The following is a 63,854-nucleotide window of genomic DNA, read 5'->3' on the forward strand; positions in this document are numbered from 1 at the left end:
CTTCCCTCCCCCAGACGGCAATAGAATATCATCATGTCAAATGCCAATTTTAGGGAAAAAAAGATGAATATCCTGACCAATATATTGTTTTTATTATTCTTTTTTCTTTGGCACGGCCGTGTACCATGTGCGAGGTATCGACACTGTTGCCCCGTGGGAAAAGGTGCTGTAGCTCTAAAAATGTGTTTATATATATATACATACGCATATGTATATACATATATACATGCATATATAAACAAACTTTTTTTGTGTCAAAGACAATGGAAAGAGTACCACAATCAGGAGACGGGAGTTGAAGTGTGGGAGAAGTTAGAATGATATACTAGGACTATGCTGCTCCTTCTCCTGTCTAAACCAAGGCCAGTGCTGCAGTCACTTTGTTTCTCTCCCTCTTCTCCTCCTCCTCCTCTCATCTTCTACTCTCCCTCCCCTCCACCCCCCCCCCACCCCCCTCCTTCCTCCCTCCCTCCCTCCCTCCTCCCTCCCTTCCTATCCTCCTTTACTGTGAATGCTTCTTGTGCTCTTTGCAGGCTGTCTCACGTGACTTTTGGCCTTTGTGCAGTGCAAACTGCATGCGGGCAGTGGGTTGGGGGTGGGCGGGGTTATGAAGAGGCTGTGATGATGTCTAAAGCATTGCCATTCCTTTTCCCACTGTGTATACGTTAAATTATGCAGAACAAGGCATCCCATGTAATTGTCAATGTTTTTTTATCCTAAGATAATAAAAATATAATACACGAAACAGCAGGGAGACAAGTGTTTGCAATAATGTCAACACTACATTTAAAGGACAATGGTGGTGTGCATGTATTGGAATTGGCGTCCATCCCTAATAAATGTATGCAATGTTGTCTTTTCTTAAAGAAACCAGCTTTGAGATGTGTCTTCTGCGTGGGGTTCCCCAATGCTTTGAGTCATAAAAGGCTTTCTGGTGTGCTCAGGCAATTACATCACAGGTTTATGTAATAGTCCCCTTTGCCGTTTGCAGCTATGAAAATGAATTCTACTGTACAATTTGTAATATGCAGTTGCAAAGTCATCCAATGGTGATGCCAGCACAGTTATTGCTTTTCAACAATGTGTTTTTGACTTGACACCATTACTTTCAACTGAAGCCTTTAATATAAGTGATGGCACCCAGACCCCATAATTTAAATGTTGCACAAATGAGTTGGTGTATATGGAGTGAGTCGGGGAGGTAGATGTGCATGAGCTCTGCGCTTGATGTGAAAAATGCTATAAAGCAGGTTGCTGTTACAGCTGCTGGAACTATGTTAGCTGTAACTTCCTGCTTTAAAGGTCAGCACTACAAATAGAGGGTGGGACCTGAGGTGGGGAAGTGATGGAGGGATTATTATTAAAGTACAACTGAGGGCAAAGAGCCCACTTTGGAGAGTTCAAACAAAGAACATTAACTCGACCAGTGGCTGAGCTTTTACATTTATGGCATTACACTTTGATCAGTGGGACAGGGTGACTGTAAATCTGCAGTCAATTTTGTGCAGTTATCCCTTGGTGGAGAGGCTATATACAGCAAAGAGAAACCAAACGCTAAATACCGATAGTTCATGTTGATGCACTTGGTTTTTTGTCGTAAATCTGACTCCCGGTGAGATAGTTGACAGTCAAAAGACCGGGGTTGGGTTCAGTTAAGAAAAGTCAAAAATGCCAAGTAAAACTGCACTTCACACAATTGAGCTTTCGTTCTGCATAGTTTATAAATCAGATATTTCAGACTTTGAGACAGCCAAGCAATCTGATAGGTCAACGGCACATTCCATTTCTTGAACCGATTGACTCGAATGTGAATTGACCCCAACCCTGGTAAAGACATTAACATACTTATTTGCGAGACAATATCGGCCTGACTTCATACCAAACCGCCAGCATTGCATGCAGTGCGGCTGCTGTCGGGTCCAGAGGCGTTGTGCAGACGAAATGAGAGGAGGAAGGGATGGGCAGCGGGCCTGGAGGGAGGCGCCCCGGGCCGGCGTGCACAGGCCCCGACTCCCCAAATGAAACCGTAACAGGATTAACGACCATGTCACTGTGATAGGAGACAGGGAGTGGCAAGACCCTGGCTAAAGCATGGCCCAGAGTCCCCAGATAATAAAATAAAATATGAATTTAATATATATATACACATAAATATGAAAAAAAGTGTTCCACCCCCAGAGGCAGTCAGTCACATAATCCCCTTCTGCTCTATTAAGACTTGGTCCCCGGTTCTCTCGTGTTGATAGAGACATCAAAGCCAACCAGCGCGCCGACAAATGAGACGGGCAACAGTCGCAAGGGCCCGACTGTAATTGGCTGAGCTGAGAAGGAGGGAGAGAAGCAAGGGGAGAGAGAGAGAGAGAGAGACTGGTAGATTAATAATGAATGTGCTGTGCTGGGTTGTGTGAGAGACCAGAGAGATGCCTTAGCTCTCCACAGGCAGGCGAGACTGAAGTGAATGAAGAGACCGGCTTCACTGGAGGGGGGAGCTCAAGCTAGAGAGTCCACCTACCCCCTCCCAAACCGCCCCCCCTACCCCACACCCCACCCACTCCTCACCCATGGCAGAGGCATCTGAAATATTAATCCAATCAATATACAGCTTCATTTGTATGTTTTGATCGTTGACTTTCCTGAAGATAAGTGCTTTTTTGTTTGTTTTGTTTTATTTTTATTTTTTTTACATCAGTACCAGTAAATAAGATGAGACAAAGGAGCAGGAGATTTTGGAAGAATAATATCTGCTTTCCAAACAGAACACATAAGACAATCCATTAAGCACATTCTCTCCGAATGAATATCTGTACATGATCAATACACAGATGCGTGTACGCATGTGTTTTTGCTCTACCATTTGTATTTCCTACATATGTTCTTTATCTTCTACAATGTGGGTCATGCATTTTACATCCAACAGCAGCTCATTGCGACAGTACGATAGGATAAAGGCATCACATATATGACAAGTCGCTCCTGATCCTGAATCTGTTCTTCCAGCTTGTCTCTCTCCTCCTCTGTTTCTGTCAGTGAGCCCGATATTCCCCATTCCATGCATCAAACAACTGTACTGTGAAAAAAAAAAAAAAAAGCCAACACCAAATACACCGAGATTTAAGCGTAGTATTATGACCAAATGGGGGGGTCAGTCTGGCCTACAAAGAGAAGATAAGCCCAAGCTGGTAACCCCATTTCCCTTCCATCTGTTGGTAGCAGTTGTAGAGCATGGCTGCGCTCACCAGGACCTGGCAACCCCTCCCCCAAGCCCTCTTTCTCTGGCTGACTGCACAGCTGTGTTGCGTTTGGATTAGGCCAAGAATAAAACAGGAAGTAGAAATTAAACAAAAGCTTTAAAAAAAAACACACACACACACACACACACAGGCGCTGTAAGTTACTAAAGACTCAGCGGCACGACTGACAGCCTGTGGAAAAAGTACACACATGCACACACCCACACGCGTGCACCGGCGCGTGCGCACACACACACACACACACACACATACACACACACACACACACACACACGCAGACACGAACATGCAAAGCCATACTCTGCCTCCCACAGACGCACATAAGCCCACTCAGGACCACAAGCATATCATTTCTCCATGCCCACACTCATGCTCACACATATGGTGTTTTTACATGCAAAGTGCCTCTCTGCTTCTCCTCTTCATGGTGGGCTATTGTGGGAGCGAATGAGGGGCCGTGCAAACATGCTCAATCAGTCTGAGGCATGCCCATATTGTGATGTGGATATGATTACTGAAGTATTTTGATTTTGAGATGGCACATGCAAGCAATATAATTATGATAATATAAATGACTGATGATGAATAATCAGATTAAGACACCTGAGGTACTCTGATCGCTGACACATGCACTCTGGTTTCTACAACTCATTAACAACCAAGCTGCTGTATTTCATCAGTAATATGGGAACTGTTGATTCACTTGTTGGCAAGTGTGAATGTGGATGGACTAAAGGTGCACAAACATTCCATTTCTTTAAGATTTCTTGAACTAATCTGAATGAAAATTTCTTGAAACTAAGTTGCCACCCCATCTGATCATGATTTTTTTTTTTTTTTTAAAGAATTTAGCTACTATAGGTCTAGATTTTACCCATTTCAAATATCGCTTATCCTTTCATCACCTAATGGTCAACAGCCAGCATAAGGCGTCTTCTGAATAACATGTACTATTCATAATCTGCCCATGAAAGTAGCATCTAAACAGCATAATCTGAGTAAAACCATAATGAGACTGGGTTATTGGTGTGTAACATAATCACCGTCCTTGTCCTTGAGTGTCATTTTAAAAGATTCAGATTATTACCAACACACACAGCCATATAAACAGTCAGCATAAACATTTTCAGCAAATTACTGAATCCTCAGGTTTCTCCTTTTATGTGAATACACCAGAATAGTCTCAAACCCGAGATAGCAAACAGGAACTGTAGTGAATGAGGAAGTGGAACTGGGAAGGAGATAGATGGAAACAAGGTAAACTATGTGTGGAGCGGGATGCTGTAGTTAGTTAGCAGGCAAGTAAGGTGCATTTGGTCGTCTGTTCATTCATACTGCAGGCTGGTGAAGACAGACACTAAGAACGGAAGAAAAATGAAAGGCATCGGTAAATATTGTTTGTTATAAGTCGGCCAAACTGTTGATGAATATCCAGTAAATGTTTTCAGCAGTTATTACTTTTTACTGTAAAGACCTGAGTCACCTAATGAGTCACATGAGCTGTGTTTTTGTGTGTGTGTGTGTGTGTGTGTGTGTGTTTGTGTGTATGTGCATGGGTGTTTACATGTATTTGTACACCCGTGTGTGCATGCATGTGTGTTTGTCAGTCTGTGTGTGTGTTTATGTGTGTCTTCATGAATAAGAGAAGCACATGGAAACATTTACTGTATTGCTGTCGCCACTGACCCCTCCCCCTCATCAACACGCACGTACGCACACACACACACACACCCACACACACACGCACACAGACTCATTCCCTTTATGTGATCAATGAAGAGCACATATGTGTCCATTGTACTGAATAATAGTAGACATGCATAGCCAACGGCAAAGACATGCAGTATGTAAAGAAACATATAGGCTTTACCATCGAGCTTTACACACACCCTAGTAAATGCATGCACAGTGCATACATGCAAGCACACACACACGCACACACACACGCACACACACACGCACACAAACTCTTCAACGACAGGAACTTGCATTGTGTTTGGCTTGGCTTTCTGTGATAGGAGTGAAAAGTGCTCTCGCTGCAGGGCTTTATGTGTGTGTGTGTGTGTGTGTCCACGTACGTGTGTGTGTGTGTGTGTGTGTATGAGCGTGCGTGCATACCCTGTATCCTCGAGGGGGAGTGAAGTCTCTGCATTTATCAGACTTTACTTTGACAGGCTCTGTTCTCCACCTGACTTTTACCCTGAAATCTTAGAGCGGGCGTAATCCTTCCCCCGAGCCTCCTCCTCGCTCTCTTCTCCCTCTCTCCATCTAGTGTCATCAGGAGGGTAATATGAGGCATATGGCTGCTGATGACAGTCCCTAATCCTCACACTGATAACTGATAGTTACCCGCACACTCCTCATCCCCATCTCATCCTTATACTAAGAACAAGAAAGAGGAGACAGAAGCGTGTCGGCTGATACACGGTTCTGCCTCTCCGCCGCTCTCTCTCTCTCTCTCACAGCTGAGAGTCATTATCTGAAATGACTGATGTGAGAACGGCTGATGAACAAGACCGATATTAGTTCTTGTGCTGGAAAGAGAAAGTTATAGACAGTGTTAGAGACTTTTTGGAGTTTCTGAGAAGGAGGAGATGCATGGAATAAATTCACGAGGACAGTACCGCACATCTTAGAGCGTAAAGTATGTAGAGTCGAAATAAAGGTCCTGCCACACTGAAGGATTCTGGTGGTTCTGTGCTAGTGTGGGCTGCGATTCCTGCCATGGGATCAACCCAGTCATGTCTAAGAGGGTCAATTTTATTTACTGCCAACACAGCGATTCTCCAGCGATCACCTTCAGCCAATGATGCATCTCATTCCTGATGGGAGAGCGGTCTTCCACGAAAACTAGGCCCCTATCAACATTGCAGAAGTGCTCGCCCAGTGGTTTAAAGAGCGTGACAGCGATGTTAGCCCTGTGCCAAGGCCTTCAATTTACCCAGATATGATGCCAACTGAGAACTAGAGACTCAGAAATGATCTTTTTTTTTGCTAACATTAAGGGCAGGGCCTGGATGATTAGCGCCAACTTGCCCATCATGGAGATGAGTGGACTAACGCCAGGAAAAGCAACCCAAGATTTACACAGGCAACATACTGGGGAAGTCTTTATTCTGTGCTGGTGTTTTCACTTTGACCATATCCTCTGTGTTTGGTTAGTACACTGGCTCCCTTTAAGATGGAAATGTAGATTTTTCTATATTTTTTTAGATGTTTTTGTGCAACATCTTTTATGGCGACAGAAACATTTGCCCCCCCCCCCAAATGTTTCTTAATGTCACTTTTTGTACTCCTTTACTTTACAGCATGACATGAAGACCATCAAATTCATTTTACAGTACAGCATGCAGTTATTTGGAACATTTGAAGTGAAGTGCATGTATGTAAAAGCTTTGTTTTATATCTGTGTGTTAGTAAATCTGTTTCCACCGTATTGCATGATACAAGAAGAGTTTCTGGTGTGTCTGTGTGCACACTTGTACAGACAAGTGACATACTTTGTAGAGGCCTACTGAATGTCAGTCACGGGAGCGGGTAAGTGTGGTCTGTCCTCTCATTTAGAGGCTGCCAGTCAGCCAGCCACTCAACCAGCCATATAACCAGCCAGCCAGGGCTTTTTAAAGGGCCTGTGATTTGACAGAATCCCGTGGGGGAGAAGGGGGGATTAGGATTAGCAGCTGTTTCCCCTCAAACACTGGAGACGATACGCTACGGCTACACCACGCTGACGGCAAATTAATAGATGAATAGAACATGCGTGCGTCGTCTCAGATAATGTGCTAAAGCTCCCCGCTTCATAAATAGCGAGGAAGGTGTCCTTTTCTTGAACCCAGCTATGGTGGATCTGCTGTCACACACACACACAGGCAGGGAGAGACGCAAAGGCATATTGTGGCCGTGAGAAAGGTTTAAAACATCATCACTTTAATCTGAGAGCACAAAGCCAGCAACAGATTATGCTTCTGCCTCTCAAGCGACTCTGCTGCAGATCCGGTTTAGATGACCCTCGCTAACACCCTCAGAGACAGGGGCTTTTAACCCCAAACACACACTGATAGCAGCCAGCTATCAAATGAGAACACACAGCAGGCACACAGACACACACACACACATTATGTACATCCATGGCATGCAGGCACGCATCAGCGGTGCCCACCCACAGTATGTATGCACACCCACATCAAATACACAGAGGGACACCCACTCACCACAGCACATGCTCACAAGCCCACACGGGCACGCTGCCTCAGACAATGACAGACAAACACATGACGGGTTCATGTCGGTTCCACTTGCATTCATCTCAGGCTATTAAGTAAGACACCAAATGCCCAAACTGTTGCGTGGCTAACAGGTTTTGAGGTAAAATGACACAGTGTCTGTGTGAGGAGACAGCACACAATGCGGCCGTCCCTTACACTGTCACAGATACCGCCCAAAGTGAGGATGATGCTGCTGTGATGCTGTCAGGAGTTATGGCAAAATAAAGGGCACAAATGCACGCTTGACTCATCCGAGACCAAACCTTCTCCCAGATGCTTGACTCAGAGGACTGCAGCCAAATGAACCAGTTACATAAGGTTCAACTGATTATTTGACTGTGATGAATTAAATCAGTTGATGCAAAACTCTTCTGCTGCTGATTTGATCGGACAAAACGAGCCCTGTTACCTGCATTAAGGAGCTGAGGCACACTAAGTGAGTTAAGTCTGTTTCCTCAGTCAGACAAACACGGAGCAAACTTGTGTTTGGAGCACCAACCACACAATTAGCTCCATGTGAGTTAATGACTAGTCTTCTTCTCTAACGTTATGAAAACCTTGGAGAGACAAATTGAATCCACAAGGAACTCAATTCCGTCTATAATACTAGACTGTCTACTAGACAGTCTAGTATTTCTTGGGTATCTATCCAAATATTGTGCTATTTCAGTCCATGATATGAGACTGACATTATGCTACATAATTTACAATATTTTCTTTTAAAAAAAAAGGTAGCGCATCCATGTTTAATTCGAACCATGCATCATTTAAAACTAGCTACATTGACCCAGAACTTGACCTTTGCTAAAGAGAGAGTGAGAGAGAGAAAGCGGAAATGGAAAGAGGGAGAATGTGAAAGACAGGAGAGAAAAAGGATATAAAAGAAGAGTGAATTCGACAGTGGTTCACCACAATACACTTGAGACCTGAAGGATGAGTCAGAGTGGAGATGGTCATGTCAAAGAAAATAGTGAGAGCAAAAGACATAGAGAGAGAGGGGAAGAGGAGGATATGCAAGCACGATTTTCTTTAAACTTGAACCTTGATTCTGAACCCGGAGAACAAAATTATAACAATGTCATCATATCTCAGCGTCTTCAACTTTGTAGCACCAAAGCCCATGGAAACGTTTGACTCTGCCGTGACAAACTTATCATGTGTTTTTGCCAATCTTTGCCCAACACTTCAATGAGCCTCAAACTAATTGGTCTCACCCTCCACTTAGCCATTTGTGTCTTTATGTACAGCAGATTTGACTGACTTTTTTTCACACTTTACAATTGCACAGCTTAACCACTCAAACCGCATGGAAAATGTCCCCACACCCTTAGATGACGGTTACGTGTACGTGTGTGTGTGAGAGAGAGAGAGCGAGAGAGAGAGCGAGAGAGAGAAAGAGGGCAAGAGAGCACACCCTGATGCTTCCTGTCTCCCAATAAAGACTGATGGTGTCTGTGTGTGTGCATGCATGCGTGTGCGTGCGTGTGTGTGTGTGCGTGCATGTGTGTGTGTGCATGCACATGTGTTTGTGGTGTGCTTGGACACCTATATTCTCCAGTATGCGCAACACTGCTTGCATTCTCATCCATGTTTAAGTTGTAAATTTTCATTTTTTTTATATTTTAGATGGGTCACACACGTTACACTAAACTTGGTATCGGCTTTTGTACTTAACCTATGTGATGCTGACGTATTTAAACAAATATCACACATTGGCATACATCTAGGACACACACACCACCTGTTAATTATTGCCACTCCCAGCTGGGTGGGATGGTGTTTGTCTGTGAGCTGGAGTAGACGTCAGATAAATCTGATAGCATCAGGCGGGAAGGACATACAGTATAACCACTGTGTATTTATTCTGCTAACAACAACACACAAAGCCAGATCAGATCAGATTTATTACGTTACGTATAGGGAATGGTACTACGTCGCGCCTCAGTATCAAGACTCTCATCTCTGTGGTTTGTAACATGTACTAACGCAACGGCGGAACTGTAATTACACTGTTAGGAGTCTGTCTTTTGCTTCTCACGTTAAACGCAGTGTTGCGTTCTTTTGTGGACGATCTCAACCATGACAGAGACTTCCATCAGATAGAAATGACAAAGTGCTGAGGTTTCATGTCTGTTCACTTCCTCTGTGATTTCTAGAGAGAGAGAGAGAGAGAGAGAGAGAGAAAGAGAGAGAGGCAGCGAGGGAGAGAGAGAGGCCCTATCTGTACTTTAACACTCACCACCACCACAAATAAATGAGTGTGATTCATCACTTCCTTCCTATTGAGCATGAATAGTGCAAGAGCAGAGGGTGTAAACCAAAAGAACACCAGGTTCTCCACCCCTCTGCATGAATGTATGCAAGTGTGTGTATGCATGTGTGTGTGTATGTGTGTGTATTTGTGTGTGTGTGCATGCCTGCACGTGTCTTCATATACACCAAATGCTTATCTGTATATGAGAGAGCATGCGCATATACTGTAGTAAGTCAGCTTTTCTGACAATTTCAGTATGCACATGGTGAGCATGAGACATCTGTGTGTGTGTGTGTGTGTGTGTGTCTCTGTGTGTTTCTGTGTGTGTGATGCGTGTGTGTGTGTGTGTGTTGCAATATGTACTGTATGTGAGGGCCTCCAGAAGCTCTGCTCTCGACCTCTGGTGCCATCTGCCAGTGACAGGGCAGAAATGCAAATCAGATGCAGTCCCATAATACACCACACTCGCTCCCTCCATTAGAGCAGCCTACACAACTAAACTAGGTCAGACAGACCAGCAGCCAGCTGTGTGTGTGTGTGTGTGCGTGTGTGTGTGTGTATGTGTATGTGTAATAAAGCACATGCGCCCTCTCTTTGTGTGGGGAGACAGCTATACATGTGTGTGTGTGTGTGTGGGGGATGGGTTTGGAGTTGATTCGGCAGCATTGAGGCTCATAATATCCTTAGCATCTACTTGTAACGCTGTGCATTGAACAATCTGAAGTAACATGCAGACAAACAGCAGAGCTCTTGCAGGCGGGACTCCTTCAAAGATTGTAGACTGAGAAGGCAGTTCAAGGCGGTGTGACAGGGCCAAGGAGCTGGGTGACAAATAAAGGCTCTTATCTGAGGCTGAAATTAGACCAGAGCCGGAGCTCTACTGATAGCGAGCGTATTAAACTCTTGAAAACGAACCACCCGGGAGGGTGATGCAACGTCGAGGCAATGCTGGCGTAATGCAGACAGATGCGTCCTCCTCTCTCATATCGCTGCGACGCCTCTGAATTATGAATGAGGCCCCGTGTACCTCTTCATCGCAAAAGGCTTCTCTTCATGCTCACAATATACTGTTTGTTTTCATTAATGCCTCACACTCAAACACAGCCTCCCGTCTTCGCTGTTGGTTGTACTAAAAATCATTAATGAAGATTCACAGATTCTTTGAGGTGTTTTTTTTTTCATCCCTTTTGTCTGTGGATAGTCAAAGAATGCACAAAGCGTATTCACCAAGCATCTCACAGTTGGAGTGCTGATCTAAGATAATTATCCAGGTTGTTTGACCCTAGTATATGAAAAACTGTATCTAGATCAGCAATGTCTTTATGAGAAGCTTTACAGGGATACACCAACTCTTAGGAAATAGCCTCTTTGATCTACTAGTTAATAGTTTCACCTCTGTGTGCCCAATATTTATTTAGTTGCATGCTAATGCTGCAGCACACTGTGCAATTTTATTAGACAGTACGAGCCAGCTTCGCATCATTTTAAAAGCACATGCTGCTCTAAATACTGACCACAAAGAGGTGGAATTGCCACTAGTTTTCTCATTGCACATCAGTAACAAAGAGTTTATTTACCAAAAAGTCAATAAATTACTTTCATAAATACACTGTGTGGCCTGTGGCTGGTTTGAGAGCTGCAGGGAGGTAAAGTGGCCAGCATGAAGCAAAGAGTTCAATAGAATCTACCATTTATAGAAAATAAATCTAGATTGCTATCAAGTCTGCAAAGTGTAAATCATTGAGCACAGAACTGTTACTGGTTTTCCACTCCGTAAGACCACAGCAGCCTCCTTTAAATCTTCCACAATGCTCTTGGGAACAAACTCATCCGGAAAACCGAAACTCTAGGATATTGTACTGCAAAAATGCTTTCTATGTGTACGCTCATTCTATGCATGGAGCAACGTAAACTTGAATAATAAATGACTGCATGCTTTTCAGAACTAATCCCTACAATGTGGGCCTACTCTATTTTTAGACTCTCAACCATTTCCTTCTCCAGCTCACTTTCTCTATTTTCTTTCTTCCTCCAACTGATTTCAGGAATAGATTGTAAATTCAGTCACAAGGGAGGGTCAATGATTCTCATTTCCTGCAGTAGGTCTGGTCTTCTGTAAGCAAATGACTCTCCACTGTCTTAGTTCTCTGAAGCTACTCTGAACTCTAAAGCTGCTTGTGTGTCTGTATGTTCTTGTATATGCATCTGTGTGCCGTGTGTGTGTGTGTGTGTGTGTGCTAATGACCAGTACAAAATGTGTATATGTGCCGTGTGTCATGTATCTGTAAGCATGCAAGCACGATGCATGGAGTCAGATGAAAAGGTGATATGAGATGAAAAGGTTAATACTTTCCAAGCTAGTAGGTGGGCGGTGATAGCTTTCAGTATGCGTGTGTGTGTGTGTGTGTGTGTGCGTGCATGCGTGCGTGTCTGTGTGTGTGTGTGTGTCTGTGTGCTATTACATTTGTATGTTTATCTTTGTGTGTATTTTCTGTGTGGGTGGATGGGAAAGAGACGAGAGAATGACAGAGAAAGAAAGAAAGAAAGAAAAAGAAAGAAAGAAAGAGAGAGAGTGAGGGTGAAGAGAATGCAAAAGCGGAAACGCAAAGATAACCGAAAGTTTTATGTGAAAAGTTGCTTTATAATCACAGTAGATTCATCTCACTGAAGTAGATTAGTCGAAGGATGTAGGCCTCAGCCTGTTTCTGGAGGGTTAAGAGAGAGGACAGTGTGACAGTGAGGACAGAGAGGACAGGTAAAGGACGGGACAGGCAGTGTTGAAAACGGTTTGGGCCGAGCCTTTCCGCCTTAGCTTAGTCTGCCGCTGCCGCCGCTCTGTTTTGATTGAGTCCCTAACCGGATTTCTCCAATACCAATACTCCCAATAAATCCATCTCTCCGGGATACTCGACCGGCATTATTCTTGTCTCGGCGCACAGTTTGGAGCGAGGCAATCCGCAATCTGCGCTCCTCTCCATTGTCTTCCCCACCAGACGGCCCAGTGAATCAGCGCTGCCGGCCAAATCCCCCCCCTTCCATGTGCAGATGCAGACTCTCTTTGCCCACAGATACACTCGACTCTAATTAGGCAGACCGCTGGACGTGTTGCGGGGGGGGAAATCTCTCAGCGCAGACATGCCGTCTATAGTGGCAGCTTTACAGATTTCAGTCTTTTCATCCAGTTTGTGTGCATGTGTGTAAGCTGGTGTCTGCGGGAGAGAAAGACGGGGAGATATTGTCCTTGTTTTCTGACGATTTGGTGACGAACACAATGCTTTTGGTTGGTTTATGGCACAAAACGGTGCTGAAAGAAACGTGTCAGTGTGGGGTGGTGTGTTCTGTGTGTGTTATAGGATTATGCGAGTGTGTGTGAATGCGGGTGCCTGTGGGAACATTTCTACATGTTGCGTTGCCTTGTGCAGTTCTGGCCTTCCTGCAGTTACACAGCGTACAGTAAAAGCGTTTCACTTGTACAGAACTTGCTGAGCCTTTTCCCCCCCGAGACCTGCATCATCGGCAGTGAGGTCATTTCCTGTGGTCGAGGAGCAGCATGACTCTCTTCCTGTTCTGTGTGCTAAGAAGCGTCAGATCACTGGGCTCCGACCAGTGTTTCCACAGTTTCTCCTGCGTTGGAGACAAGGCACAAGGGAAACGAGGGGGCAAGGTTACAAGTCAGATAGATCTTTAGTGTTGGACTTGTTTCACATTAGTTGTCTCTTCTTCATTCAGGACATTTACTACATGTTTCTACACTCTCTCATGCTGCCAATGTCAAATTAACATGTCACTGCTGTAATTAGCAGTGTCCAATACCTTTGTTTTTCACTAGCCTATATGTCAACTTGTGAACATGAGTACTGGATTGAAAAATAGTGAATCAGTGCCAGCCTGGGGCCAGTTACACAAACTTAGTTTAAGACTAGTCCAAGCCTTAGATTTTTTTTTAGGTAGGAAAGTTAGCCCCTCTCCCTGGCTAATCTTGAGTTAAGAATTTTGTTGCTATGGCAACGAGTCAGCCTAACTGTTAGAGTGGGAAGTTTAAATACTGAAGGCAAATCTTTGGTTTTTGGCAAGAGCCTGAAGAAGAGAGCAAGTCTTTAGAGACAGAAACATAGAGATCTACAACAATCAAGAAGTAGTAGGAACAGGTAAATATAAGTGTCTATAGCAAGTTTGACTTAAGGTCACATTTAAGTCTAAGACTAGGTCTATCTTTATGCAACTGGCCCCTGGTCTTACATTCTCAGGTTAGACTAGGCAAGTTAAGACTGTGTGTTGCATAAATATTAAGACTGACTTATTTTGAGGTAGGAAAGTTAGCCACCCTCCCCACTGGCTAAGCTTGAACTTTGAACTAAGAATTTTGTTGGTATGGCAATGAGTAGGCCTATGGTGAGAAGCTAATACTGAGCTAGCTATTTCATATAAAATGGCAAATCTTTGTTTTTTGGAAAAAGCATTAAGAAGAGAGCGAGTCTTTAAAACAACCCATCAGAGATCTACAACGATCAAGAAATAGTGGAGCGACTGCAATTTCCTCGAGAAACCATCCGTATGCTTAAAAAGTCTGGTCTATCTTTATACAACTGGCAGGTTCTCGAGTGACTGCTGCTTTTTAAATTCACTGACTGAGGGAAAAAGTGAACATCTGCACTAAACTTTCACAGCGGTGACGTTTAAATGTCAGAGTCACAGCAGTAGAGCTACTCTGTATTAAAAAGGCGAAGCCGGTCCCTTGGGAAATACAGTTTTCAAATTCACTTTCAGTGCATTCACGGTTTGTGTTTACCTGTAGGCCTAAAAGCTTTGGTTCTTTTAAGACGTGGCACAGCACAAGTTAAACAAGAAGCTCCACCTCAAGGCGATAAAAGGCTGAAATACGAAGCACTGTACCACAACATGCATGAAAATTTAAATTAACAAATGCGTAAGACTACTTAAGGGGAAATATTTCAGCAGCTGCAAAATGTGACACTGATATGCATGGAGCTAATTTCTTTCAGCTCTTCAAAAACATATCAGTGTGACTTACCAAAACGCTGCTTTCACAACTACTTTTAAATCTAGAGTTTCACATTATTTGCATGTTATTTTAACCTAACACAATTCAAAAAAATCTAGCAAATACACCTGTAATATACAGTATCATTGAATTCCTATATGCAGAAACACATTCTAATCTCTCACATTATGCTTCTTCATAATCACTGAAGTCTCCTCTCTTGCTTTGTGTTTCTCTTTTACCCGGGGAGAAGAGCTGCTATACCTGCTACTCTGTTTCTGTTGCTTCCCCCAGTCACCTCCTCCCTCTCTCCCTCTCTCCCTCTCTCTCCTCCTGTGTCCCTGAGGAGTCTTTGCTACACGGTCCCTTCCAGCAGCTTCCTCCAAACAACAAAAACATTGTCTTATTCCATTTTATTTTTCCTCCCCTCCATCTCGGCGGAGCTATTGCTGTGCCTTATTCTGCATATGACCTGGGGGCGGCGGTAGGCGGAACACATTGGCCGCGGATGATAATGTCTTTCTCCCTGTGCTGAAATCTCTGAGTTGCACTTTTCTGATGTTGTTTTACCACCATTTGGAGTAGTATCTATACCAGCAGACTGTACTGTATTTCTGTGAAGGTAGCCGATTTGGTAACAGCTTTTCAGACCATCATTGCATTAAGTGTTTGCCCACACAAAACAGAAAATGAGCCATCAAAATACAAGCAGTTGTGCCAAGAAAACCAATTTATCCACATATTCATCCTCAATGCCAGCAGTTGAATGGGAAGTAGGTAGATCATCAGGTAAACTTCATGCATTTGAAATTGTACAATATGATGACAAAGTGCCAGTGCCAGGGCCCCTTCAAGGGAAGTTTTTAAATTTCAAGAGAAATTAACTCAACTGTCAGACAGTTGGCTTTGATAAAAGAAAGGGATTGGATAGTGATTTTTTTCCCTTTGCTGAGCAAAAGGCGGAAAATGTATTGCATAATGCACATATAGCCTACGTAAATCGCCTGTTACAGATTGCATTCATGATTCCACCATGGCCTACTTGATTTTCAGTCAGATTTGATTATGCAGTATATATGAACTACTAATCATCTTAGAGAATGAATGGAAATATTTCCAAAAATATGAATTCTGACTTTGTATGAGATTTCTATACCTGAGAATGATTCTTCTTGTGTGTGTTTGTTCACTTTGCTCTAAGTGGGCCACAAGAGCAGGCACCGGTACAAAGCCGACACTTCTAAGAATCACTGAGACTACAAAGGGCTGAAATTTGATACACTTGCAAAAACAACCAAATCCCACAGGAGTTCTCCTTCAAGTTAAGTTCTTATTCTCCAGCCAAATACTTTTTCTTCCCTTTTTGTTGAAATGCTAAAATCACTGTTGACTGCACTTGGCAGAGATCAAACAAATATGATGTTTTTTGGGGGCGTGGGATTGGGGCGAGACATTAATTTCCTAAGTAAGTGGCACAGACAGAAAAGATTCCCTGCAACAAAATGACTTGTACAGCAGATGTAGAGCCTCACAAGTCCTCTGCTTCAGGAGGTTTGAAATTATATTTATTCTTATAGTTTCACGTGAGTAGAAATAAAGTACTGTGATTCTATAGGACACTTTGAAGCAGCTAGCAGCTAGCAGGCTGTGCAGCGCTTTGCTTACTTGACTTATCACCATCCATTCATTTTCATTTACCTGAATTCCTCATTCTCCTGCTCATATAGAAACCTTTACTGTTCAGGAACAGAAAAAGACAATACTGAGTTATAAACCTCTCATGCCAATATGGCATACAATATTAAATGTCATGGTTTAAGCTCCAGTTAAGGGATTTTATTAAGGGTTAAATGAAGCTACAACCACAAAGACTTTCTTGAATGCAAGGATGGAAATCAGGTTTTTTACAACTTTTATAAATGAATGTCTGTATAACCCAAAATGTAGGACTACTTTTATACAGTTTTTTACAAGTGACACAAACATGACACAAACATGGACATGAAATTCATATTTAGATGGGCAGGCGTAAACAATTTTTTGTATAGTTTTTGTACAGCATATATGTTCTGTGCCGTTTTATCAGTTCCCTCCATGCTACAGGCTGTAGGCCTAATGCTGCATGGTTTGAAACTGTTGTCTGATAGATTAAGACTTTCAATGTGCTGTAGGACTTGCTGTAAGAACTCTAAGTCAATTGAAGTCTGCTGAAGTCTGGTGTTTGTCTTGAATATTTTAAACAATGGTTTGAGTATGTGGCAGGACAAAAAAACATCCATTTTAACAAGTCATATAATCTAGTACTGCATCTTGAAATTGTATTATTCTTTTCACACAAGTGAAAAAACTGCCAATGGGGTGAGATCATTTCACTTCCAATGCAATCAACTTGTTTTAATGACACTAATTTGAAGTGTCATTTCCCTGACACTGCAGGATCAATCTGCCTCATTCTGCCCTGTTTCAAGATATTGACACTTGTTTCTAGAAAAAATCCTGAAACAAGTGAAACTGCACTGGAAAGGAATTTTATTTTATTTTATTTTATTTTATTTTATTTTATTTTATTTTATTGATGAAGTCCCATAGCAAGAGAGCACCGCCCTCCTCGTTTAAAACAGCCATCATACCGTTTAAAGAGCACTTCCACCTCCTAGTGGCGTCATTGGAGCTCGGAGGCACACTTGCGCATGCGTAAAGGCAACATGAGCGGTATAAAACATAATGTTAAATTAATAAACGATACAACTTGGAAATATGTTCAGATATCCCTATAAAAATAGTACGCGATGAATTAATGAGTTGTTGTTAGAGAATACCTCTTGAATAAAAAAAAAAGAAAGACAGAAAGAAAAAGAAGGAAAGAAAACCTTTTCCGTCTACGCAAAGCAACTGGGCGTAGTCTAGCCTACTGTAGTTTTGTTTTCAGTTTTTTTTTAAACCCATGAGCTGTAACCACTACCTGACTGCCTAAAGCCTAAAGCCTAAACAAACTTTCCGATGGCATCTGCTTCAAGGAAATGTCCACAACGGTTAAGAATCAGCTTGTTTTTCATCTTGTGTTATGTGTCTTGGTGAGTAAAGTTTCATTCATGTCTAGTTTGTGAGCAAGAACGTGTTGGGTGTGTTATAGCCAAGTTATAACATAGCCTACATACATAAAACCTAGTTGTCTTATATTGTATGACTAAGCGCTGAGGCACGGTGAAGAAGAAAGAAACGACAAAGCGATCATTTGATGTAGAAATCTATGACTTTTTCTAAATATGGTTAGGTACTGGAAAAACTTCTAGTTTTACTTTCGTCCGAATGACGTAGACATGTGCGCAGAATGCCAAAGTAGATTCGAACAGAAATGAAATAAAATTAGGCTAATTGATCAATAGATTCTTCAGAAAATATTTAGGGACAATAACAGTGATGATTATAAAAGATGCTTTTAAAATACTTACAGGCAAAGTGAAAAGAAGGGATTAGAGTTGATGTGTTTCTTAGGTTATGGCATGACATCACATGTTTCAAGAATAAAAGGCTACACATTTTTCCATTGATACTTAAATCTTGAAACATATCTATTTCTAATGAATTCGTATTTAGTACAGGAGAAAGGGAAGTGTTCATTTAGTTTGTTTACACCGCATGCAAAGGAGTAAAGAAAAGTGCAATGAAACGCTTGTATGCTGGGTCCTCTCAGTATATAAAGAATAGGAACATATCCTTCACAAACATAAATAAAAAATTAAAATAAAGTATTTAGTTAAAATAGAAAAACAGAAGCTAAGAGGAAAATAAAAAAGCATAAAAACACAATACTGCAGTGCAACCTATGGCTAGTGCAGTGATGTACGGACATTTGTTTGAATTTTGTCAATGATGATTGTGTAGTTTAAGTTTAGATGGTGTTTTTCGGTCAGGTATTGGGTGTCTCCTCCAATGCTGTACTGTGGTAATACCAAGGAAGTTTTATATAATAATTATAATAATGATAATACTCCAGGCCGCTGTGTGCCACATGGCTCTAACACTTGGCTGCTCTTTTCTCTTTAGCACCAGTAGTGGGAATCTCCCAACCTCTGCTCTACAACCCACGTTTTTCTATCTGCACTCTTCCTGTCTACACCTAATTCTCTAACGTTTTTGCAGATTTACAAATGTAAAATTTCATCAGGGCTTTTGCCCCTTGCTTCATAGTTGAATTTGCAACGAGGGCCCCTGATTTCACTACCATAATGAGCTATTGGTTTAATACCTGATTTTCACCCATATAGGACAGTTAAATCTATACATGATTTTCTGATTGTGTAATGTGTCTGCCAAGTTTCTTATTACTAAGTCAACCCTCCCAGATGAAATGACTGTCAGGCCCAGATGATTGTAGCAGGCTACATGATTGAAGGTTCCACCCAGTGTGAATTGACATTTACTTTTCTGAGAAAGTGTTTTTTTTTTCCTGGAAAGATCATGATTTCAGTTTTTTCTCAGATTGATTGATAGTGCCCAGTTCTTACAGTGGTTGTCCAGAAGCGTCAGGCTGTGATGCGGTCCTTGTTGGTTGTGGAGAAAGGATCAGTAGATCGATGCTAATCGCTTTAGAGCTGTAGCTAATTAACTGATATAAATATTAAATAATGTTGGGCTGAGATTGCAACCTTGCCACTCTCCCTTAGCTTATTTGAAGTGTTGTGTTCTCTTTTTTGCTAACTTTGACACAACATTTGTTTTCATTATGCATCTCCTTCCCCTCCCACTCCACTCTACATCTCTGTCTCATCTCCTACAACTGTTATGTAGGGTTGTCTCTTCCGTGACACCCAAGACTGAAGTGAAAGACAGCCGGCAACAGTTCCGCTTCAGAAGGGAAGGCTGCCAAGATGGTGATTACACGCATAATGGGGGGAAGTGCTGCTTGTGTGCTGCTGGTAGGCGTTTTACCATTATCTCACTGACATTATATTTGTACACACTGTATACTACCTGTACATGTTCCAGTTGATTACTGATGTGTCTTATGAAGCATTTAACTCAAAGGAAAAATCCACCCTAAAAAACGTGACAATTAAATGTTTTTTTTCCCCACCTTGTTAGCTAAGTTTTTCATGCCATAATGTACACCTGTTTCACCAAAATGTTATTTTCTTTATTTTTTTATATCAATATCCCATTGCTTTTACTTCCTGGAAAACAGCAGGCCTATATCTTTAGTGGTGACCTCATGCTGCAGCAGTAGGCGTAAATAGAAATTCCAACCAATAAAACCATCAGAGATTTTTGAACAATCCCACCCATCCCATCAAATCAAACCGCCTTTCTCTCCCTAAATTATATCCCATTGGTTTACACTTCTGAATGATCACTCCCCGCCCTTTGTTCCGCCCCGACATGTTTCAACAGGAAATACATCAAACTGAGGAAGCAAGATGCAGGGTCCATTTTGATTTTTTTTATTAAGCCAAACATAGACAATGTGACGTCATGTCAAGATATTTAAAGCACAGCTACAATGGAGTTTAAGAGGTTTTTCTTTTTACTATATAAAGCATCATTGGTAAAAGGCAGGTTTTGGTGTCAGTCCCTCAGAAACCTTTTAGACTTGCTATTTTTCACCAACATTCAAAAATCATGCATTTTAAGTAAGAGGCACAACACTTACTTTTTCTCACCTGGCAATGACAACTAGCACTATTGCTATTGCTGATAACCAAAATCAAGCTAACTTTACTCCAGTCACATAAAGCCCACAGCTGAATGCAGGAAGTTCACACCTGTTCTCTGATGGTTGTCAAAAGGCATTCTGGGAAACGTAGGAAATCACTAGCTGAAGTAGAAGTAGACAAGGGAGATTGAGGGAAATCGGATACAACACTGAACATCACAGATCGATGATATACTGTATAAGTGTAAGAGTGTCTTTTTTTGAGTGTCCTACAAGTCTTTGAAAATCACTTATTATGTGACATCGTGGCACACCGCATCACTGTGGTCTACAATACTGTGTGTTCAGCATGCGTTTACTGCAGCGCCCTCCACTTGATGTTTTCATGTTGTTTTCTGTGGATCATTCAAACACTCACTATGGGCTCCATCATTTCAGTCACTGTATCTGGAGCTCGGGGGTCTCAGTAATCTCATGCCACATTATGCCGGCCCAAATTGATTTAATGATTGATTTAATGTTCCCGGCTCATGTATCCATCTGTAGGTCAGCGGAGGGTAAAGCACTGCAGTACGAATCCAGAGGACAGGGAATGTGAGTTGTGTAAGGCTGGGACTTACAACGCTGTCCCTAATTCCCAAGAAAACTGTGAAGCCTGCACTGTCTGCTCAAGCGAAGGTACAGACACAATTGGAACTTTTTATTTTATTCTTTTCCACTCAAGCTTTAAGATAGTTTTGATGGGGAGACTAAAGGAATTCAACATGCATTTACTTATTGAAATTTTCTAAGTATATTGGTAATACCAGGTTAACAAACTTAAGTTGTGTAAATACATCCAGCTCTAGTTGTTGCGTTTCATACAGATGATGTTGATGAAAATGTTATTTACTCAAATATTTGCATTTACCCATGGAAAATTACCCATTATGGGAACTGAGAACCAAAAAACCTTTTATTACAACTGTTTACAATATCATGACAGAATTTAGTGAAGGGAAAAGCTTTCAGCATGACAGCACCCTGGGCCAACCCTAGACTTTCCAGCCCAAGACTCTAAGCAGGATTTTTTTTTAGCAAATTCATTTGTTAGGTCGACTTGGTCGCAAATTTAGCCACAACACAGTCTGTCGTTGTCAGCTTAGTGTATAAAAGATAGAATGTTTCTAAAGTAAAGTTGGCGGGGGGAGAAAGATGGACACACACACACCTCTATGGAGCCGACTGGCCAGTCTATAGCAGAACTACCAAAACATCAGACTTTTTTATTTAGGCATAATTAGGCATATCGGTGTTGCCGGACTCACTGCCAGCCCACATGGATTTTGAGGATAAATTATTACAACAAAATGAGGGGCACCAGATTTATGTCTAGTCTAGCCTTGTTTTGGCAGGAGATTATTTGAAGCTGTTTTGTATGCTTATAATAATCTATATAATACACCTAATACAGCACTTTTTTTTTAAAAAACAAAAATATAGTTAATTGAAATGCAGAGTGGTGACAATAATAAGTCACCGTCCAAATATTTTTGGAGGTCACTGTGCTGTTTTTAAGACAAAGCCTATCTGTGTGAAGCATCATCAAGGTCTTTCAGCTGCTCTAATGCCAGTTGTGTGGATGCACTGTCCTTTATAGCCAATCTGGAGGAGAAGGTGGCCTGTACCCCCTACAGGGACCGGGTGTGTCAGTGTAAACAAAATCACTACTGTGGCACAGAACCTTGCACAGCCTGCACACCTTGTACTGAGTAAGTTCTACCTCTCTAAATATTATAAGTAATATTATTAGTAAATTCTACCCTAAATATTATCTATCGCCTAAAGTTTCCCTCCATTTCTGCCTCCTTGTAATGCTTGGCAGTGTTTTTTTCGCACAAAAAGGAAAACAGAGCCACTGATTTATTGAGTTGTCTTCATATTGTGCCTGCAAAGTTTTGAGATCATGATTTTTTTTTTTTTGCTCTAATGATTCAATCTATTACCAATACAGCCTTTTGCTGACAAAAAATATTTTTTTTATTCAAGGTGTGGTGGTGAAGGCATCAAGGTAGCCTGTAATGCCACCACCAACACAGTCTGCAATGACAAGAATGAAGGTATGGTTTGGATTTGCATTATTCTATTTGAATGGATTTACAATGGCTTCAGTTAGGAAATCATCATGTCAGTTAAAATCAGTCATGGTATGATTGGTATGATTTTGTCTAATCTAAATCAAATAAATATATCTTTCTGTCCCAGGAGGAATTAATCTGGCGGCAGTACTCATCCCAATTTTCATTGCAATAGCTCTTATTGTATTATTTTACATCTGTTGGAAGAAGAAATGTTTTGGTAAGTATTTCTATTACTGTACAGCTGTATCTAATGTGACCAGCAGAGGGCACAAGAACCTCTTATGTTCCTAATTAAAATAGTAAAGTAATACCGGTTACCGGTTTGGTTATCTGTTCAGTTCACATTCCACTATAAGTAACATTCAGATATAGTCATTGTGTGTAAATATTTTTGTGTATGCCTATTTAAATAACTTATCTCTCCCATTATTTGACAAGTGAAAATAGCTCAACTGCTAAATTGTGCAACACCAGAGGTGACCGGTACAGAGGCTGAGGTGAGTTGTTCTCCATCACATCTCTATTAGTCCATTCATAGCTCTCTAACCCCTAGAAGCCACTGCAACATGTTATGCCTTTGTCCTGTTTCTGAGAATATGATCTAACCTCTTTTCTCACACATGCACACACACCTGCACGCAAACACACTGTTCCCCCTTTTCGTCTGTAGATTTGTCTCTCTTAAACCCTTTTCTGTCTCTCTCCTAACATTGGCATAGCTGTCCATTTATGTACAAGGAGGTAAAGGTTAGTCGTCTGAAATGCTAGGTGTCTTTGTCAGTGTGCTTGCTCCGTGTCTCTGCTGTGGTGTGACGTCTCTGTAAAGCCTGTGTATTACAGGACCTTAATCAATCTAATCAATTAGTCAATTCATCATTATTGTGTGGCACACTTTTTTTTTTAACACTCTACTTCTACTCCTCAGGAAAGGGAGCTGCGCGAAGGTAAGCAAACCACCAAAACATGCTTTCTATGTTACGATATTAGAACCTTTATCGCTGATTCATCTGTCTTTCACCTTTGCATCAGGTGTGGATCTCTCGCCTCACCTCACTGAAATTGCGGAAGTGCTAGGATGGAAGGTTATGAGGGCTGTAGCACGGAAGAGTAAGATGTCAGACACTGTTATCGAGAATCAAACCCGGAACCACCCCGCTGACGCTGAGGAACAGACAATCCAACTGCTGAAGGCCTGGGTGGAGAAGGAGGGCAGGAACGCCTCCGCCACACTGATACAGAGGCTGCGACAGACGAACAACAACGCCAAAGCAGATAGGGTGAAGGCTATCATTTACTCTGACATACAGATAGAGCCTGCTTGATTTTGTCTACTGTATAGACTTTTTAAGTAAGAATATACATTTGAAAATGTTGCTGTGCTACCTATCCTACCTATGCTGCCTAGGTTGCTACCTATGAATCATTATTATCCACAGATGTTTACGTTATGTTGTAAATATGTCATGATGTAGTTAATCTTTAAGTAATGATTTAGGATTTCACAAGTCTGTTCTGAGCCTTGCCATTTGTACTTGCCCTTTGTAAACTGTTGTGTTGCAGAATTTAAAGTTAGATTATATGGGATTAATGTATTTAACCATGATGTTACAGAGGGACGACATGCGGCTGGGGAATAATTTTTATGCTCTGTGTCTCAGTTGATATACCATCAAATTATTGAGCAAATAATTAAATATTTAAATGATATGATTCCGAAAGTGAGTAGAAGAGCACTGAAATCACAGAAGACCTTGGTGCCATTTTGATATAGTGTCAGTGTTTCACAGCCTGTCTAGCCATAAGGAAAGAAGACTGGAAAGTGAAAGGAGAAATTTGAAATGATCCAAGATAGAAACATGCCGCACGAGAGCTACCAGAGGCCTTGACAAGAAGGAAGAGGAAAATCATTGACTTTAAATTTTGAAATAGATCATACCTATGTCGAAATAATAATAATAATACTACATGTTACATATACAGCACTTACAAAGTACTTTACAAAGAGCATAAAACTAAGGAACAGTAAAGCGTAAAAGGAGAGAAAAGTATGAAGAGGCAATTAATAAATGAGGTTAAAAAATGAAAACACTTAAAAAAAATATATGTTTTTTTCAGTCTTGAAGTTTTGCACTGGTATTGCACTGTGCTTCATTACTAGCCTTGTTTATGCACTTGCCTACTCTGATTTAGTCTGTCAGGAACCTAAAACGTTCAGGACACAGACTAAAATCTGGCATCTTTATTTCTGACCACTCTCATAAAAGTGAATAGCTTTATAGGCTAGGCATGATATTTGTTGATTTCAATCAGTGCCAGATTGTTAATAACAACCTTTCCAGTAGTGATGGATGGGTTGATTCACATATCAATTGTTCATTTGAATGATAGGCTATTTTAAAATTAACAAGTTGAATCCGTTGTGTCAGTCAGCAGCCAGTATTATATGCTTTAACAGAGTAATAGTGCTAATAACAGGGATTCAAAAAAGGCTTAAATTTATATTGTGTATTAGTATGCCTGCTGTTTGTTGCCAATCACATCGCATTTTGAAAACTCGCACTGTTTACAATTGAGTGAATGTATGCGTATTGGCTGATGGGGTGACACGTTATTCATACATCTGACTTCATGTCCGCTGAATGAGCCTCATGAAGCTATAAGTGAAACGCATAGCTCATTTTTTTTTTTAATGTTGATTTTTTTTTGCTTTTTTTTTAAATATAAGGAATTCACTATTACTTGAAAAACAGGTACTTTCAGGGGTTCTGAATGTCCAGCTGATTCATTGATTAAATCTGTTTTGGCCTCTGACAAGGTGTTTTTAGACATGAAATCATCTATAAATGACCTTTTTGCACCATGTACATATTGGCTAATACTGGACCCATTTATGATCAGTATTAAGTCTTGTATACTGCAGAAATCAGTCGAACCTGAGCTTTTGTTCAATGACAGTCACAAGACAATATTTTGCATGGTGCTCTACTGAAATAAAGATATAACAACAAGCCCAAGTTTCTTTGGTATTTTATTGATGACCTCGAAAATAGATATCATACACAAACCACACACTAAAAACACTAAAATCTTTGAAACATGCAGAAATGTTCACTGCCACAGTGGCAGTGCATTTCAATATCTATCTAATATCAATATCTATATGTTTTTTACCTGGTAGCTAAATGTCCTGGTGTCTGATGCAAATTTTGGCATTGTGTTCTCTAGTGTTTCAAAAATACACTGGACGCTGGACTGGTATAATCAAAGGTCAAATGTTCAAACTGTGATTGGCCATAACTGTTACATCACTGGTGAAATTTTGACAAAACTTGATTTTTCACTTGTGATGTTTAAGAAATTACGCTGATTAGCTTGATGAGTTGATTGATGAAATGTAAAAATTGTATATATCTCAGACAACACCCAGTGCGTTTTTTTTTTTTTTTTTTTTTTACAAAACTTGGAGGGACAATGCATTTTGCCACTGTGTTCTGTTGTTTAGGCAAGGTACACTAATTGGCCTAATGAGGGTACTATAATTAAAGGTTAAACTCTAAAGTAACATGTCAGACACCACCTGTATGGTTTTGACAAAACTTAACCAGTGATAACACATTTTAGCACTTTGTTTCAACATTTAAAAACATTACACTGATCTGCCTAATGCAGATGCTATAATAAAGGCCAAAATTGCAACAACCAACCGCCCTCCACCCCGCCCCACCCCACCCCACACAGACACGTGCAAACTCGCTTGTCTTTTCCTGCTCATAAATACACCTGTGCCAATACATGCTCACACACACACACACACACACACACACACACAGAAGACATGAGTCATTGCCATTATCAAGGCAAATAAGTTTGTTTGTTCAGTGTACGTTTCTACAGTCTTATTGTAGGTGGAGATAGGCCACATCAATGAAGTCCTACATTATGGATTTATACTTTACTGTCTGTTTCACAGAAACTGTCTGACCTAGAACCATCTGTCTTTGATTCTTATGAACTTCTAACATCACAGGTGTTTTGCAGAGAAAGTTTTATGTCTGCAGGGAGAATGTGCTGATGCTGTGATTTTGGGGGGTGTTTTACAATAAGATCCATATGACCCCCATGCATCACTTAGCAGTTACTCCCCCTTTATAACAAAGGGTTCAAACATTCACCCAATTGCAGACAGATGTCAGATTCTCTCTCTCTCTCTCTACATACAGTATATATATATATATATATATATATATATATATATATATATATATAATATAAAGAGATGTATATCCTACATTCTTTGTCACACTGGAAAAGTCAAACTTGAAAATATTACAAATTCAAGGATACAAAACAGAATTTATTCGACCATCTAATTGTGGGGTATAATCACAATCATATTTACATTATACTCTTGAAGAGTTTGGCCTGTAGATGAAAAATGCGCTTTTTTCCTAACTAATTATAACTGAAAATACAGGACTCAGAAAACATATAAAACTTCTGTTTAGTTGTCACATACTGTCAGTCTGTTACAAGATCAGACAAAACATTCAGACAGAAAATTTGTCTTTACCAAATCACTATATAAACACAGCCAGACCAAAATTAAGGATCTGATTCCATGTTTGTGTGCAGATCTGCTCCCTTGAATCATACTTTAAAAAAAACAAAAAACAAAAAACGTATTAAGTACAGTGTGGTACTGGTATTGTGTATCATGTCACAGCCAGATCAAATGACAAAATTTAGGATAATCGTGATCTTTTCCTGTAAATCCATCTTGAGGAAGGAAGCACATCCCTGCCCCTTCAGATGAGTTATTCTGGACCAACTCATTAGCCTGTCTGCTTTCATTTCTCATCATTCTGTTGAAAAGTGCAGAGATAAGGAGATCGTTAGTCATCACTGTGCCCTTACCCACTGTTAACATCAGTGGTGTCTTCCAAATGACCTGTATGAATGTGCAGTGGTGTTATACTGTACACTTATATAGCACAGAAAAATCTTCCAAAAGCATCAAAATCGAACTCCAAGAATCCCTTTGAAGTCATACCAATTGCATCCTCTTGCCCAAACCCAAATCCAATCCTGAGAGCCAAACTTGTAATCTGTGATGACATAAAACATTTTCTGAAGTTACTTTGTTGTGAATGAGTCTGGCTGACTTTGTGAACTCATTCAATGTCTTGTTGAGATTTTACATGAGCCCGTTTTCACAGCAGTGCTAACAGCTCCAGAGCAGGTCAACGTCATCATCCACAGTCTATCTCCTTTTCATTAATTCTATTTTACAGTGAAATTTTGCTTAAATCTTGGCGAACAAAACTAATAATTTGATGAGGTCATGATATTTTATGATTATCCTTGTTTATGCCAGTGAAGGCATGTGCTTCATCACACGTGACTTGAAATACTTTTGACAAAAGCATGAGCCAATTTTTAAGAATATGTTTGGGTGTGTAATATTGCTGGATATTGTTACATGCATGCAATGGGAAGACATTCAGGGATTACTGAAAGGGCAAACCTCTTTGATAACCGGAACCTATTATGTTGTAATTCCAGATAGATATGTACCCAAGTTTGGATCTGACTTCCTGGGTGAGAGTAGGTGTTCTGCACGCTGCCGTATATAAAAAAGGGTTTGCCTGTGTTGACAGATCCTCACAGGTATGTTGTGTCAGCGCTGACTTATGAGTGGGTGCGCCAACAATCTGTTAGGAAATTTGTCCTGAAGAAAGTGTAGTGAGTGACTATATGAAATGATGCAATCACCTGTGATAAATGCATGAAGCTTGCTGGACATAACAGGTGTGGTCTTTTTGTATCTGCATTACCCACTAATTACACACATGAGACATTTTTATTTTTTTATGAAATAATTTATTGTAAAACATGCTTCCATATACAAAGATATTGGACATTTTGTTAATAAACCCAGCTTATTGAAGAGTAATATGGAAATAAATTAAAATATTACAAAGATATCAATATCATACATGTTTCCATTCCATAAAAAGTAAAAAAAAAACTAGCAAATGTTTTTTTCTTAATATTGGCCTGAAAATATAATACTGTCCATAAACACTTACTTTAAAAAGAGTTTATATCAAATAGTTTGGAGGGATTACGTCCTCAGAAGATGTCAGCATCCAGTCCATTGTGTCTTCTATCCCCAAACTGAATATCAAGGTCTGTTTTCATCTTCATGTCACTTCAGCATCAGATTTATTGCACACAAAAATGTCTTCCACCTTTTGTGTCATACTCTGATAATCAGCATCTATCTCTCCAGGTTGTCTGTGTATCCTGCGCTCCTCTGTGAGTCCAGTTCTGCTCTGTGCAGCGTGCCAAAAAGCCTGTCCCAGTGCGTGAAGTACGGCGCGTAGTTCACCTTGAACTTGAGGTGGTGCAGGTCATGATGCACGGCTCCTCCGTACAGACCGAAAGGCACCAGTCTATGTGGGGACCAGGGGAAGTCGTAGCCCGAGTGCCCCTCCACAGACAGAAAGATGTTGAGGGTAAAGAAGAGCATCTCGGTGAGCGGGTGGCAGTCCAGCAGCGCAGGGCTCACTGTCGCGAAGAAGCTGAGGCTCAGGGTCTCCCAGACACCCGAGTGCTCCGTGGTCAGGGAGAAGGTGGCTGTGAAGCGGTGGTGCTCCTTGTGGAAGACCTGGTAGAGCCAGGGGACCTTGTGGTGCAGCAGGTGCCACACAAAGTACTGCGTGTCGAACAGGAGGAGGCAGGCCAGCACATCCCTGACTACCAAATAGGGCTCAGGAGCCAGCGCAGGAAGAACCACGGGTCTCCAATACCAGTGCAGAACGGTAATGGGGAAGATGAAAAAAACATGGGTGTGGCAGATTTTGAGTAAGCAGCTCCGGGCCATCGTCCAGGTCAGCTTGCTTTGAGGCTGGATCTTGAATTGCCGTAGCAGGGCCACTCTGGAGTAGAGTAAATCCAGACATAAGTAAGGCAGGCAGCAGCTCAGGTAAACAGTCAGTGAGAAGAAGACGGGGAAACATGGAGATCTGAGGAGGTTCTGCTGTGTTCTTATCCAGTCCCACGGGATCTGCAGAAGGAGCCCATCTGAGTTTTCCATCCCTCCAGGTTGAGTGAGTGAAACACTTTAAGCATTTGACCTAGTAAATGAGAGAGTGATGAAGTGCAGTGACGTTGTGCAAGATCCTTATATGGGTTTTCCTGGGGAATTCCACATGGAAAACACATGTGCAACAAAATGCCTGTCAGCGTTTGGACATCGAAGATTTACTCAACTCAACTCTGTTAAAGCCATTTAGAGGTAGTGGGACTGATATACTTTGTCAGTTATAAAGTGATGCCAATATGGATTTGAACTAGTGTTCATTTAAGGATATGTTATTTACCTTTATAAGAAGTATTTGTCAGTGTCTTTGAAATATGTCAGTCAATTGGATTTCTGTTTGGAAAGGCCAAAGATGTGATTCTCAGAGCATTTTGAGTAATGAGTTGTGTTCAGTCCGTGCAATGCTTCTTTTTTTTAGTTTCTCCTTGGCAGTGGCCTGATTCATTCTTGGTGTAGTTTTACCTCTAGCAGGAAGCGCCACCTTGTGGATGCAAAATGGTACCATTCTAGTCATAGATGGTAAAATGGATGGTGCATTGTCACCATCTGTAACTACTGTAACTAAATGACTCACATAGATTCTACTCATGAAGCCTAGTCCTTGAAAATAATATTGGCTTCTTGCTTAGGAGGAATGTTGTAATATTTCATATCATTAGCAAGGTAGGCTGGGCTATTTGATGGAACATGTGACCTTTGACATCAAGGCCTATACCGTGTTCATTTTCAGTAATGAAATTTGAAGTTGGATTTTCAAGTTTAGCCTATTTGATCATTTTAGATAGTTTCAAAGTTGATAGCTGACACGCCCAGAGGTGACCAATTTCAGGGGGCGGCTGTGGCTCCATGTGAATGAATGTGTTGAATCCAAATGCCCGGACCAAAGGTCTTAGACTGAGCCCCCATGGACTATGGTTTATGTAGCGTAATTTTGACTGAAGTGCTCAGAATCATAAGTTTGCGACAGCTCAGGGCTGCAAGACTGCATGTAAAAGAGTGTAATGGGACGGGCCATGTCGCCTGATGTCTTTTGTCATCATAGTGCAATGAACTGTGGGAAATCTCACTAGTAAAGTCTGCATAGAGCCTCCCAAAAGTAGGCAGTGCATGAGAGCCCTTACAGATGTGATGAAATTTGGCGAGGGACAGCCCTAACCCCTCCTGGACTTCATAGGAGCGCACCACAAGGTCCACAAGTCAGCAAGTCTGGGGATGTCCTGACTTTTGGATTCAGCAATGGCCTACAGTGGGGCTTTGCTATATTACATGGGTGTTGAAAGAAAGTGTGCTTCCATCCATCCATCTGTTCCACTTCTGGTGTGAACCAAGTCAAAGAGTTTACACAAGACTTTGAAAGATCTAACTGAAATAAGCAAGAGGGTATCGCCAGTCTCCCCTAAAAGATTCATTACATTTGCCAATACCCAGGATGTGATGTAACAGTCTGCTGTGCCAGTGGAGTACACAGACTCAGAGAGCAGCAGGGGCGAAGTTCTGTGAAAGGGCATTTTCTGGGCGGTCCTGGTTAGGCATGGTGCCGACCAGGTAAATGCAAACATCTTGGGTTTGAATCCAGCCTGGAATCTTTGTTGCTTGTCACATCCTGCTCTCTCCCATCTTTTCTGTCATTTTCATTCTGAACTGTCTAAAGCAGAAATGCCATGAAAATTATCTTTAGAAGGGCACTTCCCCAGAAATGATGCTCCCTTGGGAGGAAATGTTTGAAAATCTGCTTTTAGAAACTCATTTCTGAGTGAGTTTTGTATAGTGGCATGTAGGCCTACATACCCTTTCAAGGGACAAAATGCAATATACTTGCATGTCTGTCCTCTCACCGAGATTAATATGTAATCAAATCTAAAAATTATTAAGTATAAAATGAAATCCAATATGAAATTAAACAACTTTGACATTAAATAGGACCCTACCAAAGTAGTTGTTTAGCAAGATAGTTTCCATTTCAATTTTCCAGCACCTAAAATTGTTTCCATACAAGATAGGAAATCAATTAGTATTAATATTTCTGGAATACTTGTATACACCCAAAATAGCTATCTTGGTATTCGGTAACTGAATTTTCCACTTTACTCCAGTTGCACTGGAGTAAACCAGCACCAGTGATTCTCAAAATGCCTCTTTACTCCCCGCAGTCTAAAGAGGCATTTTGAGAATCACTGGATATTTTGGCATGCTATTTTATAAATAGTAATCATCAACCAAAAGTAATCATAATGCTGTAAAAAAAAAAAAAATTCAAGAGAAATAGATGTAGGCCTGTTGAAAAGTCACCCCATACACACGCAGGTTATAATTTTTCCAAGATTGAATGACATAGGCTAAATAAAATATTTTGACTGTGAACACAATTTAATTGCAGAAGTGTGAAAGTTTAACTCTTCTGATTCATTATGAATCCTAGAATATCTATCACATTGTTGTTCTTTCTTGTTTTGTTTTGAGGCGGTTGACATCCATCTTCCTACAGCATGTCGTTTGGTTTTACGTGATGTTTAACAAGGGGAACTGGGCGGTCTCTCTTTATGGGTGGAGCGCGCGCTGCCAGGAAATGTGTAGAGAAGATGTTAAACTGTTCCCTCGTTGCGTTTGCCGTACGCAGATCATTTAGGAGGTTACTTTCCACGGCGAGGCGACCGCTCCAGGCTACGTTTTGTCGCCATGGGCTTTCTCAAAGGTATTTTTTTTTTTAACAACTTTTCATCTCTTTTCCAAACTTAGCCTCGAGACTTCTAGATGCTTTCTGCTACAGTGTGTCCAAGTTTGTGAACATGAACTCTGCTGTAAACTATGCAATGCTATGGTGGCTTAATTGGAAAGATATTCATTTTTTAATAGCTGTTCTTGTTTGCCTGTATGCCAATGCTTCCCAAAAGCATCCCTATACACAGAGAGAGCACTATTTGTTAGATTACCCCGGACTAAAATGTGACTCATGGGCTTGGAATAACGTTACATTTCCGTGATGAGCGGGTCACTATTTTGTTGCTAAGACAACTGAGGTGGTAACCCATGGCAGTGTCTCTAAGCTACATCACTGTCTTACAAGAGAGTTCGCGTTATCTATTTTGTTTTAACAAGCAGCTTGGTCTCATTGGCTTGCACAATAGACCCTTTTTTTTTTTTATTGTACTCAATGTTTTGTAGGCCCTATTGCCCACAGAAGTGTTGTTCAGTCATAAAATGAACCCCAACTTATGAGTATTCAGCCTCTTTTAATTTACTTATGTTGACTACATTTTCTATAGCAATAGCTCAAATATTTCTAGATTAACTACAACACAGGCCTGGTTTATGTTTGTTTGGATGGACTTAACTATGTAAGTATTGGAAATCATCCAAGTGAGTAACTCATGGGAGAGAGGATTGGAAAGTTTTCTTTGGCTCTGTGGCCTTACATGCACCGCCACACTGTCATTTGAGAGAGAAGAACAAGTCCAGTCTCGGATCTTACAGTGAGCTCATGATGTATGCTTCCTGTGACATTTCTCTTAATTTACCAAAGGAAGCCCTTTCCAAAGTCCATATATGCCCTTCAAATTAAAGGTTGAAACAACAATAGTTTGAGTAAACCATCCATCCTCTGTCACACACATTTTAAAAAGCTTGTTGTCTCTTCAAATTCTACTAAAACCTTGGCACATAAGCAGGAACCTTAGGCAATTTCCTTTCCTCTTCTCTACGGTATATTGCATTGCATGCTGGTTTTGTAATGAAGCTCAAAATACTTCAGTGGAAAAAACATAATGTCAATGTCAGTGCTGTCCAAAACATTCTCTTACTTATATGCTCAGTAATAATAAATTCGGTACACAAACTTCATTGGGAGATTTGCCAATAAGGGAAGTGTTGTTTTTTTTTAAATAAAATGTGAACAGGATGTAAATGTTAACGGGCACAATGTCATGGTAACTAAATTTGGTTATCACAGAAGGTTGAAGTTCTTCTAAAGGGCTCGATCTTCCTTCCTCCTCTGTTACGCAGTTTGATACTGGACAGGACTGCGTCACTCAGCCCACTGCCTCTATATTTAGAGGTACAGTCTGTGCTTCCTCGTGATGGGTGGAGCACTCAACAAAAATAACTACAGAATTGTTTTCATACCGTGACTTTCGTCCATGTTTATGGTATACCTTTTGTCTTAAATACTGTTCTGGGAAAAAAAAAACACTTTAACTCATGAGTGCTTACATGATGTCTCTTCTCTATAATCCCATTTGCATGTTTGCATTTCAGGATCTGAGTTGCAGCCCATCAGACTTCTGTGAGCTGCCTAAAGGTGTATGGACGTACCATAGTTGAAGATGCAGGGGGCCATTGCACGAGTGTGTATGGTGGTGGCCGCTGCCATATTGAACCATCCGTTGCTCTTTCCTCAAGAGAACTCCACACTCCCGGAGCAGGATGAGGAACTGATCGCTCGCATGCGGGAGCATGAGGAGAGGCTGGAAATGGAGCAGGCCAGGCTGGAGAAGGAGCTTTCGCAGCTAGACTCCAAGCTAGAAGAAACCAGCTCAGAGGATGAGGATGGTTATGGCTCGTACTTCTGGTACACCCTCTCCCTGGTCATATTCTTGACTATTGAAGTGGTCAGAGTGGATCTTGCTGACATGGAGAGCCGTCCAGTTGAGGATGAAGACATATTTTCAGAGAATGGATCCATCAGCTCCAGGAAATTGGTGCTAGATAAGGATATCCTGAGCAACTTCTGTGACAGATGCATCTACACTTCAGCCCATGAAAACTGGAGGGTGAGGGAGTTTGTAGAGGGTTTTGCCGATGACCTGCTGGAATCGCTGAGGAGTGTATGTGACAGGGAGGCAGACATGGAGGTGGGGGACTTTGTGGGGGTTGGAAGCATGTTTGAGTCCTGGAAGGTGAGCAAGCCTCTAATGTGTGACCTTATTGTGCCTTTCTCTCCCCCGGAGCCATACTCCTTCCAGTTCAATCTGTGGTGCGGTCCCTCCAGTGACATGCCCCCGGACATGCAGGGCTGCGGCACTATCAAGGTGACCAGGTTTGGGGAGGATGAGGAGGGCTGTCTCTGTGGTTCCGCTAACCTGGGAGACGACATGCTTTGTCTTTTGCACAGTAAGAATGACAAGGTCAGAGTAGACCATAGTCCCGATGAGCTGTTGTGCTCCAAGAACACACCTTACTTAGCCAAAGATCAAGTCATGAAGTGGTTTCAGATCTCTGTCACCAAAGCGTGGGGACGCATCTCTCACAAATACGAGTTTGAGGTCACTTTTCGCAACCTGGACGCCGCCGGTGCTCTGAAGATCAGATTCCGCTCAGGGAGAGTCATTGTGATGAACATCATCCCTGTTGTCCAGCTGGAGGATACAGATGCTTACTTTGTCTCACACTTTCCATCAGACTGCGACAGCTCTCCGGACCCATATTGGCACCTCTCCTTCGCTGTCTTTGAGAGGAACTTGCTCAAACATGTGGCTAAAAGCCTACCAGACAATTCCTGTCATTTACACTGCCTTCAGATTGTTACTTTCCTACACAGAAAGCAGACAGGGCTCACAGGGAAGAGTGCTCTGACTACCTACCACCTAAAGACTGCTCTGTTGCACCTGCTGATAAGTAAAAGCCCTTCCAAGTGGGGCATTGAGAGTATGGAGCACAGGCTTCGGGATGTGCTTGGCTTCCTGCAGAGGAGCCTACAGGAGAAGAGACTTAATCATGTTCTGATTGGGAACAGCCAAGTGCCAGAAGAGGTCCGGGTTCCTGAGATATTTCGTATGTCAGAGCCCATCAATCTGTTCCGGCCTCTGGTGTTGCAGAGGGAGCTTTATGCAGACACAGTCAGACATTTCCAGGAGATGCTGAGGAATGCATCTGTGCTTATACAAGAGTACACACCTCTCTTATCGAATGGAGGCATCCATCACAGACTAGATGAAAGTTTGTAAGAGCTTTGGCCCTGTTTGTTATCCATACAATGTCCTACTTTTGTATGACTGAAAGGACAGCTTCAATAGGTAGCACTTATTCAAATATGTCATTCAACGTGTTACCTAATTAGACATAATCGTGTTACAGATGATTGCACAAGATACTGAAGCACTGAAAAGATTAACATAGCCTAGAGTTATGTTTTAGATATGATTGATATTAAGACATATAGTGTTTTTTGCTGAAGCAGCTTTATGAACCATGGCAATGTAATCAGTGTTCTGGGAAACTTGGCCTCAATCTACTGTTTTCCAAGCAATTAGTTATTGGTTAGATTGCTTCACAGAATTCAGAGCACCACTGTATCAATGTGTTCTAATATTTGTAATGTAAAGCTTAGTGGCAAGATGGTGTATATCATCCAAGACTTGATGGGTATATCATATATTCTAACATTACCGTTACCAAATGCTTTCTGGATTCTATAAGACTATTCGTCAATCTTACAAGTCATGCTGCCCCTTTTAGAAGCATAACTTGGAGGGGAAGGTATTCAATAAACATTCCTGTTAGTAGAGAGCTACTTGAAGGATGATAATTTTAGAAATTCCTGTCACCACAACCACTTGAGAAAAGACAAAGCACAGTAACAGGTGACAAATGTTGCAGTGGGGGAAATGTTACACATTGCTTTACATATTAACAAAAATACCTCTCATACTGTGCCTATTGTAACAGTTATAATTTACTGTACAGTGTAGCAATGTTGCTTTTTTAATGTTATGCTGTTGCTAATACTGATAACAGCTATAAAGATTTTATGTAAAAGTTTGACTACTTGTTGAGTTATCGCCTATTAACAAGCAAACAAGCATCATATTGCCATGTGACATTGTTGCACTTCCACACTGATGTCACCATTTGCTCCACTGTAATGGGACCACCCTCTTAGATCAGGGGAGAGGATAATGTAGTCTTTGTGTATGGTAATACAGGCATAATCAATTCCACATTCAGACCATGAAGCCATTACATGTACCAGTTTATTGCAAAACATTACTGCACTTTGAAAATGTTCAGAAATGTATAAAAGTAATGGGGTATTGAAAACACATTAATCATGAATCACATGATTACCTCATTCCCATCACTGTGACTTCATGATTTAATGACAAAATACTGATTCTGCAGTGTCCCTTAAATTATTCCTTCTGTAGTGCAACACTGAAATGTTAACACATCTTGGTTTTAACAGAAGCATGATTCCTAATACTTAAAAAGCTGAAAAAATAGATATGTGATCCCAGAATACCACGGCAAAGAACATGAATACAAAATAAACCTGGAGGGTTAAAGGGTTCAGTTGGCTCTTCTCTACAGGCCGTAGTCATAGTTGGGTTTCCCTTCGATGTAGGACTTGTAGAAGGCCTTGTAGGTGTCAATGCTGTGCATGGTGGCTTTGACAGAAGGGTCCTCCAACATGCGCTCCGCCCACTTCTTTAGCTCTGGTGTTTCATCCAGGCAGCTGAAAAGATGAAGGAAATCAAATCTTTCACATAAGACAGTAGACACTTAGGACATTAGTGACACTGAAGACATCTGTAGACTTTTCAAATGTCATCAAGGAAGGATGACAAGAAGAAAGTACTGTTCTTGTCTTATTACTGTAAGGCTAATGAATACTTACTGCTTCAGTTCAAAGATCTCCAGTCTTTCAAACCACGGCCACATCATGTAATCAATCATTGTGACAGAATCACCAGCAAAGTACTTGGTTTTCTTATTAACCAAGTCCTGAAAAAGAAAAAAAAAGTATTTACCAACCTTGTATAAAATATTCTATAGCATTGTAAATCATCTAGGTATATAGCAAATATAAGATGTTCACATAAATGATTCTCTAACTAAACTTAATTATCATTCATTGTCTTTACCCACTTATTTCAATTCATTTAAACCTGGGCAATTTAGAGTCTTCAATCCACCAAACATGCATGTCTTTAGAAAGTAGGAGGAATTGTAATGTATTAACTTGCCTCATTTAATTTGGCAAACTTCACTTTCAGTTCAGCTTCCAGTGCTGATACATCATCACCATTCTTTCTCCCCATTGGGATCTTGTAGAAGTATGGTGTTATCTGTAGAAAAAAAAGATGTAAAGAATGGATTAAATGTATTGTATTGATGTAATCATTAATATGATTGTGTGATAACGGTAAAAATAAGCTAAACAAGCCTTGAACCTGGGCTTTTGGTGTCTCTCTTCTAACATACCTTGGAAAAATGCTCCAGCATCATCTTCTGCTGAGCTTTTTCAAAAGGATTTGAAGGAAGCAGCTTGTTGTCAGAGTAGACTTCATCCAGGTATTCACACGTGATTGGAGACTCGTATATCACCTGGCCAGCAGGTGTCTCCAATGTTGGGACAAGGCCAAGAGGATTCTTCTCAAGAAACCAATCAGGTTTGTCTTTCAGGTTAATGTTGATGGTGTCATGCCTGAGGAAACAAACCAAAAATTATACAGCTGTAAGATACTATAAGGCTGCTGAATTTGCAAATGTAATCAAAAACTGTAAACAAAATAGAGTAGTTTTACGTTTCAATACAGTTTCAGTACTACCCATAACTGACAATGATGTAACGTTATAACGTAAATTTTCATTACTTGATCCCTTTGGCATTAAGCACTAGTCGGGTCCTCTGGGCAAACGGACAGAATCTCATGCTGTAGAGTCTGATGTTGCCTTTAGCCACTGGACCAGGTGCAGCACTTCCTGGAAGAAAATATATTCCCACATGATCAAGATCCTGTACCTAGGAGAGCATGTGGTTTCATGTTTGCCAAGGTAACGTCTGTCTGAAAGGTCCATAGGCAATTCACTCAAGTCATACTACATGTCACTCAAGTACCCACAGTGTTAAAGTTTCACATTACATAATGAATATCACGCTAGAGATGATACGCCATAAAAATTGGAACGAGTCTGCATAACTCTACTGGGAGAGTTGCATAATCATGGTGACTTTGCAAAATAGGCTACCATCAGTTAACCTCTCCAAATCGTGCCTATGTTCACAAGAAAACCCGGAAAAGCCAGCAAGGCCCTGTAACTTCTGCAGACATGCCCATAGTCATGATGACAATGACATTTAGAGAAAGGTTCAAGCATTGGGACTTTTTGTAACGTGCCAGGACAAGGAGTCTTTATCATAGAGTTTGAAGAGATAGAGGGGCGAACATTTTTCAATTTAGGTTCAGCTTTCCGCAGATACGTTGTAACGTATCCAATCAGTGGAACGTAAAGTGATACAGTATTAACCTCCCATATGACCATTATTCATGTTTTTATGGACAACTGAAATCTCTGAAATCTAGTAAATGCTAACGTTAAGTTGAGCTTGCTAGCCCAAGCTAGGTTAAATGTTTCGTCCGTTAATAAAGACGTCAATTGTTGTAGCTACGCCTTACCGTTGGCGAAACACTTCTCAGTAGCCATGTTTATGTCTTAGGTGATGAGTGAAATCAAAGATAAAGTTCCTTCGTCAAGGCGGTTATGAATATGACCGAGAAGTAATCACTAGATACAAATTTTGGCACAACACTGGAGCAAGGGATGGCTGAATTATTTTATTTGCACTCCTCTTCCGGTGTGGGCGTGCCAGACAAAGTAGCAGCCAATGGCATTATGGTGTGGTTCGTTTAGAGTTTTGTGGTTGTCAAGGTTACACAACTGCTCTGCTGTTCGTCTGCCTGTAGCGGTTATGAAAAAAAGTTGAATATTATTTAGTGTACATTTATTGTTAGGCTATGTTGAAATGGATGCCGTGGGAAATTTAGAAGTCAGGTATGTCGTAACTACCATGAAAATGAACTACTTGCATAGATAGCTAACGCTTTTATCACTGTCCTCATAGCAATCCACATTCTGTTGTTTCTCTTCCCAGGTGGGCACAGGGTTTTACAAGCCACAATGTTGAGTTTGTTGACAAGAAAACAGCATGTTACACGTGTGGGAATTACATTGTATTCCTGAATCTGGAGACAAAAATGCAAAGTGTGCTTCAGTGTCCTAGCAGAGGCATTGGTGCCTTCACAGCAAATGGCACTAGTAGGATTTTTGCCTTCTCTGAGCAGAAGCTAACCCCATCTATATTTGTGTACAACTTCCCAGAACTTGGTCTGAAGAATGAACTAAAAGGTAAGGCAATATTTTCCTCCAGCTCAGTAGATTTACACTATTGCTATAATAATATTGCTATAATACTCCTATTGTGTTTGTAGTAGGCTAAATAGAGAGTTTATCGTGACCGGTGGTATTTTTTATCTCCTATGATATTACTATAATGTTCCTATAGGGATGTATAGTTTTATTGTGATATTTGTATGTATCCTTGTAGAAGTTATTATAGGATTGCCATCTTATTTACTCACAACAGTGGACTTAAATACAAAACTGTCACCCTTGTGATGCTTTTTCTAGGAACAGCTCAATTGGACTACACATCTCTAGCATTAAGTGATGGTGGTCCCTATTTGGGTTGTTGCTCCGCTCTTCCAGACCACACCATAACAGTGTGGTAAGCCAGGGAAAGCAATACACTACCTTATACATATTCTCTGTTTTATTTATTTAGGCTGAGTATCTGTATTACTGTAACCATAACTGTGTGATGCAGGAACTGGGAAAACGCTGAGCCAATTTGTACACAACCACAAACTGGGAAGGATGTCATTTCTTTGGTGTTCAACCCTATGAATTGGCTCCAGATTTGTGCTCTGGGTACTACATCCATCACTGTTTGGAATATTGAGAAGAGCGCCAGCTTTCATATCATGAAACCAAGGTAAAGTAGGGCTATGCTGTACAAGTGTGCAGCCCAGATCGCAACTGATAACATGGAATTTTCTTTTGCGTATTTATTTACTTTCTATTTAATAATAATAATAAACTTTATTTATATAGCACTTAACAATGTTACAAAGTGCTTCACAAAAGGATAAAATACAATAAAACAATAATAATACAATATAAGTGAGTAAAATGAAATAATAATAATTAAAAAATAAAATTCACACAGAGATAAAAGCTTTCTTAAAAAATAATGTTTTAAGAAGAGATTTAAAAGCTTTAGCAAACCTAATCTCAGCAGGTAACTCGTTCCAGAGTTTGGGGGCCCGGACTGCAAAAGCCCGATAGCCCTTAGTCACCATCTGGACTCTGGGAACAACCAGAAAGCCACTATCAGCTGATCTAAGAGGGCACCCAGGCACATAAGGGGTTAGTAGATCTTTGATATAATCAGGGGCCTGGTCATGTAAAGCCTTGAAGGTCAACAGTAAAATTTTAAAATCAATGCGAAAATGAACGGGAAGCCAATGCAGGGAGGCTAGAATTAAAGTTATATGATCTCATTTTCTTGAACCAGTAATAATCCTAGCAGCAGCATGTTGAACCAATTGAAGGCGAAAGAGGGAAGCCTGAGTAATACCTGTGTAGAGGGCATTACAGAAATCTAAACGAGAAAAAATAAAGGCATGGACAACCTTGTGTAAATCCTCAAAGGATAAGAAGCATCAAATTTTTGAAATTAACTTAAGTTGAAAGAAACATGATTCCTTCCTTAACTTGGTCATCAAAACAAAGGCCAGAATCAAATAAAACACCCAAATTTCTTGCAGTTGGCTTAATGTTATGTGATAGGGCTCCAAGATTGCAGGCTATCTGACTGAAAGACTTGGGTGTGGCAAACAAGATAATTTCCGTTTTGTCAGCATTAAGTTTGAGGAAATTTTGAGAAGTCCAGCAATTGATATCAGAAAGGCAGGCGGTAAGTTGGGTTAGGCTGCTGATGATTAGTGGGTTGTAACGGGACATATAACTGGGTGTCGTCAGCATAACAATGGTACTGTACATTGTGCTTATTAATGACCTGACCCAAGGGCAGCATATAAATGGAGAACAGTAACAGCCCCAAGATTGACAGTTGAGGAACGCCATGAGTGAACTGGGAAACAGAAGATGAGGAATTTCCAATAACAACAGAAAAGGTTCTATTGGACAGATAGGAGCGAAATAAGTTGAGAGCAGACCCTTTTAGACCAGCCCAAGTTTCAAGACACTGTAGAAGGATAGAGTGGTCTACTGTATCAAAGGCCACACTCAGGTCTAGCAGGACCAGAATGGAGGTTTCACCTTTATCTGCAGCAAGGAATAAGTCATTTGTCACCTTGACTAGGGCCGTCTCAGTACTGTGTAGAGCTCTAAAACCAGACTGATAGTTATCGAAAATGCTGTTAACATTCATATAATCAATCAGTTGAGAGGCAATAACTTTCTCCAACACCTTAGATAAAAAAGTTGTATATGATTCAGCCAATAGAGGAAGCTGTTGCACCTGCATTAAGTCCTTAAGGTTAGTTGGTAGCAGGTGAAATGGGGACTGAAGAGAAACATAGATAACTTCGATGTGATTCCCAAGAGGGTCGCTATGAATCTTGGGATTATGGTGTCCTGACCAGGGAAACCTGTCTTTACCTTCAGTAAGGGTTCTCGAAATCAGGCATGTAGGCTAATACACTGATGATGTAATATCGAAACATTTGTCTGCTGGTGTTTACAGTTTGCACTTTTGCACATTTGGAGCAGAGCAAGGGTTAATAAATGATCTGTCAGATTTTGCCTTTGAGATGTATATTCAAACAATTCAAACAGCATTCTTTATGGGTTTGCATTATTTATGGTTTTACAGTGTGATAGAGCTTCCAGCAGCTGATGGCTCCTTCATTGAGAGAGAGGTGCCCCCCTCGATTATTGTCGACAAATATTTTGGTCCTCAGATTCCTGCATTAGCCATCTCAGCGCTCACAGGAGACAGGGCAGACAGCAGTATGGTACTGTCCTGTCACTCATACACTAATAATGAGAAAATAAACATACTATCATCACAAGTATATATGTTTGTTTTGCTAATTGAGCCGTATCTTATGTATGAATCTGATTGAAGTAACTATTCAAAACCATTTTGTTAACACACCTTTTTTTTTTAACACAGCTGCCAATGCTTATGTCAAAGCACAAAACATAAACTGAGCTATCCCAACTCCACTTTTGTTTACACAGACTCAGCCATGCATCAGAGCCAGACTGACTCCCACTGCCATCTGCTGGACAGCCACATCAGAGCTGTATGTGGGCTGTAAGGAAGGCTTTCTGTTGCTTGTTGACCCAGAGAGCCTCTCTGTCTCAGTTCTGTTCAACCCCACAGGTACACACACACACACACACACACACACACACACACACACACACACACACACACACACACTAGTACCTTTGATGCTGGAACGTATTACAATGTGGTTTCAAAAGTCATTGTATTTACATATGTATTGTTCCTTATAAGTATTGCCTCACTGAGTAATTTTTTTAGGCAACAGAAATTAACTTTGACAACTGATTTGATTTGTGTTTTCACTCTGGTTCAGCTGCCAGTGCCATTCCTGAACTCAAAAACGGTAGCTTCCAGGGTTTAGCCCTTCACAGGAATGGTTTGATTGCTGCAGGAAAGGTACAACACCTCAGAAATGTAATGCAAAATAAAAAAAAATGTAGTCTTCTGCTCCCTGAAGATCTAATTTGCAATTTGATACATCTGAAATTCTGACTTATTTCAGATATTATTTCAGATATAAAATATTTTAAATGCTTCACAGGACAGTGTGGTGCACTGCCTGCGAATCAAAGGGAATCAGATTGAGATCACACAAACGTGGGAATTAGACGGACCTGTCACAACTGTCATGTACTCCCCTGACTATGAAACACTGCTTTTATCTTCTCATATGGTGAGTACTTAAATTAACCATAGAGTATGTAGCCTATTGTAGATAGAAACAAGTTCATGACATTCCATGAAACAGCAACGCTTTATTTGAAAAAAAACAATCAACACTGCAATATCCTCAGGCTGCTGTTACACTACTGGCTGTTTTTTCTTCAGGGGCAGATCTACATGTACAAACCAACCCAGTCAGAGAAGATGGTCAAGGTCCTGGACGTTCTCAACGGCAACTTTGTGGCGGGAGCTTTGTTGCACACTGACAACAACATTTGTGTGGTAAAATATTACTGTTGGTCAAGGGTCCACAAGAATCACAGTGTCTCATGATGCTGTGTGCTGTGTGTTAACTTCTCTTCACTGAGTGGTGATGTTTGTGTTTTTACTGCTGGTTGCAGTCAGTGAGGGATTCGGGAGAACTGCAGCTGTGGTCCGCAGAAGGCTTTTGCATTGGCTCCCTTTCTCTTCAAGCTGAGGTCAGATTCACCACATACAAACATTGAAAACATATCACTAATGCCACACTGGCACATTCAATCTATAAGCATAGGTTAAATGACATAAAAATAAATGAATAACTGATTCAATGTATCAAACCTCCAATGTGTGTCCGCTTAGGTGACAAGTTTAGCCTGCTATCCCATTGCGCAGTATGCGGCGGTGGGAACTGTCTCGGGACACGTCCTCTTCATTGACCTGATGAGGGAGCAGCAGCCTCGCCTCGTCCACAAGGTTCATCTGTACCGCGCGCCTGTGGATCACCTAGTGCAAGTATCCTCCACCACTGTGATACCATGGAGTTTTAGTGTTGTACTTACGTCAGAGTATCTCATATCTCATTAGTGCATTTGTGAAGTAGAGACATGGGTTGTCACCAGCCATATACTTTGATATAGCAGAACAACTGCAGTTTCACTTCTGTTCAGTCAATTCAGAAAGCAAAGTTTCACTTTAAAGAGTTATGCAGGCTTTCTTATTGGTGTGTGTATGTGTGTGTGTGTGTGTGTGTGTTTGTGCTTTACAGTTTTGATCAAGAAGGGAACTACCTTCTCACTGGCGCCTCAGACTCACTTGTCTATGTACTGGATGCAAAGCCGTCAAAGAGATTTTCGGTCATAGGATACACAGGTAGTTATTCTGTGCTGTGTGACAGTTTTTGTTAGTGGTTTAGAAATGTTACTACTCCCCTTCTACCAAGGGAAAATACAAATCAGAAGTAATGGCTGCTTTAGCTGAATTATGACATCGCCTAGCTCAAAAATCAACTTCACATCTCTGGATCACTATCATTCAGAGAGAACAATGTGTATGATAATTTTGTATTTGAAATATTTTAGGACAGTGCCAGATCGCACTCTCACCTGCATCCTTTTGTTGCTTGGTTTTCTTTTCAGTTGCTCCTGGACCCATTTTGTCCCTTTCTACCCAGTGCATCAGGGACTGTAAACAGGTGAAAGTTCTTGCACTGTGCACTGGACAGAAGGACAAAAAGCATGAGGGCAGCCTGCTCACACTGCTCACTCTGCCTGCCAGGGACCTTACAGGTACTGTAGACTGCATGACCCAGAACCTCAGTTTGGCTCTCAGTCAATGATCCTGTACAGTATCTGTGTGGCAATCTGATTCCTGATGGGACCCAATAAAATTATTGTAGAGTTTATGTTAACAAAGCATGACACTCAAGAAGGGATTTTACACATTGCTGGGATAAAACTAACACTCTATATATAACCAGTCTGAAAGTAGTGTATTTTGTATGCCTGCTTGTACTGCTACTGGATTTTGCTGTACTTCCAAGAGGAATTACTTGAAAAATCCTGCAGTACTTTAGTAGATGGATAGAGGCAGGGTTAGTTGGACCTCTGTAATAGCTACCACTGTGGACAGGCATTGTTTGAACTGAACATGAAAGAGAGCTTGACTGTTTCCAATCACCCATTTTATGCTTAATAGGTCCAGGTTGTGTAGACCTACGGGGTTGTCTATCTACTCAGATCCTGCAGGAGTCCATATACAAAGTGCCTCATGCGGTCCAGTCCTGTGTCCTGGGAGTCAGTGAGTTCTTTGCTTACTGCCACAGGAGGAAAGCTCTTCAGCGATTCCAACTGCCTCAGGTTTGCTGCTGTCTAACTCAACTCAGTTTCTCATCATGCTTTATTCTCTGTCTTCATCACCCTCAAATATCTCTGACACTTTTACAGCACAGTATCATTGCAACTCTTATTATTATAGCATATGGTAAAGCTTCCTATAAACAATCCAAAAGATATTTGGCTTCAGAGATGTGTTTTTGTTCTGTGTAGTAACACCATGTGACACCGTTGTAACATTGCTCCCACTCCCTGATTCTTTCTCTCAGGACACAAACCGTGTCTCCAGTCGAGAGGCGGTCCAGCTGAAACCAGAGCAGGAAGTGAAGGGCCATCCTCTGGGCCCTGCCTCTCTCCTCCTGTCTCCCCACCACTCATGGCTGGCCTCAGTGGGCAGAGACGGCCTACTGCGCATCCGAGAGACCACCTCCATGGTAAGAGTTTTTCCCAAAATCGCAAAGAATTTATGTATGTGTCAAGTTTTTATTTTTTTGGTATAGTTTCCTGAGACTGAGACAATGGAGTATTAAATCCTTAGCCAAATCATTACAATAAATCTAGTCTTTCACAAATTAATTACTAATAGTAATTTTTTACTATTTTCCACATTTTAGAATAATAGTAAAGACATCAAAACTATGAAATAACACAAATTGAATCATGCAAAATCAAAACTATCTTATATTTTAGATTCTTTAAAGTAGCCACCCTTTGCCTTGATGAAAAGGCAAAGGCTTTGGAAAGAAATTCATACATAGGCATCAACTTCACTATTTATATTTGTCTAAGAAACAAATTTCAAGCATTTAAGCATGAGTCTTTAGATCAAAATGGCTTTAAGATAATGAAAAGCATAGTACATTCCTTGAGGTGTGTCCACAAACATTTGACTGGTAGTGTATTTCTGCCCCTACAGGAGCGGTACATTGAGATACAGTGTCATTCACGGCGTCTTGGTGGGATTCAGAGTGTCTCCTTCTCTGCAGACAGCCAGACACTCCTCACCGCAGGCTTTAGGGACGGATCTCTTGTGTGTGCTGATCTCAGGTAAAGCAGCAAGCAGCCAACATTGAACACTGGAGGGCACTGTTGCCCTCAATGGAGATGTCACACATGAGCAGTTTGACATGCACAGTACTTTTCTCTCTTACTTCTGGAAGTGAGGGACAATAGTGAATAAATACAACTGATGAGGTGGGACCAGAGGGATCATGACCACAAGCTGGGGGAAAACAAAGATCCAATAAACTTCACAGCACTCTCTCCCCCGAATCACATCCCTCTCACATTCCACATCTTTTCTTCCTCTACTTGCTCTAGCTTGCTCTTGTTTTGAAGTAACAAAAAATCCTTTCTGCTCTCTCCTTATCTCTTACTTCTTTTTCTAGCATTTCTCTATCTCGTTCTACATTCTACATCTCCATTTTATGGTTGAAAGAATATTCTGTTACTTTCGCTATATATCTGATCCCAGCTAAACGCTTGAATTGTAAAACGTAAATATGAGTCTCTTCATTCATACTTATATTAAAAATCCCAGGGACATTTTCTGGCACCTCAAACACAAGATTTACTTTTTTGCTTCTTCTCCAGCTTCTGGCTGTGATCCCTTTTTGGCAAACCCTTCCGATCCTATCTCTGTCCTCTTAATACAAATTAAATTGTCCTAAGGCAGAAGGAAACAAAGAACACTAAAATCCACTTGATTCCCTTTTAAAAGCATTGAGACTAATCTTGGTTTATGAAAGATCATATCCTCTACCACTGTGATTGTTTCTCTCTTTAATAATTTGATATGGATCAACTGGCCATCATATTCAATATCTTCACATATGTACTATTTCACTGTGTAATACACTGTGTATTTTTAATGGTTCCATAAAGAATCAAAGTGACGGGTGCTGGTAAAGGGAACAAAGCTGCGCAGTACAGCCAGTCTATGGCCCATTACTTGGAGAACGTATTGAACGCGGAGAACCTCGTCCTTAGTGACTTGCCTGACTGGGATCAAGCGTCTCCGTCCCCTACTGGCTCCAATGAACCACAGGAAGAGGAGGTAATCAATATTCTGCTTCAAACTACTGTACATTCTCATTTAAATTAGATTTTATCAAGGTGAACTAATACCACCTAACAGTTTACTGATTGTTGCACTGGGGTTGCATAATACATCAAACATACCAATGTACTGCAATTCCCAAAAAGTGATATCTTTGGTATCAAACACTTGGTGGCCAATTATAATAAGATAAAATAATATAAGTATCAAAATATATGGCCTATACTGAACAGCAGCTTATGTTGGCAAGTATATATGATAAAAGGATGCATCCCAGCAGGGAATGATGACAACAAATAAAATTGCTTATTTGAAACTATTTTAACTCACCAGCTTGTTCCAGTAGCCTGCTTATGAACTGTTTCAACGATCATATATTAATCAACATTTTGTATTCCTTACCAAGATATTATGATATTATTTGATTCAATATTATGATATGATTGAGATACTTGATCTAGTGTTGTATCATGACAGCCCCATGTTTCACCAATTTATTATATGCTATTTATTACTGATTTCACACAGACTTCTTTCTTTAGTTCTTTAAAGATCGTTTTAGCAATGTGTCAAATCAGTTCCTGTATTTATTCACAGCTGTGTGATATTTTTATATCAGTGCTTGTTCCTCTCTGTAGGCCAATGGCAGAACAGAGACTGTGGACGTGACAGAGCAGGATGAGAGTTACACCAACTTGCTGTCTGATACAGCTTCAGACCCCACCTGGCTGGAAAGCAAGCGAGAGGCGGTCAGTGACAAGTACAGTAGTTGTGGTGGTGATATACAATGTGGATAACATCAACAATGTTTAGATACTTTCATTGTGTCTCTCCAAAGTTGCTGGTGGAGAGTAATGTAAGTGTCTTTGCATGTGTGTACAATACCTTGTGCAAAAAGCAGCTGTGTTGCTTTAAACACATACTTTCACTGTGCAACACCTTGATTTACTGTTGCTTGATATAGTGTGAGAATATCAAGCAGTGTGTGAGTGGCAAACTTCTATAGAGCAGATAAGCATTTGTAAAAAATGTAAACAATGTTCGATAGCTTGTCACCTGACAAAGCTTGTTGATAACGATAAACTGATACTAAAGGTGTGGCAGTCTTTGTTTTGTGGGTTTTCCACCTCATTCACAATGACATACATGGGAAACAGGCACAGTCAGGCACTTTTTGGCCCACTTCTGTGCTGCCACATGCTTTATAATCTGTCTCAAGTGATTTGTGAGCACTATGTCTCTCTCATTCAAGTTGTGTCGTGTTGAGTGGCGAAGGGTTTCATAGCATATAATTTAGATTTTTTTGCTGTGTTGGGAAATTTATCCTAATTAACACACAATTCTTTTACAAGTCACTCTGGTGTTCCTATAGGTGTTTACTAGGCCAACAGTAAGTGTTGAGAAGTTGACAGAAGTGTGTCCTGGAGGCTAGCTGCTTTATTACTTTAGTAAAGATCAGTTGAAATGTGCCACTATATTTCACTCTATATGTCCACAGGTTGTGAAAGCAGACAATCAGCAATATTATGACACAAAGAAAAACTTGAGGAAAAGTATCAAAGAATTGCGTGACACTGTAAGTGAATTTTATTGATTCATTTTTTTTAATTTTATCCTTTACTTAACCAGATAGTCCTAATGAGATTAAGATATTTTTTTCAAGAGGGACTTGCGTAAGAATACAGTATGATGACAAACGTATACAGTATGATGACAAACATAAGATTTGCAGGCAAAACATCAATGTATGTAAGCAAAAATATAATTAAAAACACATATTAGCTAAGTGCCATGTCAAAATTCACAACATGAGCACTAAAATCGCAGTAGTCCAATAGTTCAGTGCATAATCAGCTACTTGATTCTGCCTCAAGATCCTTCATAATCATTTTAAACTTACCAAGACATTATTTCCCATTTTTATCCATTGTTTCTAGCACATAGGATAAGATAGCACTTTATTGATCCCCTTGGGAAATTCAGGAATACAGTGCTCTGCATGGTTTATGCTTGAATTAAAATTGCGTCAACAAATAGCAAACATTTAGTCAACAAATAAGAATTGGATTAACATTTGTTTAAATAGGTTAGGCCTTCATGTACTGATATTTTGGATAGGTGTACAATTACAACAGTGAGCCACAGGGAGCTTTTGAAGTGTTTGCAAAAATTAATCAAATTAATTTGAAGAATATGATTGACTAAACTGTGTTCTCTGTGTCGTCAGATCCAGGAGATGATGCGTGAAAATGAAAACCTCCCAGACATCGAGCGTCTGGAACAACAGGAGTGCAACCTGGATGTGGAGGAGCAGAGGAGACTAGGGGCCAAGGGGCAGCAGGAGGTTACCAGGGTAACACACACACACACGCACACACGCACACACACACACACACACACACACACACACACAAATACACTGAATCTTTTGCTGTGAGGAGATGGTAGTGATCCTTATGTTTTTTTTACCTACTTTATTTTTCAGTTTAACAATAGACAACAATAGACATACAGACGTGACAAAATAAAAAAAGAACAAGTAAACAAATAGATACGACGATACAAAAAAAATGAGTGTGAGGCCATATATATATATATGTATATATATATATGTCTTTATATTTTAGGTGAGAAATGAAATAGAGCTGGAGAATCTAGCAAAATGTTACCTGCGCGACGTTCTCAAGAGACAATGCTGGGATTCTATGAAGGTCAAAGGCAAAGCTGTCAAGGTAAGATGGCTTCCTTGAGCACAGAACACGCATTGAGTTTTCAAACTAATAAGAGTTAAACTTCTCTGTTGTCATTACACATCATTCACTATGTTATGATTTGAACATAATGCACTTTTCTGCTCTAAATCAACACTGGCTGTCCGCAGGCCTTCCAGTCTGAACACGAGGTGAAGAACTACCCCATGAGAGAGCGGACAGAGAAAGAGCTGGAGGAGCTTCTGAGAGTTCAGAGCCTGAGGAAGACTGAGGAGGCTGCCTGCACTGTAAGCGAAACCCGGCCACACCCATCAAGGTTTTACAGGCCTGCAGAGTCTGTGGTTCAGATGCTAGTCAACACTGCAGAGCAAGGCACATAGCACATGTGATGAGTTAGAAAGTATTAAGTCATATGTTGACTTTTTTTTAATATGAAACAGCAATGCATCGTGTGTGTAACCATAGCAATGCAAACAGCAGGCCGACCAAAAGTTGCATATATTCTAAAATCTTTGACAACACAACTTTTTTGGTTTTTACTTCCTGGAACTACATTTTGTGGCTGAACCATGCAAGTCAAAACAACTTTTACTGCTTGAATGTTATTTAATGCTTGCCAACCATTCTGAATCAAGGAGTCTGAAGCTTGACCTTTGAATGCTGTAACTTTTTTAAATGCTTGAAAAACTTCCAGACCGTCAGTGTTGAACCTTTTCTTGATATACGCCTCTGTGGCCTAGAATAAGTAGGAGTTATCACTGATAGTACTCTGCACTGCAATTATCTTGGGATAAAATAGGTAATCTTATGGCCACAGTGTCAATCTTTCACTTTTATTTCAACACACTCATTCAAAGTATGTGTCCCCAACATTCAACTGCAACAGGCGACGCTGGAGAAGAGTTCCAACACAACCAGTGAAAAAGAGGAGGAAGAGGAGGAGGAAGGCAACGGGACAGAGAGTGCCGCTGTAACGGGAAGTCTCTGCGCTCAGTTGGGATGTTCGAATCCTTACCTGTATGATCAGTTCAGCCTGCAAACCACAGAACAGAAGATCAACCAGATAACTCTGCTACAGGTGGGAACCTGTGCAGAAAACTGCCGGGTCTCAGCAAAACTGTCAGTAATAATAGCTGGGATAATAATACCTTTTGTTTATATAGCACTTTTCCAAAACAGAGTTCAGAAAAACCCTTCATAGAATAAAACAAGATTGTATATTTATAATAAAATATGAATTAAATAAAACGAAAGAAAATAAGAAAAGAAAAATAGCACACAGGAAAATAAAGAAGAGGCAAAACAATTTGACAAAAAATTAACAAAAGCAAGTCAGTGTTTTAAGAAGCGATTTGGATGATGAAACTGACTTTGCTAGTCTATTCTCTATTTTCCCTAGCAGTAGTTTCATCATGAATAGTATTTTACTTTTCTCCAAATTTAATTTAACCTCTGTTCCACTGTAGGATGTGATTTACCAAGTCAAGAAAGCTTTCAACGCTGAATTTGAAGCCACGTACAGGCAGAAGGAGCAGGAGCTGAACCGTGTGAAGGACAGGAACAGGCGCATCACGGAGATCATGGTGGAGCTGGACATGAGGGAGAAGCTGTGGGAGCCCGGCCTGGCAGACAGCGAGCGGCCAGAGAGGGCGCTCACCGTGGACGACTCAGAGGTAACCCCTTCAAGACACATTTAAAAACTGTTAGCGTTTCAGTAGCACCCTACCAGATGTTGTCAGAGGTTGGATGAGTTCAACTGAGGGAGAAGAGTCTTTGAAATCTAACATGTGGGAAAATTACATTAACATGGAAACAAATTAAAATGTGTGTGTGTGTGTGTGTGTGCGCGCGCGCATGTGATTTATGCAATAAGAATGTGAGAGTGTTTATGAACGGGACACTGGGTGATTTGGCAATGTTACCATCAAGTTTAACAAACAACGCTTACATCTTGAACTTGGTGGTTTGGACTTTTAACAGGAATGTGAATTTGTACGGAGCTATCACAATAGAAGATGATTTATCATAGCTGCTCTAAGAGATACATGCCTTTGTCCCACTAGATAAAAGTAGAAAAGTACCTCACGCCAGAGCAGAAAAAGGAGGAGGAGGAGAGGAAGAAGTTGGAAGAACAAAGACGTTTGGCTGCCAAGGTATGCTACCACAATAAATGTGTTTTTGTTTTTCGCCTCCTGTTTGTCTCTATCTCCAAATCCTCTGTTTTTTAATTCTATCAAATCTGCATCCATGATTACTGAATATAGTAAACATCAATAAATCAACAGTCTTTCTTTAAAAAAATTATGTTGTGACATACTGATAGTGTCTTGTTGATATACTGTATGTACTGCAACTAGTCAGTAATAGTGACAGTGTTGACTTGGTACTGACCATGTTTTCTGTCTTTATATTCCAGGGTGACGATATCAGAGAAAGGGCTCTGAATGACATGATGGGTGGAGAACTTGAAGTGAAGAAAGAGGACATCTTGAAAATGGTTAGTTCAAATATTAAAATTCTTATTAAAGGATTTATATTTAATTTTTGATGAATTTCTTCCCAGATTAATTATTTCTTGAGACAAGGATAATGTGTTACACACTGTGTTTCAACCACATGTAATTTACTTAATAGGTATTTCTTGAAGTAATACAAAAAACAAATACAGATTTAAAAATGGGAAGGAGAGGGAGAAAGGAGAAGAAAACTCTTTCCTACCCCTTGCAGTCATTTCTTACACAGCATCCCACATTTCATTGCAGCCAAAATACTTCATACTTCACCTATACAAGAAAGTTTTCATTCTTTTTAATTCTTACTACTATACTTACTATTTTATTTTTTTATTTTATACATCTTTATTTAACAGGGACAATGGACAGTTTGTAACTGTCCCAGAATTAGCTAGAAAGCTAAATTTTGTCTGCAGTCCCTGGGCAGGTGATACAAAGACAGGCACTACTCTTACTACATACCATTTCCCCTTTAAGAAAATGAGCTGTTCTTTTTTTTTACTTGAATTCTTTGCTAGGCAAAGTCACTTGAATTAGAAAAATCAGCATGAAGTGCACAATGTTTCTATTGTATTTTCCCCACAGGAAATCCCTCAGCCTGAGTTTGTTCTGACCAAACCTGACATTCAGTGGAGTGAGGTGGAGAAAAAGGTCTACAAAGAGTATGAAAAGAAAACCAAAGAGCTGAGTGAGGAACAGGAGAAATACAGAAAGGTATAAGATGCAATGCATTCGCAGTTCTTTTTTACTATGTTGAGAAATATGATTTTCTTCTGTTCGCTGATGGATATAAATTATATTTGAAAACCATCATTCCAGATCCTGGAAACTGAAATGAAGAAACTGCAGACATCCATCAAGGATGCTACTGAAGGGTTTGATGAAACCCTGATAAAGCTGTTTGAGAGGAAAGTGAAATCTGAGATGGTTATATACCAGGTGAGCCAACACACACACGTGCACAGTACATGTGCGCAGTCTTTTATCCGCATCGTACCACTTCCCTTTGTCTCCTTTTTCTTACTTTTATCAGATAAGATAAAGGGCCCTCTCTCCACACTGGTTTTCTCACTTGAGATCATTTACCATAAGATGTAATGTATCTCATGTGTGTATGTGACGCCTTAAAAATTCTTGTTTTACGATGTATTTTACAGGAAGAGCTCAAGATTACCAATCTTGTTTACTCAATCCTCATAGAAGAGGAGATTAGAAATCGAGAGGTAGAGCTCAACCTCACACTTGAAAAAACATTGGCATACAAGGTAAGAAGGCCCAGTTCTTCCACAGTAATGCTGAAGGTATTTACGACTTCTAGTTCCAGATTTTGTTATTTGTCTGATACCTGAGTTGTTGGCAGTGGTATTCTTCCAAATTCTAATATAACATTTGGCCATCGCTCAGGCTTGTTTTGCAAGAGCGAACTTGTGCGGCACATTAATTTTGTTGGCCTTCAAGACTACAACTGTTTCCAGTACTCGCTGCTCTCGTCTTATCGACATTCATTTCTCTGGCAGGATGAAACTGGGGAAGAGCTTAAGAAGCACAAAGATGATGTAGAATTGTTTCGTGAGACGTATGACAACATTGTAGCTGAGGACAAAGTAAGACTGGTGGTAAAATACAAATGTCTGAAAGCCTTTGTGCAATAAATGGCTGTGCACAGACATACTGTAATATTGTCCATGTCTCCCAAGCTTCTAGACAAAGGATTCAGGAAGGAGTTCTTTGATGTACCAGTTCATGTTGTCGATCATCTATATAAGCTATACAAGCGTAGACCCAGGTTTGTCATACTTACATTTTAATTACATACAAAATAATATGCCATTGTACTGATTTGCATTACATATAAAAATGTATAATGGGAGTGATCAATTTTAGTTACTGTACACTGTACCAGTCAAACATACCTGATTGAATGTAGTATGTTTTTCATTGAGCCATTTTGATCTAAAAGCTTATGCTGAAATGCTTGAAATTTGTTTTTTAGACAAATATAAATAGTGAAGTTGATGCCTATGTATGAATTTCTTTCCAAAGCCTTTGCCTTTCCATCAAGGCAAAGGGCAGCTACTTTAAATAATCTAAAATATAAATTTGTTTTGATTTGTTTAAGACTTTTTTGGTCACTGCATAATTCCATTTGTCTTATTTCATCGTTGTGATGTCTTTACTATTCTAAAATGTGAGAAATAGTAAAAATAAAGAAAAATGTGTGTGTCCAAACTTTTGACTGGTAGTATAATCTGTATCTGTAAATCATTTTGCAATTGTGTTTTGTGCCTCAGAGTTCAAAAGATGAGGACCCAGACGGAGAACAACATTGACCCGTTCAGAGAGCGGCCTCCGTGTGGCTCGGTGCCTTCTGACGGGCTCAGCCAGATGCTGAAGGCCATGGAGGAGCTGGATGCTCCAGAGAACATGCCAGAAGGCTTGGACCCATCGATCTGGGAGAGGTTTTGTCTCGTCCGCAGAGCAAAAGTAGAGAGCGAGCAGCAGGTAATAAGAGCACATCTCAACATTTGGACAAGTTAAAGAGAAAAGTCTGTGGAAATACAACAGCAACCTTCCTGATCCCAATGCCTCAGGAATGGGCTGCTAAATGTCCAGATAACTGAAATGCCTCTGAAATTAAAAATATGAAACAAGCACGCGCACACATATTTTTTTCCATTATGCTCACTATAATCAACAATGACATTCCATATATTCAGCACAATTTATAAATACTGGTTCTGTATCACTGCATATTTTCAGTGTTTTTCAAATATTTTGGATGTCTGAGGTTATCTGAGGTTAATTAGGTTATACTGTAATTCAGTTACCGAAAATACAGCACTTTATTACCAGGGCTGAAAGAATGGAATCTTTTGATTATATAGAAGAATTAGTGTAATGTTCAGTCCAGTCCAGCAATTAAACAAATCAGGCAAATCTAGCAAATTGTCATTTGTATTTGTATCTGTGTGTTGGACACTTAACTCTTTGCAGGTAAAAACAAAGGCTTTGACTCTTGCTGAGATGCAGGCTTTCCTGCAGAAGAGAACTGATGAGGATGAGACTGCTAAACAGGAAATAAAAAATCTCACTGATGAACTTGATGGGTATGAATGTGATTTTATCTATTGTAAAAGCACGTTAAATCAACTATCAGGAATACCCTGATAGAACAGCACTTGGGCCACTATTTGTCATTCAAATTTATAGTTAAATACTAATGCATTTGACATATTGTACCTCAGCCCCTCTCACCTTTGACTGTAAGCATTTCATTATACTGTATATGTATATACAAACAGATGCTCAAAAAAACAGAAAACAACTGCTCAACACTTAAAATAATAAAGGGCCAAATTGTTAGTATTTTGCTCAATTTCTTTATGGAAGATTTATCCTCCTGTGCTTTTCCTTGTCCTGCCCGCTTCCAGCCTGCATAAGGAGAAGAGCCGTTTCCTGAAGGACATCATGGTCCAGGTCCTGATCAAGCAGGGCCAGGTGGAGCTGGCTCCCACAGACCTGGTTGCTGACTACTCCGACTCTGTGCTTCACCACAGGAGTGTGGTGGAGGCTCTCAATGGAACCATCAGGGTCAGCCTATACCACATACTGGGAATCTGTAGCACATACATGTAGCCTTGTAAGACTCTGGAAAGCAAGGATGCATATAGCCTAATGCTGGTTCTATACACAAAAGATGACAAGAGATCATACTTGAATTTACATTTTGATATGATCTAGGGCACTGTTAATACAACATACTAAGTACAACTCCAGCAAACTAATCTTTGGTTGATAAAAAAAAGTGTTTACAATTTATTTAACAAGTGATGGTCAAATGCAAGGGGTGTAAAGATTTACACATCTTAATGTGGCCCATCAGTATGTTTTCCACAGACAAATGATCATCATATCCCTGTGGTCAGGTGTTAGGAGAGCAGAAGATAGCCACCATGGTGGAGTGCAAGGACTTCCGTAAGGGCATCATCCATCAGGAGTGGGAACACAAGATGATGAGGATGCAGATAGAAGACCTCAACGCCAAGGCCAGGGACATCCAGATGCTGCGTGTCTCTGAGCAGATGCAGGAAGTGAGTGTGATCAGAACTGACATTGCCTGACCTGAATCACATGATGAACAGCACTCATTCAAGCAGTACCAAATTTACTCGAAATGATTCTGCTATTATGACACATCAAATGACACCTGCCCTCAATTATAAACCACCCTAGAGTTAGATTAATGCTTTCTCTCACGGATCTAAATATCTTTTTTAACCTCAATCAGTATACTGGCTTGGCTTTGAAGAGTGAATCACCACTAAATCACATTTTTTGAGCTGTAAACATGGTTATGTGGCCTCTATATAGTGAATAGCATGTTCTTAGTTTCAACATTTTTTCGAATTGAGAGAATTGTTGTTGCCCTGCTCTCTATGGGCTGAAACTTTCAACTGTCTTGGCACTTTTGGCCACACCTCAATCAGTGATGTCAAGGCAGGTATTTCGCCTTTGGCAGCATCAAATGGCTCTGCGATCAGAAACTTGTTACCACTCCCAAGTAGAGATGGATGGTCCTTTATCACAGACACACACATGCCTATTCGCTCTCACTTCCCACGCCAATTTTTCGCATCTTTCAAAATTGTGTACTAGGCGGACACCGGCTGAAAACAGTTTGTTTACACACTCTTTAAACTATAGAATGATAACACACTTTCCCTATTGCTTCTTTACTTCTCAATGGTGATGTTTGCACATTGATTCAAAATGTAAGGAAAAACAGACAAGCAACTCGGCATCATTTGACTTTGATCTAAGGCATGAGCAGGCGGTTTCATCCCGAACGTCTCAGAGAGGAATACTGTGGTCAGGTTGCAGTGCATTAACCCCTTATTACACATTAAAAAGTGGTATAAAAACACAGGCAGCCGGTGACTGAGCAATGGAAAACATTCATATGGTCAGATGAGTCATCCTTCACTCTATTCGCAACAAGTCCATGAGTATTTGTGGCACACACAGAAGATATTTACAGGCCTGTGTGTTTGTTTCCAACAGCAAAAGCTTCAGGTAGTGCTATTATGGTGTGGCTTGCATTTTTCTGTAGTGGTTTAGGTCCCCTGAAACCTTGAGAGAGAGGAAAATTCCTGTAAAAACAAATCTATTCTGAGTGATCTCGTTCATCCTCTTCCAACCGAAGTGCAGGAGTGGTCATTGGCTGAAATGAGCATGAAAATGATGTAAACCATATACCATGTCACCAGTTTGCAATCCAATTAATTCTGGAATGGTGCCAGAGATGGCACTTTTCACCATCATCAAAACACCAAATTATGTACTTTTCTGTGTAAGAATGGCGTCACATCCCTCCAACAGAGTTCCACTTGTAGAATCTATTTCAAGGTGCATGGGGCCTATAGCAACCTATTGAGACACTTTATGTTGATGCTCCCGTTGTTTTGTCAGTTACCTGGAGATATCATTTTATACCAGTCCGCTTTCCCCCCCTTCTTTCCAGTATCTCAACGAGGCGGATCATGACAGTCGCATGTCCAAGCAAGTTTCCACTTTGGAGAAAACCATAGCTTTACAGGAAAAGGTAACGACAATTTAATAACGAGAAATCCTCTCAATCAGCTGCATCATTGTTTTGTGTTTTTACTTTTTACACTTGATTCATAATATATCGATATGTAACATGCTCTTCTATTTTCAGACTCATCAACAGAGTGTAGAGCATCGTAATAAAACAATTGAACAGCTTAAAAGGCAGGCAGCAATGAAAGCTGAGAAGAATGACATTTTAGATGAGCATCTCGCCAGTATGCAAGTGACTGTGGCTGAGAGGAGACATATCTATGAAGCAATAGGTAATCGTACAGTAATTTCACAAAACTAATAAAACACATTGTAAAAGGGAAAGTTTTCTCTAAGAGACAGTGGCAGTATAATTTTGTCTATAACAGAAATACAGATTCGGTTAGTTTAATTTAAATGAAAATACAGCTAACTCATAAGGCTAGTTCTATACTCTCTTTTGAGCCTCTTCTGACTAAAATACTGTGGTTGGTGTTCAGCTTTGGAAGACAATCAGGAGGCGAGAACAGAGCAGCGCTACCTGGAAATCCTTCAGAGAAAGAACCTGGAGGACTTGGCCAGAGCGCAGGCAGAGGGCCTGGCTGCCCTCTGGGCCGAGGTGGAGCGCCTGAGGATGAAGACCTTTCCTGCACTTGATCAGCTGAAACGCAACTAAACAAAGACTTCTCCTCAAGAAAAACTGGGTTTTATTTACATTTCTCTTTACAATAAAAAAAACAACTGATTTTCAACATGAAATATACAACTTCAGCTGGGAATAACACTGGTATAGCAGCAAAAAAATAAAACAATATGTATGTTAAATGTGATTGTCACTCACTTAGTTCCATTGTAGTATTTCTGTGTTTTACTGATGATACAAATTATATGTGTGTGTGTTTGATATCAAAGCGTATTTAGGTGGTGAAGTCGTCCTCTGTGCGGTCAAAGTGCAGAATGCTGTCATCCAGACCAAAGAGATCAATAAGCTGAGACAGGCTGGCCTTTCGTCCATCTATGGGGAGATCTGTCTGCAGCTCATACAGTGCAGCCTGAGCACAACTCCGCCACTTGTCAATCAAGATTTGGAGCTGTGTCAAATCATTCTGGGGAGAGAGAAAAATTATCGCTTGTAGTCTAACAAAACCAAAACAAAAACACCTTACTGTTATGGGCAACCCAGAGTATTTAAGAGTAGTTGATACCTTGCTTCTGTACATTTTAACCATCTTTAGTCTGCGTAGAGTCTCCATCTTCTCTCTAACCTCCCGTGTGAGCTGGTCTTGTAACAAGTCTATTGAAGGAGGATGTGTTGGTTCAGGAATGAGTCCAGGAACCCTTTCACTCACTGATCTCACTTCATTTCTGTTTATGTCGACATTCTGCGTGTCTTGTGGAGGGTTACTAACGGTCTCCTTGGAATCTGCAGGAACTTGTTGGCCATCCTCTTCCTCCTCCTCCTCATCAACACAAAGGCGTTTGGCCACAGAGAAGGGCGAGGTGAAGGAGCGCCTTGATCTCTTCAGCCTCTCCCTCAGTGAGGCACTCAGCTTGTGATTACACTGTGGAGATGCCAGGCAATGAATGACAAGGTGAACAAACTTACAGTGTCTAGCCAGGTGAAAATATTGCATGTGAAATGTTGTTCACACTCAAGATGCCAAACACTTTTCACGTGATGTTTACAAGCAGCACATAATGGACAGGTGTACTTGAAAGGATTGAGTTAACTAACTTCAGTAAGTACACAACTTCAACTTACCTTTTCCTCTTTGGGTTCATAAGGGCTTGACTCCACTGAATTACAAGGTGTGGAATACACAGACTTTAATTTGGCTGCCTTGGGAGTGATCTCCATTGGTGAAACGTATTTGAATGGCCCATGTATGTTTTTGGTAGAGAGTAGGGCTCCTAGCTAGCCAGCTAGCTTGTCTTAGCACAAGAATACGTCAGCTCCTCTGATTCACAAAACATAAAACGTCGTCGACAACCTACAACTCACATTAACAGTTAATCAAACGTACTGATTAAAGGTTGAGCATTAGCGTTTGCAAGTGAGTCCCATATAAATTACTCTCACAACACTGACTGAGCAGTGAACGCTACGATTTCTCTAACCTTCCGCGTTTTCGGCTCAAGAAAACCTCCAAGAGCAGCGATTGGACAAAAGGAACACAGTCCTCCTGCCGAGGAGGATCATGGGAACTGTAGTTGCTGGCGGCTAAATAGTTCAAAACCGCATTTTAAAACGCCACACTTTCGAGTTTGTTCCTCCTTACACCTAAAATGTGTTTAATTTTTTCACTTTTTTTTCCCTCACTTATTTTTCTGCTAAAGTTATACACACATGAGCCGCTGCCAGTGCCACGGGTTTGTCATCAGATCAGGTCACGTGTTGAAGCATTGTTACTTGGTTACTGCTGTTGCTAGGGTCAAATAAATCATGATTCATTTCTTCTCAGCAAAGTTGATTCACCCCTTTTAAAGGATTATTGAAACAAATATCCTGTAGAGTGCTTTGTACATTGACTCCATTCAAGATTGTTTTGAGATAATACGCCTGTACATATAATTGTGTCTTTCTGTAGCCTTGAGGAGAAAGGTGTGAGATGAAATGTTATCCTGCCTCGACTTGAACATCAGTAGTTGGCTGTCTGATATTACACACCCCAGGGAATGGGGATTTTAACATTTTATATGGATGAATCTCACAGGGCTGGGGGTTGAAGATAATTACTACTGTCTCTGTGAGTCGGGAGAGCTTTTTATTTTCTCTCTCTTCTTTGAATTTTGAATAGCTGACATAAAATGTAGAGCACTACTCATCTGCAATGCATGAAGTAATTGTAGCAGTGGGACACAAGGATCTAGAGGCTACGTGAGACATATTGGGTGAAGGCGCCAACTATTTCATGAAAGACAGGTGTGTAAGACCTGGCACTCACAAACAAGGCCTCATGCCATATCTGTGGGCTACTGATTTATGTGTTGATGTACATGGGTCAGTGGGAAGACGCAAACCATTTGTTCCCTCAGCCTCCCAAGACTGTCCTGACCTCCAGTTGTGTTTGGTCGGGCTCCAATAGTTGAGGTAGATAAACACACGTAGTGAGGAAAAGGCGCTGATTTCCTTTAACTCAGTTTTAAACATAATAGATTAACTTTGATCCCCTGTCTGACATGGGAGTGCACTTGTGTGGCGGGGTGCATGGACTGCGGTGGTTTCATTTGGTTTGAATACTGTGGTTTCACTGCACATTTGCTAAGCTGAATGGGTTGTTTTGTGTTGGGGATTACTGAGTTATTTGTATTTCCATTTGATAGAATCCCCTTTGCATTAGTTTCTCTGTGTTGGAGGTTTCCCTTCCCATGGTGCCGCTGTCTTGTCTGCTTGCACTTCCTTCCTTTCCAGGTTTAAATTAAATTAACTTAGAATAACCAGTAATGCCGCTCTGTAACTGGCAGTTTGACCTATACTGACTGTTATGTTTCTTGACTGACGCAGACCCGTCAAGCTGTTATTACTGTAATTGTTTCAGAAGGGATTCCCCCTCCCCACTGAGGGTGGTGTGTCTATTATGGGTTATGTAATGATGAAATGTGTTGCCCACATAATGTCCACAATCAAAATTTCCATTGGTGCACTTCTTCTTTTGGAATGAAGGGCTTATAATGGCCTTTCCATTTTGGAAAAGCAAAGGAGTATGTTAGAATACGTTATGCTCTCAGTCCATTAATGTTTTTAAAGACAAGAGTTCCATATTCTTTAAATGATGGGTATCTCATATATTTTCTTTCCTTAAACTGTTTTTTAGTTATTAGACACAATGAGTCAAGTTTATATCAAAATCATTTGTTTGATAAAAACACTCCTTTGATCCTAGAGAACAGTATGAGCAAGGCAAGCAAATATCATAGGACTTACTCTATTTGAAAATAAATGGTTGACAACTTTTTTCAGTCACTATCGCACAAACTAAGGATATACCAGAGTCTTTACACAGATTTATTCATTATAATTGCATATGCACGTACATGAGAAACTATTCTTTCTTGTGCATGAAAAATTGCTAACCACTCCTAGTTAAAACAAAAAATAAAAATATGGCTGCATCTTCAAAACGTCAGGGAGCACAAATAATTTTGGAATTGAATTAGTGATAAATTTCACTTTCTATCTGACTTTTATCATAATGTCATTTTTTTCTACACTTTTTACTTTTTCATTGACAGTTTAGACATTTTTACCAGTCCAGTCTCCAAAATGTGCTTGTATCACATTTCATCACTGTAAGCCATGCATCCAGGAAAATAAACATATAGGATCCAAAGAGAGCTGGAGCTGTTTTCCTTTTGCCCTGCCACACACAAAGTGCCATCCCACAATTTGTTCACTGATAGAGCATGATATCCATGAAAAAGATGTACCATGTATCTTGTTCTAAAAATGTCCAAATATCCAAAATGTGCAAAGCCCAATGCAAAGTCCTGCCAGGGTCTGTGGAGTTTTTTTTAATGAATATACTATATCTTATTGTTAGTCCCTGATCACCTAAACAAATTGACAAAAACTTAATTTTGCCTGGACTGCATTTATCCCTGCAGGAGTTAACGGAAGACAAGATGCTGCTGATTTCACTAGACAATGTGATTATATTACATGGGTTCAGAAATTCTTACATAACCCATAGTGGTGTACCTGTGGCTTTCATGTGGGGAAACAGTATTACATATCTCTTCCATCAGCTCAGTCACATAGCAGGAATGATGTTTTCTGGTTTACCTGAGGAAGACTGGTGGTATCCTGACAACACCCTTAACTGTCAAGGTTCAATTGCTCAGTGAATCATTAATCTATTCATGTCATGTTAACTTGACAAACTTATAAGTGATTCAATACATTGATATGTGCATCTGGCTTAGTGTTTGGCTGTCTGTTTTGAACTAGTACCATGTGTCATTTCGGGAAAAACACAAACAAGATAAAACTATTCATGTTCTGAGTGTTTAAACTGTCAAACACCTCAACATCAGTGTTAGAATTTGGGTGATTTAGTTATGGCAATTCAGGAATAAGCCCTTATCTGAAAAGCTGTTATCTTGAACACTATATAACATAAACATATTTTCTCCCATATTCTGCTGAAAAAATCAGTTAACTCTTTTTCTTAACCAATCACTTTCCCTTAGATACCCTGTGGCATTATTCAAGCTTGCACATAGATGTGATTGGAGCAGCTCCTCCTCCATACACTGTCCTCTGGGCCGTTTGTTTTCCATCACTGGGGCAGATTGGAGTCATGCTCGGCGTGAGTCATGCAGGGTGGGTGAATGTCTGCGCAGGGTGTGGTGGGTGAGGGTTCCTCCTGTTGCCTGTGGCTGCCAGTGGGGGAAAGCATCTAATTTGACTCAAATCGCATAAATGCAAATGAATGGGTAGTAAGTTTTGATTATGATCACAGTTAAACACATTTCTCAAACCCTGCTGA

At 40.5% G+C, this 63,854-nt stretch overlaps 7 protein-coding genes across 8 annotated transcripts in view; 4 read left to right on the forward strand and 3 right to left on the reverse strand.

Annotated features, from left to right (window-relative positions):
• The window catches only part of LOC139661606 (phosphatidylinositol 3,4,5-trisphosphate 3-phosphatase and dual-specificity protein phosphatase PTEN-like), an 11,649-nt gene extending 10,799 nt beyond the window's left edge, over positions 1-850 (forward strand). The window contains 1 exon segment of the mRNA XM_071540107.1: positions 1-850. This exon segment is cut by the window's left edge and continues 273 nt beyond it. The gene's annotated coding sequence lies outside the window, so the exon portion shown is untranslated.
• Positions 851-17,720: 16,870 nt separating this feature from the next.
• fas (Fas cell surface death receptor) lies at positions 17,721-25,547 on the forward strand. Its single transcript, XM_071540121.1, has 9 exons — positions 17,721-17,846; positions 19,564-19,691; positions 20,972-21,103; positions 22,065-22,176; positions 22,454-22,524; positions 22,670-22,762; positions 22,984-23,042; positions 23,471-23,489; positions 23,575-25,547. Exons 1-9 carry the CDS (start codon positions 17,773-17,775, stop codon positions 23,865-23,867), a joined length of 981 nt encoding a protein of 326 aa, XP_071396222.1. The 5' UTR covers positions 17,721-17,772; the 3' UTR covers positions 23,868-25,547.
• A 2,898-nt stretch (positions 25,548-28,445) lies between these two features.
• On the reverse strand, positions 28,446-29,656 carry LOC139661608 (cholesterol 25-hydroxylase-like protein). The gene has a single exon (XM_071540110.1). It carries the CDS (start codon positions 29,642-29,644, stop codon positions 28,826-28,828), a length of 819 nt encoding a protein of 272 aa, XP_071396211.1. The 5' UTR covers positions 29,645-29,656; the 3' UTR covers positions 28,446-28,825.
• Positions 29,589-36,464, forward strand: itprip (inositol 1,4,5-trisphosphate receptor interacting protein). 2 transcript variants are annotated; one of them, XM_071540109.1, is made up of 2 exons: positions 29,589-29,657; positions 33,902-36,464. In XM_071540109.1, the coding sequence occupies exon 2, from the start codon at positions 33,970-33,972 to the stop codon at positions 35,587-35,589; it is 1,620 nt and encodes a 539-aa protein (XP_071396210.1). In that variant the 5' UTR covers positions 29,589-29,657; positions 33,902-33,969; the 3' UTR covers positions 35,590-36,464. The 2 variants fall into 2 exon arrangements, with proteins under 2 accessions (XP_071396210.1, XP_071396209.1); XM_071540108.1 differs by lacking the exon at positions 29,589-29,657 and adding an exon at positions 32,217-32,342.
• Positions 36,465-36,619: 155 nt separating this feature from the next.
• LOC139661609 (glutathione S-transferase omega-1-like) lies at positions 36,620-39,203 on the reverse strand. Its single transcript, XM_071540111.1, has 6 exons — positions 39,043-39,203; positions 38,239-38,347; positions 37,847-38,069; positions 37,609-37,710; positions 37,260-37,366; positions 36,620-37,097 (listed from the first exon to the last, which is right to left on the reverse strand). The coding sequence occupies exons 1-6, from the start codon at positions 39,068-39,070 to the stop codon at positions 36,947-36,949; spliced, it is 720 nt and encodes a 239-aa protein (XP_071396212.1). The 5' UTR covers positions 39,071-39,203; the 3' UTR covers positions 36,620-36,946.
• A 186-nt stretch (positions 39,204-39,389) lies between these two features.
• Positions 39,390-59,076, forward strand: cfap43 (cilia and flagella associated protein 43). The gene is made up of 39 exons (XM_071540095.1): positions 39,390-39,418; positions 39,519-39,772; positions 40,055-40,151; positions 40,251-40,418; positions 42,324-42,465; positions 42,695-42,839; positions 43,060-43,142; positions 43,288-43,419; positions 43,575-43,691; positions 43,811-43,888; positions 44,031-44,179; positions 44,437-44,540; positions 44,807-44,986; positions 45,372-45,526; positions 45,772-45,936; positions 46,419-46,549; positions 47,387-47,557; positions 47,875-47,897; positions 48,279-48,310; positions 49,060-49,137; positions 49,789-49,914; positions 50,189-50,293; positions 50,443-50,551; positions 51,142-51,350; positions 51,739-51,945; positions 52,336-52,425; positions 52,689-52,769; positions 53,371-53,499; positions 53,605-53,724; positions 53,943-54,050; positions 54,303-54,389; positions 54,483-54,571; positions 55,077-55,287; positions 55,780-55,892; positions 56,217-56,376; positions 56,712-56,876; positions 58,307-58,387; positions 58,505-58,658; positions 58,866-59,076. The coding sequence occupies exons 1-39, from the start codon at positions 39,390-39,392 to the stop codon at positions 59,039-59,041; spliced, it is 4,953 nt and encodes a 1,650-aa protein (XP_071396196.1). The 3' UTR covers positions 59,042-59,076.
• A 23-nt stretch (positions 59,077-59,099) lies between these two features.
• sfr1 (SWI5-dependent homologous recombination repair protein 1) lies at positions 59,100-60,484 on the reverse strand. Its single transcript, XM_071540106.1, has 3 exons — positions 60,128-60,484; positions 59,571-59,927; positions 59,100-59,471 (listed from the first exon to the last, which is right to left on the reverse strand). Exons 1-3 carry the CDS (start codon positions 60,221-60,223, stop codon positions 59,283-59,285), a joined length of 642 nt encoding a protein of 213 aa, XP_071396207.1. The 5' UTR covers positions 60,224-60,484; the 3' UTR covers positions 59,100-59,282.
• Positions 60,485-63,854: the final 3,370 nt, after the last annotated feature.

Source organism: Centroberyx affinis, unplaced genomic scaffold (assembly GCF_046629955.1).
Source record: "Centroberyx affinis isolate AG114_WGS23_722 - 3 ecotype Tasmania unplaced genomic scaffold, CSIRO-AGI_Caff_v1 ptg003562l_1, whole genome shotgun sequence".
NCBI lineage: Eukaryota > Metazoa > Chordata > Actinopteri > Beryciformes > Berycidae > Centroberyx > Centroberyx affinis.

Bases quoted from the DNA above. Each gene is read 5' to 3' on its own strand.
- fas (XM_071540121.1), top strand. From the start codon at position 17,773: ATGGCATCTGCTTCAAGGAAATGTCCACAACGGTTAAGAATCAGCTTG. The intron at 19,692-20,971 runs GTAGGCGTTTTA...ATCCATCTGTAG, and splicing joins GTGCTGCTTGTGTGCTGCTG to GTCAGCGGAGGGTAAAGCAC. The intron at 21,104-22,064 runs GTACAGACACAA...TGTCCTTTATAG, and splicing joins CACTGTCTGCTCAAGCGAAG to CCAATCTGGAGGAGAAGGTG.
- LOC139661608 (XM_071540110.1), bottom strand. From the start codon at position 29,644: ATGGAAAACTCAGATGGGCTCCTTCTGCAGATCCCGTGGGACTGGATA.
- itprip (XM_071540109.1), top strand. From the start codon at position 33,970: ATGCAGGGGGCCATTGCACGAGTGTGTATGGTGGTGGCCGCTGCCATA.
- LOC139661609 (XM_071540111.1), bottom strand. From the start codon at position 39,070: ATGGCTACTGAGAAGTGTTTCGCCAACG. The intron at 38,348-39,042 runs GTAAGGCGTAGC...ATTTTCTTCCAG, and splicing joins TGAGAAGTGTTTCGCCAACG to GAAGTGCTGCACCTGGTCCA. The intron at 37,098-37,259 runs GTAAGTATTCAT...TCATCTTTTCAG, and splicing joins GAGATCTTTGAACTGAAGCA to CTGCCTGGATGAAACACCAG.
- cfap43 (XM_071540095.1), top strand. From the start codon at position 39,390: ATGGATGCCGTGGGAAATTTAGAAGTCAG. The intron at 51,351-51,738 runs GTGGGAACCTGT...GTTCCACTGTAG, and splicing joins ACCAGATAACTCTGCTACAG to GATGTGATTTACCAAGTCAA. The intron at 54,572-55,076 runs GTTTGTCATACT...TTTGTGCCTCAG, and splicing joins CTATACAAGCGTAGACCCAG to AGTTCAAAAGATGAGGACCC.
- sfr1 (XM_071540106.1), bottom strand. From the start codon at position 60,223: ATGGAGATCACTCCCAAGGCAGCCAAATTAAAGTCTGTGTATTCCACA. The intron at 59,928-60,127 runs GTAAGTTGAAGT...GCATCTCCACAG, and splicing joins ATGAACCCAAAGAGGAAAAG to TGTAATCACAAGCTGAGTGC. The intron at 59,472-59,570 runs GTATCAACTACT...CTCTCTCCCCAG, and splicing joins TTAAAATGTACAGAAGCAAG to AATGATTTGACACAGCTCCA.